At 35.0% G+C, this 67798-nt stretch overlaps 1 protein-coding gene across 8 annotated transcripts; it reads left to right on the top strand.

Annotated features, from left to right (window-relative positions):
* Positions 1–9219: 9219 nt before the first annotated feature.
* DYNC1I2 (dynein cytoplasmic 1 intermediate chain 2) lies at positions 9220–60662 on the top strand. Of its 8 annotated transcripts, none has more exons than XM_014846588.3 (17): positions 9243–9418; positions 10738–10854; positions 13374–13491; positions 23384–23474; positions 28943–29002; positions 31181–31296; positions 41722–41817; positions 42031–42193; positions 42300–42399; positions 42888–43013; positions 43909–44055; positions 44405–44518; positions 44824–44957; positions 46146–46290; positions 57026–57166; positions 58618–58743; positions 60013–60662. In XM_014846588.3, the coding sequence occupies exons 2-17, from the start codon at positions 10747–10749 to the stop codon at positions 60124–60126; spliced, it is 1899 nt and encodes a 632-aa protein (XP_014702074.1). In that variant the 5' UTR covers positions 9243–9418; positions 10738–10746; the 3' UTR covers positions 60127–60662. The 8 variants fall into 8 exon arrangements, with proteins under 8 accessions (XP_070364198.1, XP_070364199.1, XP_014702074.1 ...); XM_070508096.1 differs by having other exon boundaries at positions 60016–60662; XM_014846587.3 differs by lacking the exon at positions 9243–9418 and adding an exon at positions 9519–9666.
* The last annotated feature ends 7136 nt before the right edge of the window (positions 60663–67798 follow it).

Consider the following 67798-nt stretch of genomic DNA (forward strand, 5'->3'; position numbering starts at 1 on the left):
GAGGTGCCTGCAGGATCCCCAGGAGATATCCAGTGGAGAATTGGATGTATGGCTTGGGAGCTCAAGAGATAGCATTACATTGTGTAAATATTTCTCGGGCTATTTGTCAAGATTTCTGTGTTCACATATAGCTGTAAAGATCACTGAGCAAAGTTCTTTCCCTGTTATGCAAATGTGTACATGTTGTTAATCAACATGTATAATTATAAACTCATTTCCATGTTAATGTATAAAGTCTTAACCACCCTGAAATTTGCCTAAAGTCAGTAAGGTCAAATGTTTAATTAAAAGAGAAATATTACAAGTCAATGCTTCTGACCTAAAAATTAATCAATCTGGGTCTGATTTGGGCTTCACACAGGGTTTGTGGTTGTTTAACTACATTTCACCTGCTAGTTAGTAATTGTTTTCTACCACTACATTTGAAAGACAACATATTGAATACCCAAGATAACTTTAAAAAATAATACAAGATTTGATTCTACTACAAGAAACTAAATCAATTGGGGGAGAAAGACTATCCCCCTACCACACTTGGGGGGGTACATACTCCTTTAATGGGGCATTCATAATTCCCATTACAGTTAATGGGAGTTGCGTGTGTGTATCAAGAGGCGCACAGCCTCACTGTCTCTATCAGAAAATGACTCCTTTTGTGTTGATCTCCTAGCTGTGTTTTCATTCTACCTTTTAAAACCATTACACCTAACAGAGTTTCGAGTGCATTATAGGCAACTTTAAGAAGCCGTCATTATTCCCTCTCTCTTAACCACATAATAGGGGGTAGAAAAGTGAGAGCGCAGTATATACACCACGCTGAGGAGAAGGAACTTGCCTTGAATTTTTGAACCCTCAGCCTATTTTCTGTAATGCTCAGTGGTGAATCACTCTTAAGTGCTCCATCATTCACTAGGATATGTGCTTCCTGCCAAAGGTTACCAGATTACAAAAGTATCCTCAGCTCAGAAAGGACTCATAATTCACCATCACCTTATTTTGACACTAAGAGAGAAAATATGTGCATCAAGACAAGTAGAGGAAATAGTGAAAAAAAAAAAAACCCTATATTAAGTTAACAATGCAGCAAACACTCCAAAAGGAAAAATACAGACTAGAACAATAATAAGGATAATAGAAAAGTAATGCTGTTAAATTATGAGAGATTTTTATGGTCAGCTCACGAACACTCCCCTGAGTGAAGATAGTTTTTTAAAGAGCTTCCCCCAGGCATGAGAGGAAATGGGAAAGTTAAGATAGTTCCCAAAGTTGGAAGGAAAGAGTGAGTTGTGACATTGTTTCTAAAAGACAAGGTCAAATACACTTCCTGAAAGTGAACTGGAAGTATTTAGAAAATATTAAAAACACAAGTGACTTGGAAGGAGCCGTTAATATGCAAAAGAGGAGCAATCTCAAGGTCACAGAGGCAGGGTGGTGGAAACCTCATGGACTTAGACAACCAAAGTCAAATCTTAGAGGACCTCTGATTAATATGTCAAAAAAATAAGAGAGAGACAATATTTATAAAAAGGTCCTGGGAAATATGCTCTTTCCCTGGTGAAAATGTCACAGGAATGTTATCTTAAATTTCAGTCCATTTCATTTTAACAAAGTTATAACCAAACAATTGGCATTTACAGAAGAGTTCTAAAAGTAATAACCAGAAAGTTTTATGCATTGCTAATGCAGCTGCAACTTTCTTTTTTACAACGTAATTTCATCGTAAACTTTGTATGATGAGGGTGCATATCACGAGGTTGTCAACAAACTACCGTATAGAATGCCATAGCTGACTACTTGGAAAAGATCTACTGGAGTCCCTTGACTATTTTGAGATGCCCGAATCCCTGGGTAACAACACATTTCTAACTCTTTCAAATTCCTTCCTCTTCTGATTTGGGTGTTACATCTTTCTGGAGGTTTCTATGTTTGCTTATTTGTTTAAGTGCCAAGGTTTAATGTGCTATATTTTTCTTAACTTCTTTAATGAATGTAACATATATACAGTAAAGAAGACTCTTCTTAAGGGTAGAATTTTTTACAGATCATATAAATCCATTAAACTCATACAATTTTACAATGTACAATTAACAATGACTTTTTTAGCTATAAATTATATATATAATTATATATATATTATATAAATTTGTTAACCTCCACCCAGATCAAGATATGGAACATTACCAGCACCCCACAAACCTCCCCAGCTCCCTTTCCAGTCAATACCCCCAATACCTCAATAGCTACTATTGTGACGTATATCATTAGATTAGTTTTGCCTGCTTTAAAATTTCATACAAATGAAATCCTGCAGTATAGTCAATAAGTTACTTTTATAAAACTTTTTATAAGTTGGCATATTGAGTTCAAGAGTAATTCTAGATATGAATGTGTTCAACAAATGCATTTTTTAATCTATTTCCACCCTCTCTCTCTCTCTTTTTTTGGTGAGGAAGAGTCACCCTGAGCTAACGTCCACTGCCAATCTTCCTCCATTTGTATGCAGGATGCTTCCACAGCGTGGCTAATGAGTAGAGTAGGTCTGCGCCAGGGATCCAAACCCGGGAACCTGGGCTGCCGAAGCGGAGCCCATGGAACTTTAACCACTCAGCCACTGGGCCTTCCCTATTTCTCTCCTCTCTTACAAACTATTCTGAGAAGCTTTAAAATGTAAATATTCCCAACCCTTTCCCCAAACAAAACAACTCCTTCAGTATTAATGCTTACTATAACTCCTCCTCAGCCCTGCCAACTGAATAAGTAGGAATAACATAGTAGTTTGAACTAAGTAATATCTGGAGTATTGACCTTTTCTCAGCCATTACAGTCTTTCTAATCAATGCTGATAATGGGTTTTTTAAAAGTGTTAAAAATGAAACAAAACAAAAACATGTTTTGTTGTTGTTGTTGTTGCTACACATTCACATATTTTTTAAAAAATTCAAATGGGCCACAGGAAAAGGTCTTACTTTTACCCTCAATCCCAAGACATCTAACCCTCTTCCCTAGAGACATTCATTATTACTCGCTTCTTGTGTATCCTTGCAAAAACAGTACACACATGGATATGTTTCTTCTTTTTTACACAAATGGAATCATTCTATGCAAATTATTCTGAGCTTTACTTTTTTCAATTATAAATTATATTGAAGTTCATTTGCTATCAGCACATAGAGGATTTCCATGCTAATTTTAATGGTTCATGGTACTGCATTCTATGAATGTACCTTTATTTACTTAATTAGGTTTTAGGATTTCAAAAACAGGTATGCATCCCTGTTTGGCCAGTGATTCTTTAATCACAATGAGATAGAAATTTTAGGACACTAAGAGACAGAAATTAGTTAAAGGATTTCACATATCCTTTCTTCTCTATTAAGTGGATGGAAATTCCAAACAATATCTAGACATTTCCCACAGCACTTTCAGCTCCCTGCTTGAAAGCAGGAGACTTTGGTCCCTGGAACCTAGAGATGATATAGTTCCCTGGGTGAGTAGGGTCAAATAACAGCAGAGGGGTTACCGAAGATCTTAGAGAGACCAGACACCACAGAATAATGTTGGCTACCCTTCCAATGAAAGGAGGTATTCTGACCTTTTAAAAAAGCAGTAGTTTTAAGACTGAAAGTTTTCCCCCTAAGATCAGGAACAAGGCAAGGGTGCTCTCTTTCATCACTTTTATTCACCATTGTACCAGAAGTTCTAGCCAGAGAAATTAAGCAGGAAGAAGAATAAAAGTCATCTAAATTGGAAGGGAAAAGTAAAACTGTCTCTACTTGCAAGTGACATAATCTTACACATAGAAAAATCCCAAAGAATCTACAAAAAAGCTATGAGGAAATAAACGAATCCAAAAAAGTTGCAGGATACAAGTTTAGCATGTGAAACTCAGTTGTATTTTTACACAGCAATGAACATCCAAAAAGGAAATTAAGAAACCAATTACATTTACAACAGTATCAAAAAGAATTAAATACTTAGGTAAAATTTAACCAAGGAGGGCAAGACTTGTACACTGAAAACCAAAAATATATTGCTGAAAGAAATCAAAGAAGGACTAAATACACGGGAAGATATTCCACGTTCACAGATTGGAAGACTTAAATGTTAAGGTAGCGATACTCCCCAAAGCGATCTACAGATTCCGTACAGTCTCTACCAAAATCCCACTGACTTTCTGTTTTGCAGAAATAGAAATATCCATCCTAAAATTCATATGGATTTTCAAGGGACTCCTAGTAGCCAAAACAATCTTGAAAAAGAGGAACAAAGTTGGAGGTCTCACACTTTTAGATTTCAAATTTACTGTAAAGCCACAGTAATCAAAACACTTCCATCACTCCAGAAAGTTCCCTTATTGCCCCCTTGGCAGTTAGTTACTCTCTTCATTTCAGCCCCAACCACTGATTTGTTTTTTGTCATTGTAGTGCCGCCTTGTCTAGGATTTCATAGAAATACAATCATATGCGATCACACAGTATGTAGTCATTTATATCTGGCTTCTTTCACTTAGCATGATGTTTTCAAGATTCTTTCATGCTGTTGAATACACGAATAGCTCATTCTTCTCTGTTCCTGAGTAGCATTCCATTATACGGATATATTACAATTTTATACATTCATTAGTTAATGGACATTTGGGTTATTTCCAGGGTTAGTTTTTTGTTGTTGTTTTGCTATTTTTTTTTCTTTTTTACAGTTTCATTCTGCTGTGTCAAGTTCTGAATTTCTTTTCATTTATCCCATTTGCAACTAATTGGAACTCATGAATCTGTGGATTGGTGTTTTCACCGTTTGCGGAAAATTGTCTTTTCAGATATTGCCTCTGCTCTATTCTCTCTCTTTCATTTCTAGAACTTCATTAGATGCTCATTAGACCTTTCCTTCCTATCCTCTACATTTCTAAATCTTTCTTACATATTATCTTTTTGTATCTATGTATTGCATTCTGGATAATTTCTTTAGTATTATCTTCCAATACACAAATTTTCTCTTCTCAACCTGCCCCTAACATTTCTAGGACCCTGATAAAGAGTACAAGTGAAAGGCCACATACTATACAGACATATTTAAAAATTAGAAATCAGAGGCTGGCCCCATGGCCCAGTGGTTAAGTTTGCACACTCCACTTCAGCGACCCAAGGTTTCACCGGTTTGGATCCTGGGCGCAGATATGGCACCACTCATCAGGCCAGGCTGAGGTGATGTCCCACATAGCATAACCAGAGGGACCTACAACTGGAATATACAACTGTGTACTGGGGGGCTTTATTATATTTATTATATTATAGAGCTCTGCCCTATAATATAGGAGCACAGGGAGAGCTGACTTCTAACTGACAGCCTCAAACCCCTCTCCTTCTATCCTTAGCTCTGTACTACACTGCAGGGGACATCGAGTGCACACATTTAGATACCCAACCTACAAATCCAAATTCCATCTAGAGTCCCATGAGAATCATTTCTTGGCGACACTCTGAGGGCAAAGTCCACCCACAGGAGGAAAGCCATGAAGAAGAAGTTTACCTAAAGAACTGGAAACAGGCTTGGGACCATTTGAGCTGGGAACTTCAGGGTCCCTTGTGCCAGGAGTATGATCCAGAAGGGAGCAGATAGACTCCATGTGACTGGCCATATCCTTAGCCATGCAGACTCCTTGTGGCTGGGTCAAGGCCAGAGCAGACTCCAAAGTGCAGGGCCCAAGACTGGGTCTAAGGGCAGTACTCTCTCTCTAGCTATGTTAAACCCATCTATTGAGTTTTTAAATTTCAGTTATTATATTATTAATTTCTAGAAGTTCTAGTCAGTTCCTTTAAAAATCTGTTTTAGACATATTTTTAGTTCCTTCTTTTATTTTTTTCAACATGTTAACCATATTTATTTTATATTCTGTGTCTGATAATCCCAGTTCCTTTAAAAATCTGTTTTAGACATATTTTTAGTTCCTTCTTTTATTTTTTTCAACATGTTAACCATATTTATTTTATATTCTGTGTCTGATAATCCCAATATCTGAAGTCTCTGTGGGTCTTATACTTCTATCTGTTGTTTTGGTGGACTGGCTCTTGCTTTTGGTGCCTGTTTTATTTGTGTGTTTTGTGATTTTTGAGCTCACATTTCTTGAAATTTATCTATGTGAAATTCCTCAAAGCCTGCAATAAGGATGGGCTCCTACAAAAAAGATTCAGATGGGCTTCTCCCAGGCACCTGAGTACATGACAAGTTTGGGACAATTTTGAACCAAATTTCCATCCAGGTACTGAAATCTCAGACTGAAAATCCACGTGATGGCCCATTTGTAATTGCACATTCTCAGAGGAGATTTGCCTCTTCATTAGCATCCCACTCAGTACCAAAGTTGTTAGGCACTTTTCAAGGAGTGGAGGTGGATTTCTTACGTCAAGGATGTACTGGGATGTTTTCATTTAAAATCCCAGTCTAGAGTAGGCCTTGGGCTTTTTCTCTTGTGATGTGACCCCTACAAGGCTGTGAACATTTAGCAAGTTAGGCAAATGCCCTCTAGGTTCCCACTTTCTTTTGTCCTAAGTATTCCTTACTTTCTTGCCAGCTCAGCGAAGCAAGAAGGAAGGTGTTTTTTCCTGCATCTTTAGTTTTCAGTGGGAAGGTCAGTTGGGGTACCTAGTCTGCTTTATTGCTGTGAAAGTCTTACACAATCTTAACATTTCTCCAATCTATCTATTTTGCTTAATTCTGACTGCTACCATCGACTCATGCACATGTAATTTCTGGCTCCATCCAAAAGCCTTCCAATTGCATTCCCTGCTTCCAGTTTCTACCCTGTCTTTTCTCTCTATCTCCCATCCTTCCAACCAAGCTGTATCAATAAGGGTCTCAGCAGGAAACAAAATTCACCCATATAGCTCAAATGAAGATACTTTAATGAAAGGACCAGTTACAAAAGGGCTAGCAGAGGTAGGGGAGCAAATAAAAAGTTGATGAGGCTATCTACAGAGGAGATGCTAAAGAGACAAAGGGAGAAAATAAAGTTTCTAGAGCCCAGGGAATGGTAAAACCATGGAGGGGGAGCCACCTGGCAGGAGCTGTAGAGATGGAGGGATGAAGCTCCTGCTGGAGATGCAACATCAAAAGAGTGAAGGAATGGGGAAGAGATGCCCAATTTCACTTTCTACCTGCCTTGTAATAACCTTGCCTAAGCCTCTTTTGGGTCAAACCCAACCATTAGGCAGTCCTCAAAGAAGCTGAAGCCAATCCCCAGAGGCTCAGAGCTTGGCAGAGAGGGGCAGGAAATGAATCTGAGGGCCAAAGAGAAAATACCAACACATCAGCCTTTCTTCAGACCATGTTGAAATGTCAACTGTCTAATATGTTAGCTAACCTTATTATACCATCCTTCTACTTAAAATCTGTCAGTGGATTTACATCATCTTCGGGACTGAATCTAAATTATGATACATGATTTCATCTCTGCTTATGGCCTCATTCTCCAGTTCCTGTCATAGCCTCCAGCCATTCTCAATTATTTCCAGATTCTCCAGTTGTCTATGCTCTCACATGTCTGTACACTGGCCATATTCTTTCCTTTTCCTAAGGCAATTTTCTGCACCTCCTTTGCTTGGTTAACTTCTATTCAATCTTCTAGAATCAAAGACTTAGCTCTGGAATCATTTCCCCCCTGAAAGTTTTCTTTTCTAGAGTGTTCCATCACTTCCCTACTTAATCCCATCATAATATTTAGTTGAACTGAGTGTCCTGACTGACTTCCCGGCTTGAGAACAGAGATAATACATTTTAGCTCCTACTTACAGCACCCAGCACCATTCCTGACACATAGCAGGCAATCAATAACAATTTTTCAAATTAATAAATAGAAACAATTAGGAAAGAAGAAGGAAGGCAAAAAGGTAGTCTAGTTATAAAGCTCTGAATTTTAGGTTATAGGAAAAGTCTTAGAATTTGAAGGATTTTTCTTTCTCAAATTTATTTACGAGATATTTATCTTGTATATAGGCAGAGCAAGATAAGGAAAAGACTAGACACAGGTCCAAGGACTTAGAATTGAATCCTAAGGGTTAACCCTAGTCTTGGGCACTGTCCTTCTAGAATATAAGAAAGACATTGCTTTGATGTTAGCTTAATTCTTGCCAAATAATGCTTTAACTTATTTAAATAAAAATTTGTAAAAGTGTGTATCCACCTATAAATTTATCGTAAATTCATATTCCAATAATTTTTGCTTTCTTTGTATGTTAAAAAATCTAACAATTGTGGAAACCATTCTTGCTTGGTTTATATTTCAATAGTATAAAATGCTTTCTTTTCAAAAATTCTTTGAGAGAAAACCAAAAAGCTATCTACTACATTGCAACAAAATACTGGAGAATTATTTGCTATGCTGATTGACATATTCTTATTTATTTATTTATTGTAACAGTAATTATTTTATTTATAGGCTCAAATGAATATTCCATGTGTACATGATGAAATTTAAGAGATATAGGAATCAGAAGTTTTTATCATTAATTTTCATAACTGTAACACTCCAGCTAAGTTTACAACCACAAATTCTAGTAAAAAGTGAGTAAAGATTGGGGGCTGGCCCCGTGGCCAAGCGGTCGCGCTCCGCTGCAGGCGGCCCAGTGTTTCGTTGGTTGGAATCCTGGGCGCGGACATGACACTGCTCGTCGAATCACGCTGAGGCAGCGTCCCACATGCCACAACTAGAAGAACCCACAACAAAGAATATACAACTATGTACCGGGGGGCTTTGGGGAGAAAAAGGAAAAAATAAAATCTTTAAAAAAAAAAAGTGAGTAAAGATTTACAAATGTTTTTCTAATTAAAGACGATTTCTCAGATTTTTTGACAGAATGGTGTTACACTACATTTTCAAAATTTAGATTTTGTATTTTAGATTTTGCCTAAGATGGCCCATGAAACCTCTATAACACAATTTTTTCTAAAACTGACATATAGTCTAAAAAATACTCTTCATCAAATGTGCAGTGTAACACACAGGTTCACCACTGGAAAATAATTCTTAAAATTCGGCCAGTGTAATAACACATACAACATGGTGAGTACTGAACAACGGACGAGAATACATTAAACAGAAGGGCTGAAATCTTCTGGTTGGAATCTTGAAGGAAGAGGGCCTCAAAGTGGGAAACCGTAATACTAGGATACACTACATGTCCCAGCATACCTTGCGAGTACAATTGACCACGACTCCCAGAATGCCTTGGTCTCCGCACGAAGGTTTCCTCGGAGCTGGGGCTTGTAGTTCTCCGTGGTCGTGTCAGTCTCTACGGCGAGGGCGGTGGTTGCTTATCCAGCCCGAGATATTAGGCGTAGTCTTCCAGTGTGGGGCAAAGCAGAAACACTTCGGGCTTCGGGTCTGGTTGGAGTTTTTGTCTCATCTCTTGGCTTCTGCTTTACACAGGTAAGTCACGGGGGGGGGCTATAATTTCCCGCCCCAGGGCCCCATCCTTTCTTTCTGGGAGCGAACTCGTTCTGGTGAAGCTATTTGTCCCTAAGCTGTCGCCGTAGCAGCCGCCGCCCATCCCTCTTTGTGTGCTTCGGGAAGCCGCGGCACTAGTGGCGGCGACTGTTGGTGTTGGGGGCGAAGGAGAGGGACGTTACCGGCAAGTTGCGGGCGGGCGGACTCTTCTCCATCCCGTCACCTGACAGGTGCGTTGACTCTTTCTGCTCTGTCTCATGTCGGGACTCAAAGGACACCTTGGCAGTTTCTGCTGACTGCGCCGCCCTTCCCGGCTCGGGGAAGGAGTGGCGGGGAGAGCCGGGTGCAGTGGCTCTGGAAGGCCGGGGAGACGAGTCCACTCCCTTCCCTTCTTGACCCTCGGGAGGGGGCCCGAGGACCCTCGAGGCTTGTTCGGCGCCCGCTGGCCCCGGCTCCTGGGCGCCCTATCCTAGACCGCGCCCTCTTGGCCGTGACCCCAGAGGAGAAGGGACTCCTTTTCGCCTTGCTCCATTTCATAAATAAGAGTCGTTACTGCTTGTGTAGACAGTGTTTTCCCCTCACCGCGTGTATGCTGGGAAGTGCCCCAGCGCGGAGGTTGTAGCACAGAATTCCAGAGACTTTCCCTTCCATGGAGTTTTAAGAGACCATGTCAGTCAGGGAGCCTCCGGCCTCAGTGAGGATGAGCGGGCCGGGCAGCTGTGTGTAGTTCAGCCGGTCAGACTTTGTTGTTGGACTTTGACCCAAAATATGCTTAAACTTAGTATATTTGACAGTTAATGCTGGTGATTTTTGTGTTTTGCTTGTCCTTAATATAACGTAAATTAATGTAAATTACTGTTACATGGCAGTTTTCGAATTTACAAGAATTTTCTGCCTGACCGCATGTTGTTTCTATCAAATTTCTGGGAATGAATGCAAAACTCTGGGAATAGATTAGATCTGTGTTATTTAGCTTAAGAGCTTCTTAGTGCCAAACGGTGTCCTCTGTTTTAAGAGCCAGAGATATTGTGTTAAATTTAGGCATGTGAACATTAGAGAGTTTACTGTGTGCTAGCTACTGTGCTCAATTCTGAATATTTATTTCTTATATACCTTTGTTTATAATGTTTTTCAAGTCTTAGTAATATATATGCTTCCATTATTTTAAAGTAGTTTATATCTTTAGATGGCATTGAACTACATGGTCTCTTGAGACAATTCTCTTCTTGAAGACTAATTTTTTTAAAGAGTGCTGCTTTACCAGTATAATAATAATTATAAATGATTATATGCTTCTTCAGATCACAAACATGTCGGACAAAAGTGAATTAAAGGCAGAGTTGGAACGTAAGAAGCAGCGGTTGGCCCAAATCAGAGAGGAAAAGAAGAGAAAAGAAGAAGAAAGGAAGAAAAAGGAGGTACGTTTGATTTTTTCAAATAAACTTGATATAAAACAATTGGAAGTTATTTCAAGTACTTATACTTCTATGTAGTACTTTTAGAATACTTAAAAATCCAGCAGTTGTGACTGCAAATATAGCACTATAGGTGAATCTTACTGTAAAGAAACCAGGTATGTGAAAATGACAAAGCTAATAACTAAAATAAGATTTTTTTAATACTGAATAAAAATATCTCATATAGGTTGTGTTTCCAGGATTTGATTTATAAAAGTTCAGTTTACATATTTAGTCTTCTAGGAATATGTTTATTATATAAAGTAGGGAACATCTGCCTTGTAATAGCTCATAAAACATGGCATATAGATCATAAATTAGTTTGGATTTTTCACTTATTTATCTGAATATTTTACTAGTCTGAACTGAACAATAATTTGTCAGAATAGATAATGGCAAAGAGATATATATAATAGATTATCTAATTGATTAGAGGATTTGTTTTTATCTCCTTTATCATGAGTCAGTCATTGAAATATTTTTACTGCGTTTGGTACTACCATAAAGGTGGACAAGATACTTATGTCTTCTGATTTTTGGCATCACCATTTCATCATGTATGGCAAATATGCATTGACCTGAGCTGGAGATATTTTACTTGCTCCTGTCCTTATGAAAACTCTGTAGACAGATTTGTATTCTTTTACCACAGATACGTTTTAAATGGTCAGTGTAAGATAGTTTTGTCTTAAGCATGACATTAGTAACAAGTTTTTCTATGTGGTAACTTAAACAATAGCCAAGACTTCTAGAAATCTCTTAGAGAAAAAAAAATCACTAGCAAAAAAAGTTGAAGGTACAATTTATATGCAACATTACTATGATGCTGTAAAAGACTGTAATTGAAGGATTTTCTAGTTTATTCTGAACATTTCTGTGATACATTATTACAAGAGGGTTAGAGCTTTAAGTTTGCTCTTTGATTAAAAGCTAACTGATAGAGTCAAGGGTCAGACTGGCAGAGCCATTTTAAAGCCAAAGTAGTATCCATAGCCCTAAATCTTTCAGTGCTGAGAGCAAATTTGATTTTGTTTTCTGAAGATGGCCATAAGTGGCCTCTAAGGGATATCTCTTACATCTAGTAATATCTAGTTTACAGTTTATAAAACATTGTAAGAGTAGTTTAATAGTACTAATGAGTCTACTAATATATTGTTATATATAGGTAAAGTGTGAACTTGATAATATAGCCTGTTTGGCTATTTTGATAAAATTTTCTGATGATTTCTTTAAGTTAAAATGGTATCATAGAATATTATGACTGACAAAATTCACTGCAGACAATTTTACGAGTAATAGTTGTCTAGTCGAAATAGGCATTTGAGGTGTGTATATAAAACTTTTCCCTTCAAGGCTTAAATTTCTCTTGAGAAGTTTGGGAGAGTATTGAGGCTAAGCTAGTTTAACTGGAAGATTTTTGCTAAAACTATAAATGGCTGAAATAAAAACTGACAGAAATTTCGATAACAAAAAATATTTTGTGCTACACCAAAGTGAATTTTAATTTTCCAAACCCAACCATGTTTTTATTATCATAAAAAAGACCTATAATTTAAAAAATAAAAATGAAAACCTTTCTCCAGATGAATTTTTGACAAACATCCTCTACATAAAGTTGCATAAATACAATGAAGACTTCATGTAGAAGTTTGAGGTACTTAAATTTTTTCAACAAATCAAATTGTCCATTTACTTAAACTTTGTTACCTCTTAACTAATTCCACCTTATTTTTTTCATAGTGTTGTGATATTTATATCTAAGCCTTTGTGCCACTGAGGGAGATGTCCACAATTCCTGACTGTGGATAGTAATTTCATGCTGTAGATAATTAGAAGTTGACGCTACTTTCTGAATTTATCTGTTAGGAAAATTTTTGTGGAAATTCCTTGATTACATATAAAAATGGATCAATTTAATACATATCATTTGGAGATTACTTAGTAGAACTCTATTGAGAATGATTTTCATTTGATGAGTATAATGTGTATTCAAAACTAAGTCCATCCCCCAAAATATATAGTGTTAGCAAATTATTTAAAATACGTTTATTTTGCTCCATTGAAAATTATATTAGCTGTGGGTTTGTCATATATGGCCTTTATTATGCTGAGGTATTTTCCTTCTATACCCAATTTATTCAGAGTTTTTATCATAAATGGATGCTGTATCTTGTCAAATGCTTTCTCTGCATCTATTGAGATGATCATATGATTTTTATTCTTCATTTTGTTGATGTGGTGTATCACATTGATTGATTTGCGGATGTTGAACCATCCCTGGAATAAACCCCACTTGATCATGGTGTATGATCTTTTTAATGTATTGTTGTATTTGATTTGCTTGTATTTTGTTGAGGATTTTTGCATCGATGTTCATCAGTAATATTCACCTGTAATTTTCTTTTTTAAAATAGATTTATTTTGCAATTAGAAATGTTCATACCATATATAAACTTAAGTTTTTAACTTAAAAAATTTAGACTGATCAGAAGAAGGAAGCAGTCGCTCCTGTGCAAGAAGAATCAGATCTTGAAAAAAAAAGAAGAGAAGCTGAAGCATTGCTTCAAAGCATGGGGCTAACTCCAGAATCCCCCATTGGTAAGGATAAGAATATATCCATTGATAAGAGATAGGTGTATATTCTTTGCAGCTCAGATGTACCTGAGATGAGTGAGTTGACTTAATATACTTTGTATATTTTTCTTATTTGTGTCTCTTAAAAGTCATTAATCTTATAATTTATTTGGAATTATCTTGTTTCAGATGTGCTAAGACATGGTTATTTTGTTCAAAAGAGCTGCAAGATTAATTATATTTATTAACATATACTAAACAGCCAGTTGACTTTCTTGTTAAATCAGTAATTTATTTCAACAAACATTTGTTGAGCAAATTTTCTGTGCCATACTGTGTTAAGCTCAAAGTTGACTGTGATTCCTGATCTTAACTCTATATTCCTTTCTGTAGGTTAAAGAGCAGTATGATGAATCACAGTTCTAACAGTATATTAGCATTCAAAGGTATAGGAGTGGAAGGAGAAGCTTATTGCCTTCTGCTCTCAATGCTAATAAGGGAAATAGTAGTGGTAGCTTATTTTGGCAGTAATTTGACTTAATTTTCTTCTTTTTCTGGGCTCTTCATTTTGATAGCAGTGCTAGACCAAAAAGCTGAAAAGTAGAGGTTCTGAGAACAATCTAGTTACCTATCAGAAAGCATTCAATGCTTACTTAAAATAATTCTGAGCTGGGTGCTGTTACATAGCATTTTAGTTTGACATGGCCTTTGTCATTTAGGGACCTAAAATTTCAAGGTTAGTTTGTGGGTTAATTCCATTTAGTCCAGGGGACAAATACTGGACATAGTAACTGCTATATGCCTGTTGTTGTGAAACTGCAACGTAACTGTTTTTCGAGCTGATGTTTCTAAAAGGTTTCACGATGAAAAAGCTGGTTAATGTCATGGTCTGCTTCATTGTTATATCTTTCAGCTCATTTGCCTTTTCCTTATTGGTATAATTTGAAGCTTGAAATAATTAATTTTTATGTCCTTTTTTAAATAAGCTTATGTTGCATATTGCAATTTTAAAGGTAAATGAATCAGAATACTTTTGTTTAAAAAAAATATGCTAGTAACTAAACCAAGTTGCTTGTTAGTTGTATAGTTTTTGAGTGATCGTTTTTCCTGTGCCTTTGGCTTTTGTCTTTCTCCTGTAGGCTTTTTTTCCTTTTCTATTTTTTTTAGGGCTTGGTTTCCCTGAATTCACTTGCTCATGTTTCTCAATTCATGGCCCACCTCCATCATTGGTTCTTGAAAGACTGTTCTTTATTTGTATGTGTATGTTTCTCCCTCATTCCCCATTTCCAGTTCCATCCTCCTTCCCAGTCTTGCATTAAGTACCCATTCTTGCATTTTTAATGTATGTCCTTTTGATCTGTCCTTCATGTGTTTACATTTTTCAAGGTTTCATATATCTTTGTGTATATGCTTTGTACACATAAATGGCGTGCTGTGTATCTCATTCTGTGTATTCCTTTTTGTCAAGCAGCATTGCATTTGAGATCTACCCATGTTGCTACTTATAGATCTAGTTATTTTTGACTGATTTATAATATTCCATCATATACCATATTTTACTTATCCATTCGCCAGTGATAGGCACTTAGATTGCTTCTCTCTCTGCTTTGCTATTGAAAGCAACACTGCAAAGAATATGTTCTTTCCCCTTGAGGACTGTGGAAAAGTTTCTCTGGGGTGCATTCCCAAAAATTGACTTACTGTGTTATTGTGTATAGGTTTACTTACATTTATTAGGTTCTACATACCACTCTCAAGAATGACTATAAAAGTTTACTCTCCTACTACCAGTGCATGAGAAAGTAACTATTTTGTGATATCCACATCATAACTTGATATTATCTAACTTTCTAATTTTTGCCAACTTGATGAATATAAAGTGATATGTCACAGTGTTTTGATATACATTAATCTGTTCACAGCAAGGTTGACTGTTTCTTCATATATCTATTAGCCATTTATATTTTCCCTTCTGTGAATTCTATATTCATATTCTTTGCCTATTTACTATTGGGGTTCTTTATCTTGCTGTAGGATTCCTTGTATATTTTAGGGAGGATTTCTTTGTGTGTTTTAGTCTTTTTTTTTTTTTTTTTTTTTAGTGAGGAAGATTGGCCCTGAGCTAACATCTGTGCCAGTCTTCCTCTGTTTTGTATGTGGGGTGCCACCATAGCATGGCTTGATGAGTGACATGTAGGTCTGTGCCTGGGATCTGAACCTGTGAACCCCGGGCTGCCAAAGCAGAATGTATGAACTTAACCACAATGCCACCAGGCTGGGCCCTGTCTTAGTCTTTTTAAAAATACCTTCTCCCAGTCTATTACCTGTTAACTCTGTTTATAGTATCCTTCATTGAACAGAATCCTTCATTTTGATATGTTCAAATCCTTCATTTTGATAATGGTGATCTCTAGCAATTATAACCCTTTTTTTGTGTGTGCTTTTTGGTTTCTGAAAGAAATCCTTTCCTACTTTGAGGACACAAATATATTCTCCTACATTTTTTCTATTAGGTTTTATAGTTTTAGCCTTCGCCTTTAGATATTTGGGTTATATTTTTGAACACAGTGTGAAGTAGGCTTCCAATGTAATTTTTCTCCATGTAGTTAGCTAATTTTCTCAGTACCATTTATTAAGTAGTCTGCCTTTTCCCCCACTGATATCTCATGTCAACTTTGTCATACAATCAGTTCCCGTATATTCATGGGCGTTTCTGGGCGCTGTGTTTTCACTGTTGATCTATTTGTCTGATTCTATGCTGTTAACCGACAGTTTCATCACCATGGCTTTGTGTTATATCCTAATTTCTGATGTAGAAAATCACCCCCTTTTTCAAAATAGCCCTAGCTTCACAAAATTTTTCTTCTCCTCAAAAAGAAAATTAGTTTATCCCTCCAAAATCTTGTAGCACCATACATTGCTTTAGTTATATGATTTTAGTCTAAGTCTGGAAAATTGTCCGTACATACTACTTTTGCCCTTTATTATGGACTTGCTGAAGAGAGTGGGCCAGTTGGTCTCTAGAATGTCCCACTTCCTGGCTTTGTCTGATGGTTTTCTTACATTTAGCTTTTGTTCCTCTGACCCTTGTGTTTCCTTTAAACTGGAAATTAGATTGAGAAAGCTTGATTAGCTTCAGGTTGAACATCTTTGACAGGAATATCTCACAGATGATTCTGTGTACTTCATGTTGCGTCACATCAGTAGCACACGTGTCAGGTTGTTGAGCTGTTAGTGACACCAAGATTGATTACTGTGTTCTGATTGTGACAGCCAGCTTTCTCCAACATAATTACAAGTTTTTTCTTCTTAACAATTAGCAAGTAATATCTGGAGGTGATACTTTGGCATCACATGAATATTTATTTCTCCATCAACTTTTCACCAAATAGCTTTAATACATATTTATTGATGATCCTCATCTTAATCAGTTATTTAATTAAGAAAATTGTTTTTGTAATTCCATCATTCCTTCTACATTTATTGGCTGGACTTCTGTAAAGGGGAGCTTTTCCTAGCAACTAGGCTATTTGGTTACCCTAAATGCATTTCTTTTTAGAAAAGCAGAAGACATACATAATTTTTTTCACTTTAATTATTAATAGTCCTGTCCAGGGGTGGCAGATGTTTTTTTTGTGGGTATTTTTAAAGTAGATTAGCTAATAATTTATTTAGGATATTTGTATATGTACTCAAAAGTGAAATTTGCCTGTAATTTTCTTGTACTCTCCATGTTCAGTGACAGTCGTGGTTGTGGTTTAAAGATAAACTGGACAGTTTTCCCTTTTGCTATTTTGTAGAACAGCTTGTGAAAGATAGGTGTTATCTGTTCTTTAAAAACTTGGTAGGGTTCAACTGTAAAACTCCGGGGATTATGATTTTTTTTTCCCCAGGAAATGGTGGAAAGCAGAGGTTATTCATCATTTCAGGTTTTTTAAAAAACTGCTCAGGTTTTCTATTTCTTCTTGTATCAGTTTTATGTTTTTTAAGCAATAATAAACATTTATCTCTCACAGTTTCTGCTGGTCAGGAATTTGGTAGTGGCTTAACTGAGTGATTCTGGCTCTGTTCTCTTATGGAGTTGAAGTCAAGATGTCAGTCAGAGCTGTAGTCCTCTGAAGGCTTGATAGAGCTAGCAGGTTTGCTTTCAAGGTGGCTCATTCACATGGCTGGCAGGTTGGTGTTGGTTGGTAGTAGGAGGCCTTAGTTCCTATCCACCTGGGCCCCTCCACGGAACTGCTTGAGTATTCTTGCAGCATGTCAGCTGGGTTTTCCCAGAGTGAGCAATCTGAGAGAAAGAGAGTCAGCAGGAAGCTATCCTTTTTATGACTTAAGCATTGAAAATCACAGAGCATCACTTCAGCCACATTCTGTCAATTGGAAGAGAGTCTTTAAGTCCAGCCCACATTCACAAAGGATTTGAACATTCTTTAAAACTACTAAAATATTTACAGCAAACTTACAGATCTCTTCATATCGAGATGAACATTTGTGTTTTTTTTTCCTTTTAATGTATTAAGATGATTTATATTGGTAGGTTTTTTAATGTAAAAGCATGCTTACCTTCTGGAATAAATTCAAGTTAATTATGAGCTAATGTTTTTCTCATACATTGCTGGATTTGTTTGCTGATATTTTATTTAGGAATTCTTCATCTATACTCATAAAAGAGTCAGGCCTGTAATGTTTTTTCCTTTTACTATGTCTTGTCTGGTTTTATTGTAGTGGTTATATTAGCCTCATTAAACGAGTTGTGTGGTTTTCCACCATCTTCTGTTCTGATAGATGCCTAAAGATCTTTCCAGGATTTATTTAAAATTAGGCCTGAAGGATACAAGATACAGATGAGGGCAGTGGCTGTCAAAATTTCTTGAATGTAACCCATAATAAAAAATACGTTTTATATTATGACCCAGGATGGATACTTGTTTTTTATTTCACTACAGAATGTATTTATTAAATATTTTTAAATTGTAGAAGTATAAAAACACTGCTAGAATATTAAAGAGGATTTATTAAAAACATCAATCTATTGTTTTCCTAAAATGGACTTTTTTCTTTTTTTTATTCTACTGAAAAGAATTTGTCTTTTAAAAAAGATATAGCTAGTAAAACCTCTCTTGGCTTCTCTTTGCTGGTAGATTATTTGGTCATTTGACTGCTTTTTATCAGAGTTGCTTGAGAGCAGGGACAATATATTACATTTTTATCCCTGGTGCCCAGCAAAGGTTAGACACTTAAATGTTTGTTCAATGATTATTAGGTCATATGTCTTTCTACCTGGTAAGGCCAAATAAAAGCCATATGCTTTAAAAGCAACAACAACAAAATCTGATCTTTAGATTTTAGGAAATATGTAGTGGAAATTGAAATGTGAATATTTCATAAAAGAGGTATGGCTTGATTTCTTTTTTTTTTTAAACTAAATTTATGTGGCCAGTCTTAAGAAAGTTAATTTTAGGCACAACTTCAAGACATGTTATATCAAATATGGAGTTCCTAAACACTGATGATAAAAAAAAGTGAATTTCGTTTTGTATGTCTAACTACTGCTTTAACCATCTTGTAGAGAGATGAAAACAGATATTACCAATTACTCTGTAGCATAAGTCTGTATCATTAGGGTAACAGTACCTTGATTAGTGTGGTAGTTTATTACCTGGATTTTCTTTTATTAGGAAGAAACAAAAGAAATTTGCTAGTCCAAATAAGTATTGCTTTACTTATTTCACACTCTCTCCTGATAACTTTTGAATATTTTAAATCTGATTTTTTTCCAGTTTTACTGAGAAATAATTGACATACATCACTATAAATTTAAGGTGTACAGCATGATAGTTTGATTTACATATATTATAAAATGATTACCATAGTAGGTTTAGTTAACATCCATCATCTCATATAGATACAATAAAAAGAAAAGAAAAAAATTTCCTCCTTGTGATGAGAACTCTTAGGATCTACTCTCTTAACAACTTTGCTGTATATCACACAGCAGTGTTAACTCTAGTTGTCATGTTGTACATTACATTCCTAGTACTTTCTTATAACTGGTGAATCTGGTTTTTAGATAGAATGCTTTCCCTATCCAAGTCATTTTTTCAGTTTTGCCTAATTTAAAACAGTCGTTCCTTATAGTATTTTAATACTACAAAATTTTATTTTTATTTAATAATTTCATTAAAAAAATTTATCTGGTACTCTGAATTACACTGAAGAGAGTAAAGGAAATGAAACAATTAGGGGAGATTAGTAGAGGATATTTGAACTTCATTATCAGGAGAAGGGGCCATAGAAAAGGGAGAAATTAGTATTTCAGAGAGTTAAGGTTTAAAGCAACACCTTTCAGGACAAAAAGAGTAAGGTATGAAAAACGAGTATTTAAATATTAATATTCCAAACTAGGAGCACTTGTATCCACAAGGGGGCATTATTGTAACACAGACTGTGTTGAAGGACCAAGTATCATAATTGAGCTAGAAGAGGCCTCACAACTTTGGGTTATCTTAGGAGCTCACTCCTTCCATTTCGATCACTTCTACCAACATTCCCACTCCCTACATTCACTTTCCTTGGCTGTGCGCTTTTTCTAGGTCCTTCCGGGTAAAAAAAAGCCCCTTCTTGCTGGAGGTTTTCTTCTACATGAAAAATAATTGGGCTGTGTGCCAATCCTTCATCTCAGACTTCTGTATAGTCTCGAGTGGTTGACTTGAACTTAATTCTAATTCTAAATCTAGGTCCATTCCCATGTCCTTTGCAGCTTAAAAACATTCTGTTTTTTTCTTCACAGGCCAAAAGGCGGCAATGTTAGTTTTATATCCTTGGAAGGCCAAGATCTAAGCTGGCAGGAAGGGCCTTCTTGATTGGCCTTTTATCCTATAGAATGAGAGTCACAGCCTCTCAGTATTACTTACATGATCAGTGAATGCTCTGGGTATATTTGTTTGTCAGTTTACTTGATATTTTTCTCCCTTGGTTCTCAAAGAAGGAAATAGCTATCTTTGCTCTAAACTTCTAAAAAGCTTAAATTCGTTCACATACTCACATATGTTTGTATTAAATCTTTTATCTTTGTACTATTTAAAGCCTTGTTTTAGGCTATTTTATGTACAGAACTGTGGAGTAAAGATAATCTGATTGAATTGCTGTTCTTAGTAAGCAAATAATATCTCACTTACTTGACGGAAGCGAATTAGTAACAGCTTATGTTATTTTCAAAGTTGATTGGACTCTTAAACCATCTTTAAAAATGAATTCTAGAATTGAGTCTTTTCTGAGATTGTGAGAGGGTATGAGTTCAGTTTTTTTAACCTCCCTGAATGCATGCATTTATTTGTTCTTGGTGGTCATTTGTTAGAGTCTGGGAGTATAGTGGCATTGCCTTTGTGTGCAGTTACTGTATTCTTTCATTTTTCTAGACTAACTGGGTTAAAATATGGTAGTCACCAAATAATGTCACCATTCCCTTTTTTCCTATTAACATTTCTCCTTTTTCAGTGATAGTAATTTTCTTATTCCAGGTTTGTCCCTTCTGTGGTATACATTATTTATTATTGCAAGATGAAGTTGGTGGGCGAGATAATAATTTTGAGTCTTTTGTGAGTCCTCTCCATCAGCTGGCTTGAAAACTGTCTTTTGGCAGGAAGAATATAGCTCTGGGATGGAGATTTTTATCTAATTATAAATTTGAAGTCATAGTGATTTATTTTGCTTCTGGCTGAGAAACTGTGATAATTTGGTAGAATCACTCTGTGATTTATTTTTTATTTCTGAAACTTTTATTTCAGAAATGGCTATGTTAGTGTATTTACTTATGTATGTATAATTACTGTTTAACCTATTTCCGTAAAGAATTTGAGGTAACATTTTTTTTAAATGTAGTCTTAACCAAGTAAGATACTCTTGAACTTGAGTGGGATCATTGATAGTTCAAATGACCAGAAAGGGGAATAAAGGTATTAAACTGGAAAAGGATTTTATAGTTCACCATGAATTAATTAGATGTGTAGAAATATTACTATTTTCCTCTAATATTTCTAATATTATGTACTGAGAAAAATTATTTTCCTAAGCATGAAGTATGTAATTTAAAGAATATAAAATTTCTTCTTTGAAAATTTTTCATGTGAAAGTAGTGTAGTCCCTCACTATAATTTAAGAAACACATATTTCTGCTTACAGCACAATAGGCAAACCACGGTTAGATGTTACTTGTTATTCTTCTATTAGTTGGCACTTAGGCTAGGGGAAGGCTCACAGTGAGAGGTGGACAAAAAGATGTGGAAGTGTAGCCTAAGAGAAGTTAGGAGACATTCATGTTCTTTCACTTCACATACAAGTCATGTTTAGCTACTTTGAGTTACACACGCAGCACGTAGCACAGGCCTATGCACTTGAGAACTGTATGAAGGTGATCTGGTTTTGTCATTGTTTCTGAGAGTTTAATCACAAAATTAGAAACACTGGATTATGTTTTTATAGTCCTTTGGAATTTAAGCAAGAATTAACCACTGTATCTCAGGAGACAAACATCCTAGCTATGGTTTTTTTTCTTCTAAGCTTATTATTGGTTACCAGTAGAATTTGCCATTGAAAAAATAAGGATGATCAGTTTCATACCTGTGTTTAAGATGTAATTCATCATATTATACCTTTACATTTTGTTAGATTAGCAAGCCCACTGTTTTTACTGTAGTGTGTATAATCATTTAAACATAATTATAAGGGTTCAGTGAATGTGACTTCCAAAGACACAGGCTTTTAATTAAATACATACTTCTTTCGATTAGTTCTTCTATAACTAGGAACTTAACCTTTTTTTCAGTAGACTAGTAAAAGAAGGGCTTGCAGCTCAACATAAAATATATTGGTCACTTAATATTGTACATTAAAAAAATTATTTTAAAAAGATACTTGGGATTGGGGACATTTATGGTAAAGTTTAACCAGAAGATGGCAGTGATGCTCCTCCTATACTCCCTGCAATAGTAATCAAAAAGTTTTACAAATGTAATAGCATGAAATATGTATGATCAACTGTTAGTATATAATATTAAAAGTGACGATTTAGGAGAAAGCATTTGCTGTTTGTTTTATATACTATGAAAAATGTGTATTTTTCTATAAGAAGGGATTAAGAATATTTTGGGTGTCTGTATCTTTGTCTGTACACTTCAGTTTTTTCTGAATACTGGGGTAAGGAAGTTACCATAAGTCTTGCCTTATTTAAGTTGCATGCATCACTTTATGTTATGCATCATGTCTAGAAGGCATGCCGTTTTATGGACTGTTTGCATTTTTCACCCAAATTGCTGGAAACTAATGGCATTTTAAAGGAGTCATTCCTTTAACTACAAATATTTCTCTAAATTGGCCCCTTTTTGGTGGGAGGAAAATGAAATCACTGAAGATATAATTTTTGAAAGAAAAAATTGTTAGACAAAAGTTAACATTTTAAAATAAATCTCGGACAGTCAGAGAGTACATGACTTTTGAAGCATATTTCAGAATTTTGATTTTGACAGCAATTATAAATAATACTTACAATCAAGTGATCTTAAAAGTGAGAAGTTAGAAAGGGGAGAAGGAATGCTCTCCTTTAAAGATTAGTACCCACATTTGGTGTTGGCTGAGATGAAGATGCATCCTTCCATAATCTTGCTTTTTTTTTTTTTTAAATATAAAGCCCAAGTGCATTTTGCCAGAGAAATTGCATGAATCGTCAGCATGCATTGTTAACTTTGTCTTTCTCCTCTTCTTTCTACTGTTCATTTTCATTCATGTATTTTTGTTTTTTGGTTTGCCATTATTTTTTCTTTTTTGTTAATTACTTCATGTTAAATTACTTTTGAAACGTCATAAGCTGAGCAACCTCTCCGTGTAGTAACAGCGGATACCTGTCTATTTCACTATTTAGTCCCTCCTCCTATGTCTCCATCCTCCAAATCTGTGAGCACCCCAAGCGAAGCTGGAAGCCAAGACTCTGGAGATGGTGCAGTGGGATCTAGGTACCGTAATTTTCTTTTAATATTTTAATGATAGAATGTATTTAGTGCCCAGATACTGTTGATGCTTTAGAGGGACTCCATATAGTTATGCTGAGTTAGTTCTAACATTTTGAAATCTAAATGGCATAGAAGTTGTTTGTTGTAAATGGGGGGAAATTGTTTTGCTTTGTTTTGTTTTACAGTATTTTATCTGTCACATTTGATTAACTTAGTATCGAATAGTTAACTGATTTTATGCTAATTAATTTATATTAAAAATAGAGGTGTTAGTTCATTTAAATTTTTTCTGTTTATATAAATTTCATACTGGTTATTAAGTGAATGTTTTGGGTATAAATAGTGTAAAAAACTTCTCTGTGGTGCTTATTTCCCCATTCAGTAGTTGAAAATCTAAACAATTCAGTTGAACAGCCCAATTGTGCCCTATTAAGTCACTTGTTCTAATTAAGATAGAAAAGAATAATGCATAAAGTATCAAGAATAAGGAATAATTGCGGAGGAAATGTTAAGAATATTTACTGCCTCCAGGGCGTTATACAAAGTGAAATAAGTCAGACAGAGAAAGACAAATACTGTATGATCTCACTTATATGTGGAAACTGAAAAAAAGCAAGCTCATAAATGCAGACAACAGATTGGTGGTTGCCAGAGGTGGGGGTTTGGGGGTGGGCTAAATGGGTGAAGGGGGTCAAAAGGTACAAACTTTCAGTTATAAAATAAGTCATGGGGATGTAATGTACAGCATGGTGACTATAGTTAATACTACTTGATTGCATATTTGAAAGTTGCTAAGAGAGTAGATCTTAAAAGTTCTCATTACAAGAAAAAAATCTATAACTGTGTAGTGATGGATGTTAACTAGGCTTATCGTGGTGATCGTTTCAAAATATATACAAATATCGAATCATTATGTTGTACACCTGAAACTAATATAATATTATATGTCAGTTATGCCACAATTAAAAGAACGGTAATGCTTAGTGCCAAGTTTTCCTGAACTCGCATCTTCTTTATAAAACTGTATTTCACGTTTGTTTTAGGATACTGTACACATGTTGGGACTTGCTTTTCAAAAGTTTATTAGGGTTTCAGGTTCTTTCCGAAGATTGTATTGGGAAAAGTATTATTACTTATTCTTTTTGTCATACGTTCACGCAATAATCCGAAGTCTTGATTTAACAGGATCAGTTTTTGACTTCTTGTGACAGTTGAATGAGATTCAACATAATTAGTTAAAATCTTTATTCAGAATCCTTACTTTGGTCCAGGACGTTAAATGTCCTCCTCTGGAAGATCACTTAACACACTTTTTAATAAGAAATACACTGAGAAGTTTTATCTTCTTTGTGCCTGAACCCCTCTCATTGAAGTGACAAGGAAGTAATGAGTATCTAAAAGGCAGGGCAATAAAAAAGAAGCAAGGGAGATAGAGAATCTATAAACTCACTGCTTTAATCGGTTCCTGAATAATCAGGTCATCGTTAACAATTAGAAGGCACAAAAGGCTCACCAGTTTGAATTCAAGTTGTGCTTTCCAAAACTTTTCTGTATATAGAACCAAATTGCACATCTCAGCAATACTGTCGTTTAAAGTAAACGACATAACTCTATCATTTAAGAAAAATCAGAACTTTCTTTTTAGAAATCATGCTACCTTATAAAATAGTATGTATTATAGATTAAGGCTAAATTCATTTAATCTAAATTTATTTTTAACATTAAACTTACTTGTTTCATACTTCCTACTTCCGTATTTTTATACAAATATGTTAAATATTCCTTTGCTAATAAGCAAGTAGTATTTTCAAGAGAAGGGTTTTTTCCTCCTACAGTATTACCATAGTAAAAATATTTCCCAAAATAAAAAAGTATTATATTTATTAAATTTCTTTATTTGATGATATATATTATTCTTATGTAGACTCTATACTGTATTTATTCCAAACTCAGTGTTCTTGATTTCGAATAGGAGAGATTGTTTTAATTCAGTGCCAGTAAGTTTGCTTTCAAAAATACTATGTACTACCTGCTTGGTTTTTTAAATTAATATGAATTAAAACATGTCCTCCTGACTTTCATTGGAAAATCTAGAGATTCTTAGAGATGCATTGGAATATTGTAAATTGGTACAGGGAGTAAATACTGTAAAGAAAAATATTTATATATAGAACACTTATCTATTGAATTGCCAATTTAATGTTAAATACTATAGATTACCACAGAAAATAAAAGGTTCCTGATCCTTTATGGAACTTACATTCTAGTAATTACGTGATTAATTTGAAGATACTCATTGTATTGAAAAGTTCTAAGCATAATGTGCTAACTTGTGTTTAAAGTGTAGATTTTTAATGAAAAGTTGTAAAACAAGAAAACAGGTATTTAAATATCTTTAGGAGTGTTTGTTCTTATTGGAGAATGAATACAAAATTGGTTTCCTCTAAGTTTAACAGGAGAGGAAAAAATCCTCTCTTTGAATGAGATGACCTTATTATATCTTTTTAATCTTACATTTAATCTACATTGTCTTCTTTGAGACTTTTTTTTTTTTTAAAGATTGGCACCTGAGCTAACATCTGTTCCCAATCTCTTTTTTTCTCTTCTTCTTCTTCTCCCCAAAGCCCCCCAGTACATAGTTGTATATTCTAATTGTAGGTCCCTCTAGTTCTGCCATGTGGGATGCCATCCCAGCATGGCTTGATGAGCATGTACCCAGGATCTGAACTGGCGAAACCCTGAGCCGCCAAAGCAGAGTGTGCGAACTCAACCACTTGGCTATGGGGCTGACCCCCACAGACTCATTTTTAATCATTAATTTTCAAGAGGGCTGAGTATGTTCATTTATATACAGACACACACACATATACACATAATAAGAGTAGGAAACCATGAATCCTACTTAATCATCTCCAAATTCCATAGTAAAGAGATAATTAATATTGTTGATTAATTGGTGCTGTTGGCAGTGAAAAACAGCATTGCTGAATATATGGCTTTTTAAAAAGAATGCTGGAGGGCTGCCCCGGTGGCATAGTTGTTAAGTTCGCATGCTCCACTTCAGCGGCCCAGGGTTCGCAGGTTCAGATCCCAGACGTGGACCTAGCAGCCCTCATCAAGCCATGTTGTGGCAGCATCTCACACATAATGGAGGGAGACTGGCACAGATGTTAGCTCAGCAACAATCTTCCTCAAGCAAGAAGAGGAAGATTGGCAACAGATGTTAGCTCAGGGCCAATCTTCCTCACACACACAAAAAGAATGCTGAGGTCCGAGAATGAAACAGAATGAACTGTGAAATGAGCAGACATGGTCATAATGAAAGAATAAAGAGAAAAAGAAGTATCACAGGAAAATCTGTGTAGATGTGTGAGATGTATGAACCTATACACTCAACTTCATTAGTTGGCCAAGACAGTCTAAGATTAGTACACTCTGGGAGTAGGAAAAGATATATAGACATTACCAAATAGGATCTCAAAACATGTCTGAATCACTATTTCCTTTCCTTTTATTTTATTTTAATTTTTTGTGAGGGAAATTGGCCCTGAGTTAACATCTCTTGCCAATCTTCCCCTTTTTGCTTGAGGAAGATTGTTGCTGAGCTAACATCTGTGCCAGTCTTCCTCCATTTTGTGTGAGATGCTGCCACAGTGTGGCTTGATGAGTAGTGCTAGGTCTGCCATTCGGGATCCAAACCTGTGAATGCTGGGCCACCAAAGCGGAGCACAGGAACTTAACCACTACGCCACCGGGCCAGCCCCTGAATCACTATTTCTAAATGCCAAAAATTTATGTTAGGCCTGGTGGTAATTTATGAGTAAATATCAAAAGCCATGAAAAGTGATATTTCTCTAATTTTGCAGATTATAAAGTTGCATTTCATTAAGTTTCTAGTTCACTTTCTCAGTCACTTCTGTTATCTCTAAAATTTAGGTGACAGTTGCTTAATTGGGTAATCCATGCCTCTTGTTCCTTTTTTCCGTTCTTGATCAGTTTATCTCTCAGGGTTTTGGATTATATTGGAATTTTACTTTATATGTCTGCAGATGCTTTTAATAAATATAATCCCATATGTTGTGCAATGGATTTTCGGTACTGGCTGTATTTTGAGGTAAAATTTTATTTGATTTTAGACTAAAATGACATCCTCAACAAGGAGCTCTATGTCACTGATAACAGCTAGAGCTCTCATAATGTAAAGGCTGTGGACAGAACGTTCCTTGGAGAGCATCTCGTAAGAACTGCTTCTGGTTTAACAAAGCCTAAGTTTGTTGCTGTTCATTGCTTAGTACAAAGTAAATCTTCACTATGGCCTCATCTTTATTTACATGCGCACAATCTTGTTAAGCCCTGAGATCTTTCTTTATATTTTTAAAGTGAAGGATTTCTCTCGTTCAATTCCTCTGATTGTTTTTGCTGATAAATTGTACAGGCAAGTAAAGTATAGAAATCATTTGTTTTATTTAAATATTACAGCAGTTTTAGTGTTGTACATTATAACTTATGTGTAATATAAGTGAAAAACAAATACATTTGACAAAAATGGTAGCACTGAATATATTGTGCATAACTTTGTAATAGGGACTATGAACATCATGTAGTACTGTACATAATTATCTTATATATTGCTAACCTCCAAGAATGCCGGTGCGATAAAGTACCTTTTGTTCTAGTAATGACTAGACTTGGCTTAAATGGAAAAGATCCCATGTAAATTATTTACCCAGGAGGCAAGTCTAAAACACACTGAATATTTATTTGGGATTGCTATTCTCCAAAAGTTTAGTTAGTTTAGGCAAATCCTTTGAACATAAAATATTTTTCCTGGGAAAAATCTATTTTTTCTAGAGACAGAAATCTTTAGTTGTTCTCAAACAGATTACATGTGAGCCCAGGGCAGTGCTTAACCTATAAATTACGTAAGGGTCACATTTTGGAAACTTTAGCTATTTTGTATCCCAGTGGAATAGTCTTTGGTTTTCTTACCAAAAGGCTTATGTGTTGACTCATTTCCTTTACCAATATGACAATTTCCTGCACACATTCATTGCTTTGGGCAAGATTATAATATGTTAACCAAGATGTTTTTACTAATGTTTTTTTATTAGGAAACTGAAAATTTTAACTACTTTTATAGCTTAGCTTGTTATCATCCAGAAATAATGTATTATTTGAATTGTTGGATGCTTTGGCTGTTCTTAGCTATTATTAAGCTGTATTACTTTCCCATAACCTGAAAATACTGTCTGTTAACTATTCTGGGTTGTATGTTTGCATCTTTAACCATTTTATGCTTATTGCATGCACTAGAGCATTGAGTGATGATACTTGTTTTTTTCATACTAACCAGAACATGTGGTTTTTAATTGTGAACAGTACTTTAGCTTTAGCTATTCATAGAATGTATTTGCTTGACTAACTTATGACCTTTTTTGCTAATGCTTCATGGTTGTCCTACAACCATTTAGGACGCTGCATTGGGATACAGATCCATCAGTTCTTCAGCTTCACTCAGATTCCGATTTGGGGTATTGAATAGATTTATTATCTTCCCTCTTTTATAATTAATCTGATTCTTTGTGAAACTGTACTGATTTTATTTTCCTTAAATTTCTAATACACAGTATTTAGTTAGGAAAAGAGTTACCTTTTACTGTGACACCTCATTTATCCCCTATCATTGGTGAAAGAAATACTCTAGGTATCTGCTAATCTAGGTACCCTAAGTCTACCCATTTAAGTGTCCAAATTCCTTTTATTATTTCTGTGTTTTTGATGTAGGTTTTTCTAAGATGAGTTACAAACTTCCCAGACTTTTTCTAATACATACTCTACGTGATACTGAACCTTTTCTGGGTTACTTGATATGAATATTAATTTGTTTCCCTATATTAAAATTCACTGATGATTTCTAAGGTTTTGAGAGGAACAGAGCTGTTGGTCTCTACACTGTGGCCCCAGATAGCTATTGATTTATTCATTAATTCATTTATTCACTCATTTATTCTAGTCTCCAATGCACATTATGTTTGCTGCTGCCATCGTACTTGACTTAGATAGCTCTTTTCTCGTGATATTTTGCAGCTCCTAAAACATATGATAGCTACCTTTTGAAATTATGTCTACAGTAAGAGTAAATAAGCCTTGAGTTAGGGCATATAAGAAAAGTATATGAGCTTCTTGTACATTAACTGGAAGGCCTCTCAATTGGCTGCCCTGAGGCTCCTCCGACCCCGAACTGCTTCCTTATTCTCAGTAAAAGTGGCTTTTGGATAAGTGAGGTATTACTTCTCTACCCTTCTACCTCTGAATCTTGGAATATTTCGTTTATTTGTTCTAATATTGTGATTTTTATCTGTTAGAACCTATATTCACTCAAGTTAGTAACTTGTTCCTAATGTTGTTGGCTTGACCTTTTTTTTCCAGATATGAGTGATTTACTTTTCATATGATTTACATCTTAAAAATCAGAAAATAAAGTTTCTTATTTCAAATTTTATTCTTTGAATACTAGATTACTTCATATGTACTTAAGTTTTTTCATTTAATTCTTTGATTTTTTTTTAAGGCTAAATATTCTTAAAGTGGAAAACACATTAAAAATTTCTTATGGGCCCACATTTGGGACCTTAGAGATAATTAATTTTTTGAATTAAATTAAAAAACTAATTTTATTATACTTGTTTGTTCAAGATTTTTAAAAGGATGTTTATATTATATAAGAAAAAAATGATTGTATTATCAATGAGATATATATATATATATTTCAGATATCCTGCTTGATATTCTGGAAGTTACAGCAGTGTCTTTGTTAGATAGCCTTTTAAGACAGCTTCATAATTGAGAACTTATTTGGGGGTTTGGAAGCACACTTTATTTGGTTTAGAATTTAAACATCCAATATAATAATGAAAAAAACATCCCCCAGATAGCTAATAAAAGATGTTTTTCTTTTGGTCTATTTTCTTCAGCCACAACTCTCTTCTGTTTGTCAAAAAAGAATGTATTCCCTCTATTTATAACAGAATTGAGTTCAGTAGTTTTATAGTATTCAAAAGATCTATTGCTTTAGCTTAAGTATAAAATATCTGTACTGTAGTTTGTCCACATATGAATCAAGGACAATACTGAGCTTGCAGAGATTAGAGATTTAAAAGTTAAAATTTCATTTTAAAATATAAATTGACTTTATGATTCTCAATTTCTCAAAAATATAAGTAGAGTAAAAGATTTTCAACGGAAACTTACTTTTCAGTCTTAAAGCTGAAATCTTCTGATGGTGAAGGGAACAAAACATGATCTGAGTGAGATCCAAATCTGACTCTTCAAAAAAGCCCACAATCATGTCCTTGCTAAAAACACTTCTCATTATCAGCCATAATCAGCAGTCCACTCTGAAATTCATGTCCTCTTGTTCTTTTATTACCCACACATTTGCTCTAAGAAACTAAATTATTTGTGTTTTTAAAGTGAAAATAAACACCTGGAATGATTTAGATATATCTTTTGTTTTTGCTACCTTCTAATTCTTTTGTTAAGATAAAGCCAGTTCATTGCTCATCTAAATTTCTTGAGTAAAACAGGGGTTTAAATTACAATGTTGGATACACAATGTTTAATTCTTACTTTTCCATAATAACATGGTTTGATGTAGTTAAAATGTATCATTTGTTGTATTTAAAAACATTTGTGTTCACTTTATTTAGACGAGGACCTATTAAACTTGGAATGGCTAAAATTACACAAGTTGACTTTCCTCCTCGAGAAATCGTCACATATACAAAGGAAACTCAGACTCCAGTTATGGCTCAGCCCAAAGAAGGTGAATATCTGTCCTTAATATAATTGTCATTCAACCCTCATATTAAATTACTGGATTCTTTCTTATTTTTTTTCTATCCATTTTTGTTTTTGGGCATATTCTCTTAGAGAAACATCATAAAACTAATGCTTTAGGGTTTCTGTATTTATGTATTTGTTTTTTAGAGTTTTAAAACTTTTTCTTTTAGAAGTTCAAAGTAGAAGCTGTATGTATGGTTTTTAATTTTGTTGAGGAATTTAAGTCTTTCAGTCTTCATTTTGTCATTAATATGTACTGCTTTAGAAGCAGAAAAGCTTACGAATGTTCTATTTCTTTGTCATTGAGCGTAATTCTTCCCTAAAAGAGAGTGTATCTCACAGTAAATGAAATCATATAAATTATTTTCTGTAGAGTATACTTTATTCTGATATGCTGTTATTGTTATCCATATTAATGAACAGATCTAACTAATTCTTAAACTTTCTCTTTTATCATCTAAGAGCTCTACTATGTTGATTTTATAGTAGCCTTTAATCGGTGTGTAATGAAGAGAAGTACACCAAGCATTGTATTGAATGTGGAGTCCTTTGATTCTTAAACGAACCAGAAGGAGTTACATTGGGGACTAATTTTTAAAAATCTCATTAGATAGCTAATGTAAGGATTCAAGCATAGAGTTAATATGATAGTTCTTGTTTTTCCCAATGAAGTTAATAAATTTATGTCACACATAAAAGAGGTTTACATAAGATCTATATAACAGATCCACAGTTTTTTATCTGAACCATTTGAAGCCTTATATGTATTAGAAATCAATTTTTCATATTTCAGAAAATTAATAAAGTGTATGAACTATATGTAAACATTCCAGCAGGATCTTGGACGTTAATATTTCGGCAGCAAAAGATATGGATATTCAAGCTAAGTGAGACAAATAATGATTATAAATAGCTTTACCTCTGGTCTTGTCAGGAATTACGACCAAATGAGTTACGGATTTTAGAGCTGTTGATATTTTGGAATTGTGGGCCCATAATAAATTATCCTTTTAGCAGTCTGTGCATAAGGAACATTTGTTCTCCTTAGCCAGGAAAACTGATTCCTATTTAATTATAGAAGATCAAATGTTTAAATTAATTTATTTTGAAAATTTCAGTTAAATTACCATGTTTCTCCATTAAGGAAAAACAAAAGTAATATTCATTGCAGAAAACCCAGAAAATACAGGTAAAGAAAAGGAGGAAAAATCTTTGAAATCAATAGCTATTACCAAAGAAAATCTTTAAATTTTCATGTTTTGTATACCTCAGAAGAAAATTAGGATTATAACTATTTACAACTTTTTTTGACTTAGTAGTAGATCATCATATGCACTTTTATGTATTTTTATTTATGTATTTTATGTATTTTTTTAAAAAAATTTTATTTATTTATTTTGAGAAACATTAGCTCTGAGCTAACATCTGCCACAGTCCTCCTCTTTTGCTGAGGAAGACTGGCCCTGAGCTAACATCCGTGCCCATCTTCCTCCACTTTATATGTGGGATGCCTACCACAGCATGGCTTGCCAAGCGGTGCCATGTCCGTACCCCGGATCCGAACCGGCCAACCCCTGGCCACTGAAGTGGAATGTACGCACTTAACCACTGCGCCACTGATCTGACCGAATCATATACGCTTTTAACTCTCCTTTCCCTGCCCACTAAGGAAGGAAATGGAAATAAATACCTTAAACTTTTCCTTTCACTTTCATTGTTTCCAAAAGGAATTGATATTATCATACATATAATTACCCTTTGAACAATTTGAGGAAATCAGGGTAACATTTGTATCCAAGTATTTTTTTACTTGACCATGTAAATGTTCATTTCTATGGATACATTTTTTTCATTCCCATGTCTCCATTGCTTGGTAAGATGGCTTTCTTTCACAGCTGCAAAATCCTCATCTTGCCAGAAAAAAAGCGACTGATGGTAAACTTGTTTGAGATATAAGCAACTTAAGAAAAGTAGAAAGAAAAGATAAAGTGTTGAACTATCAGTATGGAGAACACTAATATTACAGGATTCCATACTTTCTGGAAAATAGTATTACCTGGTGTATTAATTAATTCAAATGTTATAATGTCTGTCTTTTGTGGGGTACATTATTAGATATGTTATCTCAGAAAGTGAGCAAAATAGCCAAGATGAGGGCACAATGACTCATATAAAAAATAAATTAGGCTTTTTTTCTTCATCTATTAATTTGGAGATTTATTTTTAGTTATACCATCACACTTATGAAATGCATTTTGGATTGTGTGAAATGTAAAGTGTTCTGAAGCTATTTTGGGTAATGCCTATTATAATATATCTGGAATTATATGAAGTTTAAGTGAAGAATTCCATTTTTAAAAAATTTTTCTAATTATTGTAGTGTTATATCATAGACAATTTAGAAAATACAGAGAAGATATAAAGAGGAAATGTCTCTGATACCACTGTGTAATAGCTATTGTTAATATTTTGTTTCCAGTTAGTTTTTAATGTCTTCAAAAATTCTATATACGTTTATGTATGTGTATGTATATATACACACAACACGATTTTATATCGTACTTGAAATTTGCATTTTCAGTTGCTTATTTTTGAGATGCATATAGATTTTAAAATGTGAATATGTAACTTACTGATTTTGCACTAATTTGAAATTTGGCTGCATAATATAAGATTGATATTTTAAAAAAATTTTTCTCACTTTTATTTTCCAAGTAATTAAAAAATTAAAAAGATCATGATTTGTTAGATAAGCTGATGACCCAGAAGCACAAGAATAAACTATTGTTTTCAGTTTGAAATTATTTGGGGCAAGGCTTTTAGCATCATCATACTTCAGTGTCTTTGCCAAATTTTCCAAGAGTGTAGGATAGGGACTACTTCCTCATTACTGAATGCCTAATCTGAATAGTGCCTGGCATGTAGTAAGTACTCAATAAATATTTGGTGAAGGAATTAATTGCTTTTACCTACTCAGGAGAATGATTTTGCTTACTTGAGGTGTTTATTTTCACGTGTTTACTCTGGATGTAACTACTAGGAAAATAGGTCATTTTCAAGTGTTATTGCCAGAATATAATTATTGATGAAGTTGAGTGAAAAAGTATGATTAGTCTCAGTTCTTGGTTTTAATATGATTATGTCATATTCTAATCATTATTTGCTCTTAGACCCATAGATGAAATCATTATAGATTCTCCTTTATAGCCTTCTTGAATTTCGTGATGACATACAATGTAGATACAAACTTGTGCTATTATTTTTTGTTGTGTGTATCCCTCTGCATGCCATGAACAAAATTGAACCTGTTAGTATCTTTGAAATAGATTATTTTAGCTATTCATTTGTAACAGTTCTTCAAACTTCATGTTTAAATTAATGACCGAAAAGTTTAACAGTGAAGAGTGCCTACCACATATCAGGTATAGGATGAGGCACTTTATCTCTAATCCTCTCGCTAAAACCCTAAGAGTTAAGTGTTTTTTACTAGTTCTGTTTACCCAAGAAGACACTGAAGCTGAAAGATAGAGTTTAGCAAAGGTCAAGTAGCTAGTAGCTAAGATTCTAAACCAAGTCTCGCTGATTTTAAGGTGTGCTTTTTCTCTTGTGCTGCCACTGAGGCAACGTTTTCATGCTTTTTGGTAGTAACCTATGATAAGAAATTCAATTTCTATTACAATCCAGTACAAACTTGGATGCAGGTGTATAACAGAAACAAATTTTATGACATAGCGCCTTCCCTTCTTTTACTATATTTCATTTCTTTAAATGTGGACCATGACACACTAAATTTATTGATTTAGATCTGTAGTTTGAAAAACACTTCATTAAAGGATAGCGTGGTTTAGTTAACTTATTTATTGGTGTATTTTTATCAGGATAATATCGTTTTATAGTGATTTTCTAAGAGTAGTGAACAAACAGCTTTGATCTTCATGGTGTTAAATAGAATTTTCCTGGGGCCAGCCCTGTGACTGAGTGGTTGAGTTCACGAGCTCCGCTTCAGCGGCCCAGGGTTTCACCAGTTCAGATCCTGGGCACAGACCTAGCACTGCTCATCAAGCCATGCTGAGGTGGTGTGCCACATAGCAGAACTAGAAAGATCTACAACTAGAATATACAACTATGTACTGGGGGGGTTTTGGGGGGAAGAAGAAAAAAAAAGATTGACAACAGGTGTTAGCTTAGGGCGAATCTTTAAAAAAAAAAAAAGTTTTTCTTATCCTCACTAATGGAAGGTGAAAGTGACAAGATGGGTGAACTGAGCGCAGTTTCTAATAGTGTGTATGCATCAGCACCACTCCTTTTAAAATTTTCCTGTGTGGATTAGACTTAGAGGTTAATTTTATAAAGGTCCATGTTTATTCATTTGCAACCTAACAAATATTCACTGATTTTTTAGTTTGTTGAGTATGTGCTGTATTTGAAAGTACTAAATTATCCTTTCTTTGGTCTTAGTTTTAGTTTCAGGTTGAGGTATGTAAGTGAAGGAGAATGAGAGACGTATCCCAATCCATGGAGCCATCTTTAGTTTTTGGAATTATTTATAAAAATGAGATCATTTCCTTTCTATACCATTACAATTATTTTCATGTCTAGGGCTCTTACATTTTCTTTTCCCAATTTGTGGAAGTTTTAGAAAAAGGGAAAGAAAAACCCCCTGAAATGAAGGTTTTATAATGTCAACACTTTTTGCTAAACCATACTTGTATTTATCCATTGCTTTACTACAGTGGTTCTCAAACTTAGCCTGGTTGGTTCCCATTTAAGAATTATGTAACAAATTCCAAAACTCACTATGAGACAAAATTGCCGAAATCACGATTTGAGAGTGACAGTAAATTAAACTTTGGTAGGCAGTGTGATCAGTGCAGAAGTAATGTGAGTTACCAAATTGAAGATGAAAATTTGTCTTAGACTTAACTCTGACCTTTTTTTTTTTAATGGCTGAATCTATTCTTTTAAGAAGCAGTAGTTTTTATTCTGCCTTGTTTTTCTTTTCCCCCATTCTAGTCATCTTCTTGCTTTCAAGTTTACTCTCTGAGTTGGTAGTACTGTGTGTGAACTGAGGTGCTTTGCTGTCTTAAAGCACCTACTGTGAATGAAATTGACTAGGAACATGTGACCTCAGTCAATTTTGCTCTCGGCAGGTGAAAAACTTCTCATGGCGGGAGCATGGTGCCTGTGGATGTAGTCCTGGAAAAGTTATTCTTCCCTTCCCTTTAAAAGTTTTTAACTCTTTTGAAAATGGCATTATTTTTTCTTATCCACCTCTTCAGTATGGATTTTTTGGTTGTTGCTATTTTTAGAAACAGATTTTTAAAGAGGAAGAAATCCTAAGGGTCATCTAATCTAATCAGTTTGTTTACACCTGAGGAAACTACAGCCCAGGGAAGTTAATTGATGAGCCTATGGTCACAATGTGAGAGAGTATCAGGGCTACAACCAGAACCTGGCTTTTGATTTCCAGGGACTGTTGTTTTTCTTACACCATTTCACTGTCTTATCTGTGTGGAGTTTTGTAATTATTTTTGGTATTGGTTGGATAGCCAGATATTTTTTTCTCAGGTACATGTTGATTAGCATTTATAATGCGTAGAAAAGTATTATATGTAAATAGCTCTCAATTTTTTATTGCATGATCTTTACATCTGGAATCCATACTTCCCACGTAGGCTAAATTTGTAGGCCTTCTGGTTAGTATTACCCTTGTCTGAAATGGATTTTTAAAAAAATTCTGGAATGAATAACGCATTTAATAAATTAGTTGTAACCCTCAGAGAGTCTGTGAGAATATAAATATAATTGAAAATTGAAGCATTTGTTCTTAATCTTGATTGAAAGACTTTAATCAGCATATCTGAAATTATGGCCTCAGAAAAATGTAATATTTATGAGATCACAGATAAGAGGATCTATGTAAATGATGCCAATACTGTCTAAATAAAATCTGAATTTTATATAAAAAAAGACAATGTAGAGAGGGAAATTCTGTGTTAAAGTAAACGGTATAATTAAAATATTACTCCTTTCTATTTGTCCCCCAAATTAACATTAGATCTGTATTCAAAATATTTCCCAATTAAAATTCTGCTATATATTTTCCCATGTTGAAGATCTGAATTATTAAGGAAATCCAAGTGATTTTGCATCTTATTCTAGATGTTTAAAAAATAAAAGAAGTGGGTTCTGTTGATAACATTCATGAAGCTTCCCAACATAAATTCTGTTAATATTGATTTAAAGAGTAAGGTATAAGAATATGAAATTATGGACACATTGATTAAAATGAAGTGATTCAAAATGATGTTGATCCAGAAAAGAAAAGATGATTTTGAAAATATTAAAAGAAAATCATTTATGTCTAACCTGCATTTTTAAACTAATGATTAAAGCATTTCCTTTTAATATTCTCATTTTATGAGAGATGTCTGTGAAGTTATTCATAAGTTGAATTTTTATAAATTAAATCATATTTTTATATGTAACAAATTTCCTAATTTTAGAACTCAAGGGCAACTTTCTTTGTACCATGAATAATCAGACTACTTTGTAAATTAGGAATTCTTCGTAGGATATTAAAGTCTCTTAAAATAGGGTATACCAGTTTAATGAAACTACATAATAAATTTATAGGCAACAAATGTGTTTCGTAAACAACCTTAATGCACTAATGATGGGATTTGTTTTTCACTTCATATTGAGAATTAATTGTGATAAATGATAGATTAAAAAAAGTATCAATATTTAGTGAGGATTTTCTTGGATCTTGTGTATTACCTATTAAATGTATTGTAATATTTTAAAATAATTCAAAGCATACCATGTAGCTTATTCTTAGCTTAGATGACATATAGATGAGAAAACTTGCTCTGAAGACTCCTTCCTTCAGCTTAACAAAAGCCACCCATTTCACAGATGATTTAACTTTGATTAACCTACTCCATTGTAACAGATTATTCTGACAACTGGAATTTCATTCTTTGGTGTTATTTCTAGGTGCAGCTTAATTTACAGAACAGCTTTTCTTTCCATCTCACCAAAATACATCACAATTTTGATGTTAACTCAAAGTAAAAATTCAATGGTTCATTAAACCTAGTCTTAGCATTCATTGACAAGAGATTTGTCATTTTAAAAGTAACTGCTACTTTTATGCATTCTTTACTGCTCAGTTTATAACCTTAGATTCCCTGTCAGAGAAAGCATGGAGTTAACCACTTAGCATATTGCAATGAATATTCATCAATAAATTGATGTGACATGGCAGTCCCATTTTTCAGTCTTCCTGCTCTGTTGCAGTCTTTTTCAGTTTTAAATATATTATAGCTTATCATGTAATAGGGACTAGCTTAGAAAATCTTTAGAATTGTAACACTGTATTTTTGGTCATGTTAATAGTCCTTTAGTATTTATCATATTAGTTTTTAATAAGAGAAGTGTATTTGTTTCAGAGGAACATTCTCTAATCTGATGTTAGGCATTTTTGCCTAATACTTGGTATATATAGATAATTGTTTAAGATCAGCTTTATAATAAAAATACTATGTTTTGCAGTTTCTAAAAACAGCATTTCTTAGAATGCTGTTCTTTTGTTTTTATGTTCCTTGAAATTTTATCTAGCTTAATCACTTTTATGAAGCTTGGGTTTAAGTACCTATTCATAGTTTTTAAGTCAGTTTTTAATCCATGTGTAAAAAGGTATGTACATTCATTCTAAAATAAAATCCTGAAAATGTGTATTTAAATAGTTGATACTCATTATTCAGCTACAACTAAAATAATCTATATGGGCAAATAAGGCATGGGAAATGCCATTTAGTAGGCAAATATAGATCACTGTCTAACAGACTTCATCTACATTTTAAATTTGAAAAGGAAAAGAGTGTCTCTAAACAAGATCTTTTCTGTTAAATATGTAGATTATGAGGTCACTTAGCACTAAAGTACTGACCATATGCATTATGACAGGAATTTGACACCTGTCATTGGAAATGGTACTTAGAAGCCGTATAATGCAACAAACTTGAGGGAAGAGAATATGATGTGTGTAGGAGGCTGTAATTTATAATTCACAATGCTTAAGAATAACCTGTCCAGGGTGACTCAAAATCCCTATCTTTGATTTTAAGATTTACATACAGTGAACCCTACTAGTACACAAAATTGATTAGGATGACTGATAGTATTAGCAGAAAATCGGAAAATGTATATGTTCTCAGACTTAATTTTTAATTGAAGTAAATATCTTATTATTCTAAAAGTCAACTTTTAAGTTGAATATAATTAAGTTATTACATTACACATGCAGGTGACTTTATGGTAGAATTTCATCCTGATGTTTGAGCAGTATTGTAAGAATTGTTACCAGTTATACTGTTTTCAGATTAATAATCCGTTGTATATGAGAATTCATCTAAAAAGAAGTACCGTCTTTCTGTTTCTCTGTGTGATTATTTTGCCCAAAAAAAGCTTTCATTTTTTTTTTAAGTAGCACAAAAGCTGTAATTGGCATGCTTTGTAAGGAAGTGTCAATGTGCAAGAGAGTGGCGATCGCTAAGAATTCTTTTACGTGTTCTTTCCCCTTTGCACCACCGCCTCCTCAGCGGGGTCACTGAGATCACTAGCTTTTCTTGAAATGGCCATTTTCACTGGCAGGTGCATTATACCCTGTATTTTCAGATTGTTTTTCCATTCTGAATGTTTGGCAGGTTGATTGCTCTGGCTGCATTGACGGAGAAAGGGCTGACAAATGCGGTTGGGCTGGCTGAAAAGACAGTGATTACTGTTTTCCTTTGTGGCTGATTGAGGCCCTTGAAAGGAAAAATTTTAACCTTCACCATTTGGTTCAAAAGTATGAGCATATATTGAAATCATTCGTGCCATTTATCCTAGTTCTGTAAACTTGTCAGAACGTAAAAATCGCTCACTTTCAAGTAATGTAGGATTGGCATATGTCATTATCATTTTGATTAAGTTGGAGGTTGTATCATTGTGTGCATTATACAGTGTCATTTAAAGCTTTCTTTCCTACAGGTACAGTTATATTTTTATTGCTTATACTATAGAGTTAGAAAGATTTTCATAGCTCTCCAAACCTAACACCATGTGTGTGGTTTGGCAGCTGGTGTGGCCTACAAGCTGCATTTTGTTTGCAGGGTAAAGGCTTATCTGTAGGCCTCCTAGAGTGCGGGTAATTGCACAGGCTCGCCATTGGGGAGAGACAGGATTGGAAGCAGTGAAGCGGAAGAATGTTACGCCATCCCATTGCCACCTTGTAGCAGAAAGACACAATCCCAGCAGTGCCATCTGGTTGTTGCTATCTAGTCAGCTGGCCTGGCTGCTGGGACCATGACTTGGCAGCTGGTTCTCATCCTTGACCATTCTTTTGTGTACATTGTATGTATGTGTGTTTTAGATAATTTTGAACATGGGTGGGGGAAATGACTATTACTAACAAGTGAAGTCCCCCTTATTGAATAGGCTCTCATTACTTGAGATGCACTCTGCTGCAGACGCCTGCTGCCATTGCCTTATAGACAAATGACACTTCTGTTTAGCCAATAAAAATAAGCATTTTCTTCATAAAAATCCATCTCAGTATGTAGTGAAAGAGAAGGTAGGCAGAGTTGTATGTTCTATAACATTTTCAAATAAGTGATTTTAAGTTATTTCCTGGTTTGGGAATGTAAGAGGAGATTTAGTAATTAAAAAAGTATTATTATGAACATTGTACCTTATCTCAATATACGTTTTTATTCAAGTTAAGAAAACATTATTTTAGGTGCTTATTGCCACATCTTATAACAGTAGATAATAAGACTTACATTTAAAATGACAGAATAGAAAATGTGGTCTCATAGCTATTATCTTTAAAATCTGTCTCTCAAATAGCAACCTGAGAGTTAATGTAAGCCGTCTTTATGCCATATGAAGACCCATTAAACACTGATGGTTTCAGATCACAAGTAAGCAGCCAGCTCTGTGGGCTATTTTAGACATTTGATTTTCTTCATTCTACAGCATTAATGTGTCAGCACGCTACATAAAACTGTGCAGGAGTTGCATGTTGTTCTATCTGGAATGATAAATGCTTGCAAGCTTTTCGAGATTTCTGTGAGGAAGTCATCCTAGTTGCTTATATATCTTATTTCAGTTTATGTAGCTACAGAATTTGGTATGACTGTTGATGAGGCGTCACATGGTATGTATAAAAACTAAGAGGTTACACTAAATTCTTTATTTAAAATTGTGTTGATAAAATTCCTATTATTTGTACTTATTCTGTCTTATCAGTGGTTTACTTTTGCTTTTATCTAAAGAGTTGTGATGTCTTCTGAAATATTACTTCAAAAGTTTTCAGTTATTTTCACAAAAATAATTTTTGTGTTTTGTTCTGTTTTCTCAGATGAAGAGGAAGAAGATGACGTAGTGACTCCTAAACCACCTATTGAACCTGAAGAAGAGAAGACTTTAAAGAAAGATGAAGAAAACGATAGTAAAGGTATCTTAAAGAATTTAACTTTAAAAAACTTTTTTGATTCCTATTAAGATTTATTTTACTATTTAGATGTTAAAGTAAAATAAAACGCTGTAAAGCAAAGAGGTGAATCTGGTTGAAAAAGAATGTGTGGCATTCGTTGATCCAAACTGCGATAGTGAGTTGACACAGTTTGACTGACAGAAATCAGACTTAAGAGAAACATTTGTTTTCTAGCTCCCCCTCATGAGCTCACTGAAGAAGAAAAGCAACAAATCTTGCACTCTGAGGAATTTTTAAGTTTCTTTGACCATTCTACAAGAATTGTAGAAAGAGCTCTTTCTGAGCAGATTAACATCTTCTTTGACTACAGTGGAAGAGATTTGGAAGACAAAGAAGGGTAATGTTTAATTGCTAAAATAATGATTCAGCAATGTTAAATTTCTTTAAGATCAAGAGTGAGAAATTGTAACACTATCGTTTTTGGGTTTGATCTTTTTCTGTAGAGAGATTCAAGCAGGTGCTAAACTGTCATTAAATCGGCAATTTTTTGATGAACGTTGGTCAAAGCATCGGGTTGTTAGTTGTTTGGATTGGTCATCTCAGGTAAATTTTAACAAAATTGGCTGCTATTGACTCATTTTTGAATTATAATTAGCAGGTAAGTTTAATTATGGGAACTTTGTGTAATTAAATTAATATATATCATTTAAAATAATGGATGATGGTTTTAATGTTATCTATATTCATTATGTCTCATGCACTTTGGAAGAAAGGATTGGAAACATTATTTATATTTAAAACTCAAGATTTTATTCATGCCACAACCCAGTTTTATTGATTAAAATTGCTCACTAAATGCTTTGGATAAAATTGCAATGTGTATTTTTAATACAATGTTTTACTGTTAAATAACTGTGCTAATTTAAAGTGTACTAACATCCCAGTGAGCATAACCGTAGAGATTCTTTCTTGGTGAAATGTTAGGTATTTGTATTTTCAGAATAATTTGATAATGACAGTTGAGTAACTAGGAATGCAAAACAGTTCTTATTATGCATAGCTTTTTCTTCCCACTTGATTCATACGAGCAGTATCCTGAGTTACTCGTGGCTTCCTATAATAACAATGAGGATGCTCCTCATGAGCCTGATGGTGTGGCCCTTGTATGGAATATGAAATACAAAAAAACTACTCCAGAGTATGTGTTTCACTGCCAGGTAAGATGGTCTTTTAACAGTCTTCCCCAAGTTTAAGAATTCATTAATGAATTTAGACAAGTGCCTTTTTTCTTTTCTTGTCAACATAATGATTTCATTGGAGTGGCATCTACTAAGCCACCCCATATTTGCAAACAGATGTTAACAGAAAACTGAAGACTTCTCAGTTCAACATGATCTGCCTTTTGTAACTTTTCTGACGTCTCTTATAATGTTTAATCACACCTAAAGCCCTTTGCAGTTGTGATTTTCTGTTATTGTGATTGATTGTATAAAAGGAATCTTTTATAAAATGTCTCTTCTACAGGGAGTTTCTCAGGAACTTATTTGCTGAATATACAATTAGATGGTTGGCCCACTGAATTACTTATATGTGGCCTGAGGAGTTGGAGCTAGATGGTTTTAAGTAGAAACATATGTTTGAAGTAGGAAACAGATGCAGATTTTTAAGGTGGATTTAGTGGAAGTTTAGAATTTGCAAGTGTTTTCTCATTGCATAAGTTATAATCTTTTAATAATATATAATCTGAAAAAACACTTCACTGAGTCAAAACTAGCATATACTCTGTCAGATTATTGTCAGAGACTAATGCAGAGCCAATCATCTTTTGATTAAATACTATAATCAAATGAAATAATTTTTTGCTTTCTTTGATAAATTCCTTAAACATATTTATATAAATAGTCATTACATTTGACTTTTAAGCAAAAAATATTCTAAAGATATATTTTTGTATTCTGAAACAAATTGAAATTTTAAAATCTATTTACTTGTTTTTATAACCTCTAATACCTCACAATAGAGGAGGAAATATTTTGGATACAGATTTATTTTTATAACTTGTCAGGCTTCTTCCCTTTGAACCTTAAGTATAAAAATTTTACTTATTTTTAGTCAGCTGTGATGTCGGCTACATTTGCAAAATTTCATCCAAATCTGGTTGTTGGTGGTACATATTCAGGCCAAATTGTGCTGTGGGATAACCGTAGCAATAAAAGAACTCCAGTGCAAAGAACTCCACTATCAGCTGCTGCACACACAGTAAGTAAAGAGGTTATTTCCATTAGACTTCTGTGCTCCTTCGCCATTAAATAGTTAATAGTGTCCATCAGAGTACTCTCAGAATGTGTTTCCTTTGATATAAGAATTCCTCATTATTTAGCAACCAAGAACAAAGGCCTTTTTCTGTGTTTTTGGAAACCCGTTTTAGTAGAAACTCATTTCTAAGACAAACTTTTATTAATCAACAGAGTAGCATCAAACTTCACATTAAAAATACCCTTAAGATATGAGACTCTTGTATGAAACAATGCCTGTGATTATACAGTAAAAATTGTTTCATTTTATGGTAAACTAATCCCAGAAAACTTTCTCTAATCTCTTTCTTTAGCATCCTGTATATTGTGTAAATGTCGTTGGGACACAAAATGCTCACAATCTGATTAGCATCTCTACTGATGGAAAAATTTGTTCATGGAGTCTGGACATGCTTTCCCATCCACAGGTAGGTTAAACTTGGAAAACTCTGAAATTTTGCGGCAAATGTTATTTTTTAAGTCTATGTAAACCCCAGCTTATGTTTTTCATAAATATTTTATAATAGTTTTGTGGTAACAGTTTATAAACCTAAATGTGTTAAAATACAGTTTGTGTGTATACTTTTATTTTCAAACCTGCTTCATTTAGTCAAAATAAATTTGTTAGTAGCATAATAAAATAATTGTTTACAAATCAATTAAAACTAGAAGTTTCTCTTAAAAATTAAAAATTGAAAGTTTGCAAAATAATTTCCTCAATTTTTTGGTGTAGGATAGCATGGAATTAGTTCATAAACAGTCGAAGGCAGTAGCTGTGACATCTATGTCCTTCCCTGTTGGAGATGTCAACAACTTTGTTGTTGGGAGTGAAGAAGGTTCTGTGTACACAGCGTGCCGCCATGGCAGGTAAATCTAAACTGGAATTTGCAATTATTTAAAATTCTCCCTTGAATAATCTCAGTAAAACAAACTGCCTCTTATTTGAGTAGAAATCTGTCCTAGAACCACTCGTTATTTGTGACCAATTATTTGAATTCAGGTATATAAAATTAAAATTTAAATACTTTTTAAAAATGTTATTTTTAATCATTATGTGTTCTAGATTTTGAGGGTTGTGGATTTGTATGTATGCATATGCTTACAGAAATTTGTGGTAGGAAGTAACATTCAGCAATTACAAATGCAGTATTCAGGGGCCCGCCTGGTAGTGTAGTGGTTAAGTTTGAGCACTCCACTTCAGCGGCCTGGGGTTCTCAGGTTTGGATCCCAGGTATGGACCTACACGCTGCTCTTCAAACCGTGCTATGGCAGTGTCCCAAATACAAAATAGAGGAAGATTGGCAAAGATGTTAGCTCAGGGACAATCTTCCTTAAGCAAAAAGAGGAGGATCAGCAACAGATGTTACCTCAGGGCCAATCTTCCTCACCAAAAAACAAAACAAAATGAAACAAAAAGCCCACAAATACGATATGCACATGCCACATACTGACCTTTAAAGTTGTAAATAGGATTTTCAGCTGTTTTCCCATTTCGATTTATTTGGTCTTTGAGGTTTAGTTCTGTCCTCCTGATAATTGTACAGTAATGTCACATACACGTTTTAAATTGACTACTATTTCTCCTGCTGTTCAATCTGTTTTGAAATTGTCTAGCTGTACCTTATCAATTGCTTCCTTAAAAAACATTGAGCGTCTGGATTTCATCTCAAATATCAGATCACCTTCACTTCCAAGCTTTTGATTTAAAAGTAGCCCATATTTTCTCTCTTACGTGTAGCAGCCCTTTGTCTCTATTCTACCACCTCAGATATTGAACTTTCAAGTTCTGTCATCAACAGCATGATACTCATGGTTTCAAAATGTACTTACTAGTACTATTATTAGTTTATTAGTAATAAACTAATAATTATCATTAGTAATATTATCAAATCTGGATAGAGTAACACTCAACATAAGTTATTCTGACGTGTTATGAGCACAGTTAAGTTTGTTGAAATTATGTCAAAGTCTGATATATAAAGCCATAATAAAATTTTATTTATAAGTGGTCTACTTAGAAGAGATTTCCCTAACATTTTCACTTTTATGAAATAGCAAAGCTGGAATCAGTGAGATGTTTGAAGGACATCAAGGACCAATCACTGGCATCCATTGTCATGCAGCTGTTGGAGCAGTGGATTTCTCACATCTTTTTGTCACTTCGTCATTTGACTGGACAGTAAAACTTTGGACAACTAAGGTATCTAAAAACAGATGTCTGCTCATTTGCTCAGGTTTTTGACACAAGGTGGTGCTCTAGTACCACATAGGACAGAAAGCTTTCTAATGGCTTAGAGTGATTTACTGATAATTCGAACCTGATAAGAAGTTACACAGAGCATGAGTGAGCTACCAGAGGTTGTAGTTTTCATAAAAGTGTGCTGACAAATATGGTAACCCCACATATAACCAAAGACCAGTCTATTCACTACTTCAAGCTTTTCAAGTACACAACTATTTATCCTGTGTTGGGGAAAAAGCATAACACCTCAGGTAACTGTCATACAGCCCAACATAAAAGCCATACATTTGCTCTTTGGAGAGCTTTTAGAGACTTGTTCAGAACTACAGTGGCTTACAGAGCTGATGGAAAATCCGGGTAGAGTAAAATCTGTCTTATCTGGAGAAAAGACAGATAAAAACTGATGTACAATAAGTCCTTTACAGTAAGACTGTACATAATAAACTCGAATCATTAAGCAAGTATTGTGTAAAGGCATGGACACCTATATATTTTGCTTTCGACAATAAATAGTTTGTTTTGGTTTTAATAAGCTTTAGTTATTCGAAAAACCCACTTGTGTTATAAAGTGCTTCCTCATCCTCCAGCAATTCCAGATAAATGTGACTTTGCCCTTCCTCACTGAAAGTCTCGAGGCAAATCCAGGTAGAGAACATTACTTCCTGTGATAGGCCTTGTACTTTCATTTGACCTCACTTTAAAATTAGAGCTCCTTGACTTTGCTGTCTACCTTTTCTGCAGTATTACATTGTTGCTGGCAAAGTTTCGTATTTGAAATATCAGATTCTAAGTTAAATTTTATGCTGTATTTTTTCATGTTTCCATCTGCCTTATCCTATATGTTAACCTTTTGAGTAATGCATCATAAGACAAAGTTAGGAGATCTTACTTGATTCTTTAATTTCATTGAGAAAAACTAGTGGTCTTTAGAGATGTTCTTCACTATTCCAGTGAACTGATATTTATTTGTCAAATGCTGGCCTCAGAAATCTGGGATGAACTCACTGTTCACTCTTGTCCTTTCTTAATGCCTTTTTTCAGTCTAATATGAAATAAGTTAGAAAACTTTGACTCTAAAAGCTTGCCTTTTAAAATTGAACATTTTCAGGTTTGGCATTAGAAGGCATAAAGATAGCACTTACTTAAGTCTAATGAAGGAAACATATAGAAAAGTGCTTAACACAGTGTCTAGCATGTAATAGGCACTTAACACTGTTCAGTTCCTCCTTTTCCTTTCCATGGGGGTCAGACAGAGCTAAATGCGTTTAGTCAATCATCTGTTCTCTTTCTTGGATTATTCTTGAATTTTTGAGAGCTTTTAATGAGATTTATACAGTGGGAAAAAGTAGAGGAAGAAGATTCACACAATCACAAGCAAAGAAGTACATCAGCTAGCTAGTAAAACCAAAGCGAGATGTAGAATTGGAAACATGAAGCCCACTGTTTCTCTGTTTCTCTGATGAGCTTTCACCTTAACAGTCCTTTAATACAGACGCACGACACATTACATCTTTGTTAGGTTGTTGGCCAGCTTCCTTTTCCAGTAATTGAAAAGACTCTCTTATCTATTTGTAGATTTATTATTATTTTTAATATCTCAGGGATTCAGTTTGCCACCCTTCTCTTAGCTTTAAATTTGAGGATTCCATCCTTACATATATTACCAACAGGACTGAAAAATGAAGAGTTGTCTTACCTAAACAAGAACAGAACTTATATCTGTGATAGAAGACTGATTGATGCTTGCCTTTGTGGTACTACACAGCTGATTGATTGGTGGTTGATAGTTTTTGTTTCTGTATTTTGCTGTATTTCAACTTAGAACTGCCTTCTGAATAAGAATGACAGGCAGGCATATCTCTCTTTGCTAATTGAGGTAGGCATTGCTTTCTTCCGTGAGCTTCATATAGAAGACTCATTTATTTATTCAACCATGATACGTGCCTCTCCCCTCTCCCCCACACATACATCTCTCTCCAATGTTAGTGGCTAAAGGATGGGCCGACACAGAACAGGGTATTTTTATACGTGCCCAAGGGCCCTCTAAAACTTTATCAGGAGAATTACCTTTACAATTTGTTCTAACTTTTCTGCACACAGATAGTTCTACTCTGTGAAGGATAGAACGGCAACAATCTGCTGAGTAAATTTTTTTTTTATTTGGCCATATCATGGCTCCCAATGTCATTGTCTTGATTTGGATTTATACTACATGGTTAATTATGTTGCTGGTATTTATTTCTACCCTGCCAAAAAACTTGATAGAGGGCCGGCCCCGTGGCCAAGTGCTTAGGTCTGTGCGCTCCGCTGCAGGCGGCCCAGTGTTTCGTTGGTTCGAATCCTGGGCGCGGACATGGCACTGCTCATCAAGCCACGCTGAGGCAGCGTCCCACATGCCACAACTAGAAGGACCCACAACGAAGAATATACAACTATGTACTGGGGGGCTTTGGGGAGAAAAAGGGAAAAAAAATTAAATCTTTAAAAAAACAAAAAAAACTTCATAGAGCTTCTGTGCTCTCCAATACAGTGGTAATGAATAATAGGCAAGATTTTAAAATAATGTCTTTTTAAAAACATTGCTCCAGGGGCCAGCCCTGTGGCTGAGTGGTTAAGTTCGTGTACTCTGCTTTGGCGGCCCAAGGTTTCACTGGCTCAGATCCTGGGTGCAGATGTAGCATCACTCATCAAGCCGTGCTGAGGCAGCGTCCCACATAGCAGAACTAGAAGGACCTACAACTAGAATATACAACTATGTACTGGGCGGCTGTGGGGAGAGGAGGAAGAAGAAGAAGGAAAAAAAGATTGGCAAGAGCTGTTAGCTCAGGGCCAATCTTTAAATAAATTAATTAATTAAAAAATAAAAACTAAAAACATTGTTCCACATCCATTTTAAGCTTTTTAAACTAGAATGTTCACATTCATGAATTTAATAGACTTTAAATGTTTTTCTTCTCTGGCCCTACTTTTTAAGTGTTTTCTGACTCTGGGAATTGAGCACCCATAAACTGGAAGAATGAATCATTAGATATTGCTGTATCTTTGGGTCCTTTAAGATCTGGCTCTGCTCCAATAGCAAACAAATTTCCTTCTTTTTCTGCCTTTCAATATGTCCTCTAAAAATTCCTAGAAATCTCAATTAGGCACTGTCTCAAATTTAGTGTAAAGTAATCTACTTCTGTAGTCAGCTTGTAATTCTTGCCTAGTCAGGATTTTATAAGGCAGTGCCAGAGTTCTGGGTTGTCAAATTGTTTTCATTACTTTTTTGAACTCATTTTTAGTAAAAAAGGTAAAGATAGATGATTTTCCACATTTTGGTGAAGTTTAAACCAGCCAAGACATTGCTTCTAATATGTTTGGAGGACACTCTTACCTTTTCAAAATACCAAATTTGAAAATTCACAACGAAAGCACTTTGGCAGGCCTGAAAAATGATAGGAACACTGTATAAGGAGTGAAATCTTCTTGAAAGTAACCTGAAGTTTCCATAAGAGCTTGATTAGGGGTAGACCTGGTAAATTAGCTTAATGTTCCACCACATTTAACCATACTCGTTACAGATTACTCTGAAAAGAATTATTTATTTGAGGGACAAAATGTTTTAATGCATGCATAGTATATTCTAGTCTCAGAACAAATGCCTACCAGAACCGTATTTACTATAAAATGACAAAATTAAGATCATTAATGTGATAATTTCTTAGAATAGGTAGAGTTCAGACTTTTGTAGTCCATACACACCTTAAAATTTTTTCACAGTCTCTCATGTCTTAAATTCCCTCCTTATTTTAACAGCTTACCTATTTAACTGTCAGAGAATACAGCATTAAAACAGGGTTAAAGAGATTTTACTAATGCTTGGAAAAGCAACTATGCACATATTAGACAAGTTGAAATAAAAAAATGCTTTGAATTTGGGGTGTTTCTTGGGGAAGACTGGCTGACCATTGGGATCCAGACTTCCATGGCAGCATTTACCACAGAACTTGCTGCTGGCCAGTGTCCAGCCTGTCCTTTGCATGTTCAGAAACTCAGTTTTGTCAGAGTTGATTAGCCAGGGAGTGCTGACTGGAACTAACAGGCTCCTGAGACACTGATACATTGGAGAAGGCCAATTTATTAATTTACAGTGAGAAACAACTGCCAGAAGGCCCTGATACTCATGCTGGCCTGACCAGCTCATTGTTTCCCTGTAGACAACCCACATGGGAAGCCAAATTATAATCAGAAGATTGCTTGGTGAGCAAGGAAGTGGAACAAAAGAAGTTTTCTCATTTGAATGTTTAATGGCATCAAGCACAGATAGCCTGATTCATTCATCTTCGCGTGGAGATAGCCTTGCCCTGGGTGGTAATTCTCAGAATCCGTTGGCTGCAACACTCTCTCTCTCCTGGACAATGCTTGAATTGGGCACTATTTTCATTTTTCCTGTAAGACTCTGCTTCTTTGTATTTCCATTGCTTCTAACAGACACATTTCTTCTCAAAAGGTTAGTATCTTCAGTCAGGTTACATAGGAAGGTATTTCTGACATTGGGATCATTTCTTTTTAAAGAGAATCTGTTTATTTCTGTTCTGATCTAAGTGAGGACATAGTTATTTCCCAGTTCTCTGGAGAGCATCGCACTATGTTCATGTATTTACTGTAGGGACTCTTTTGGCTCTTAATCTAGAACTCCCCAGTTACCCCAGAAAAATACGTAATTACTATGTTAGTTTCTTAGGATTGCTGTAACCTTGCCACAAACTGGATGGCTTAAAACAACAGAAATTTATTCTCTCACATTTCTCAAGGCTAGAAGTCCAAAATCAAGATGTTGTCAAGGTTGGTTACTTTTGGAGTCTTTGAGGGAGAATCTGTTCCACGCCTCTTTCCTAGCTTCTGCTGGTTGCCACCAATCTTGGTGCTTCTTGGCTTGCAGCCGCATCACTCCAGTCTCTGCCTCTGTCATCACATGGTATCTCCCTGTCTGTGTCTGTCCAAGTTTTTTCTTCTTGTTAGACAATAGTCATGCTAGATTTAGGGCCTACTCTAATGCAGTAGAGTGCAGTTGATTACATCTGCAAAGACCTTGTTTCCAAATATCACTATATTTACAGGTTCCAGGTAGACATGAATTGGGGGGGGAGGACACTATTCAACACAACACATAACCTTAAAGAACTCAGAAAAAACTATGGCTTGTCCCTTGACCATACAGTGTTTATTCTCACCACTGTACCAGAATGAGTTACCTGTACTTATTCAAATGCTATCATTCATTCAAAGAAGCCGTTTGTTTTGATTCATTCGTTTGGCAAATATGTTTGCAAGCCTTTTATTTGTAAGAGTTTTAGAGCCATGGTGACCCTTTAGACATTATCTAGCTCGGTGGTTCTTAGTTTTAGTCATGTTAGAATTACCTGGGCAATTTTTGAAACTTTTGGTGCTCACCTAGCACCCCAGACTAATTGAAGAAGAATATCTAAGGGGGAGACCCAGGCAACAGCATATTGTAAAAAATTCACCAGGGTTAAGGGGATTACGATGTAGAGTCAAGGTTCAGAACTACTGATATGAAAACTTTGTTTTATAAATAAGGAAATAAGGGCCTAGGATGATGAAGTGACTTTTCCAAAGCTTTAAAGCTAGTTATTGGTAACCCTGAGACAAGAGTCCAAGTGCTGTGCCCTTTCCAACTCTTCTCCGCTGCCTCTCTGCCGCTTAAGCAGAAGTTCTCTTTAAATTAAGAAAAAGTATTACTGTTAAAAAGTACTTTAAATGATCCATTTGGGATTTTAATTTGCAGTATCATATATAAAATTAACATTATGAAGCAATATTTGGTGTTAAGTATGTGCTTTCTTTTTCTGAGGGGAAAAGATTGTTAATCTTTGGATGACTATATTTCTTAAATTTGAAAAAAGTTATAAAAGGTCTATAATCACATTTAAAAAATTTGGGAACATGTTGCCATTTATTGTGTTTTTATTTTTAATGTAATATTATACCCAGTTATAGTGCATCCTACTTCTTTCTCTGGCTGCATTATAGTCTGCTGAGTAGATGAAACATTTTATCTAATCGTTTCCTGAGATATGTAACAATCTTCTTTTTCATCATAAATATGTTTTAATCTAACTTTGCATATAACTTTTTTCATATTTTATTAAAATGGAATCATATAATATGTACTTATTTGTATCTGGCTTTTTTTGCTCAACATTATGTTTGTGAGATTCATTCATATTGTTGAGTGTAGCTGAGGATCGTTCATTCTCTTGACTCTATACTATTCCATTATGTAAATATACCATAATTTATTTATCCACTCTATTGCTGATGGTAATTGGGTTGATTCCAGTTTGGGGCTGTTATGAATAGTCTTGCTACGAGCCTAGTTTTAGATGTCTTTTGATGGACATATGCACTCATTTCTGTTGGGCATCTACCTAGGAGTGAAATACTTAGCCGTACGTTATGCATACATTTGGCTTTAGTGGATCCTGCCAAGCAGTTTCCCAAAATGGTTTTACCAGTTTATAATCCACCAGTAGCATATGAAAGTTCCCCTTGCTCTGCATTGTTGCCAATACTTGGTATTTTTTGCCTTTTTTCATTTTCATCATTCTGATAGGTATAGTTGCATTGCACTGTGGTTTTAATTTGCATTATCTTGAGACTAATGAGGTTAAGCACCTTACCATGTGTTTATTGGCCATTTTGTGAAGTGCTGATTCAAATATTTTGCCCATTTTTCTATCGATAATCCCTTCTTTAGAAGATTATGTAGACCAATACGTACTCTTACAGTGTCGAGCATGTGAAAGTGATTGTGAACAACTTCTGTTCTAAGTCTTCGGTGGGGGACCATAAAATTGCCTGAAAATGGGATGTTCTTAAAGTATACAATCATCTCAGGAGTAATAGACCTTAGCACAGTGGTTTTTAATCATTGGTGTGCATCAGCATTGCTAGTGGAGCAACATCAGAAACACTGACAAAGTGCATTGAACACGGGGCCCTGCATCTGGATTTTTAAAAAGCTCTGCAGGTGATTGTGATGCACATCCTAAATTGAAAACCACTACCTCAGATTGAGACTTCATTTGGCATTGTTGCCAAGAAGAGTTATAGGAAAACAGTGATCTTAAGAGGAAAAACACCTCTTAGTTTCTGTTTTTAGCTTACTTTTGTTTTCTTAATTACAAACAAACATTTGTGGCTATTAAGATAATCAAGCTGTTGATATTTGCTATGATATCTGAAAATTTTAAATTCATATTTTTAAATTTTTTATTGTGGAAAATTCTAAGTAGGTATAAAAGCAGAGAGAAGAATATAATGAAGCCATTGTACCCATTACCTCGCTTCCACAGTTATCAGCACGTGACCAATCTTGTTTGATTTATTCCTACATACACTCCCTTCCCACCCCTGGATTATTTTAAAGCAAACTCAGACATATTATTTCATCTATAGATATTCAGTATGTACCTCTAAAAAATCTTTAAAAGTCTTTTACAAAAAGCCATCATAACTAGCATATCATTATTGCACCCCCGAAAACAAACAGTGATTTCTTAAATTTCGTCAAATAGCCAATCAATGTTCAATTTTTAAAATTTTTTAACTATTTCTTTATTTGAAGCAGGATCAAACTGAGGTCTGTATATTTGCGATTGATATATCTTTTGAGCCCCTCTCTTAAAATAGAGTTTTCTTCCCACTCTCCTTTGCTTGCTTTGTTGTTGTTGAGGAAGAAACCAGGTTAGTTGTCCTGTTAGAGTTTCTCACAGTCTGGATTTTACATTCTTATGGTCTTGTTTATATTGTTGAGTATAGTTGTAGACTGTTTACACTTCTCTAGAGAGAAGCTTACCCTCATGAGTCTTTATGTTGACATCTCTTCAGTCTTTTTGGTCATCTGAAGCTCATTCTGTAGTAAATTCCTCAGGAGGTGTTGTGGGTGCATTACTCCCATATTCACAAGAGTCTGGTTATGAAGATCAGTTTGGCTGTATATAAAATCCACAGTTTACATTTTTTCCTTTGATTACCTTAAATATGTTACTCTGTTGTCTTTAAGCAAAAAGCGTTATTAAAAAGTCTGGTGACAATCTGATTTTCTTTTCTTTTCCTGTGACTTGGTCTTCTTTAAAACCTACGAGTGATCAAATGATTTTTTTCTTTTTCTTTAAAGGATCAATTGGCCTAGATACACAGAATATTCTTTAATATGTAGTGTCAGGCTGTCTTTTGTTTTAGGAGCGTTCTCTTGAATTATTATTTTTGCTATTTGTTCTGTAGTTTGCTTTGGTTTTCTTCTTCAGGACCTGCCATTCTAGGTATATCTTTGTTATCTTCTTTGTCTATCACTTTTTTAAAAATTCACTTTATCTCTTTTTTCTTTAAGTAACAGTGTTATTGAGATATAATTCATACACCATCAAATTCACCCTTTTAAAGTGTACAGTTCATTGATTCTTAGTATATTCACAGAGATGTGCACTGTCACTATCTAATTTTAGAACACTTTCAAATTCCAGAAAGAAACCTTGTGCCCATTAGCAGTCACTCCTTTTTCTCCTCTCTCAGCTCCTGGAAACCACTAATCTACTTTCTATTTCTGTGGAACTTTCTATTACGGAACAGTTCATGGACATTTCATGGAATCATACAATATGTGACTGGCTTCTTTAACTTCTCAAGGTTCATCCTTATTGTAGCATGTATCGATACTTCATTCCTTTTATGGCTGAATCCTATCCCATTGTATGGATATATCACTTTTTGTTTATCCATTCACTAGTTGATGAACATTTGGTTCTTTCTACTTTGGGGCTACTATGAATAATGCTGCTGTGAACACTCCTGTTAAAGGTTTTGTGTGTGTGTATGTTTTCATTTCTCTTGGGTATATACCTAGGAGTAGAATTGTTGGGTCATATGTTAACTCTAGCATTTTGAGGAACTGCCAAACTGGTTTTCAAAGCTTCTGCACCAATTTACATTCCCAACAGCAATGTTTGAGGGTTCTGATTTCTCATATCCTCACCCACACCTGTCATTATCTGTCCTTTTATTATAGCCGTCCTAGTGTTATGAAATATCTCATTGTGGTTTTGATATGCATTCCCCTGGTGGATAATCATATTGAGCATCTTTTCAAGTGCTTATTTGCTGTTTGTAGATCTTCTTTAGAGAAATGTGTATTCTAATCCTTTGCCCAATTTTTAGTTGGGTTATTTGCGTTTTTGTTAATGAGTTGTAGGAGTTCTAGATACAAGTCACTTATCAATATGTGATTTCCAAATATTTTCTCTCATTCTCTAGGTTGTCTTTTCACTTTCTTGAGGGTATTGTTTGAGCACAGGAGTATTTTATTTTGATATAGCCCCATTTATCTACTTTTTCTTTTATCGCTTATGCTTTTGGTTTTGAATACAAGCAAGAAACCATTGCTGAGTCCAAGGTCACAATGATTTACTCCTATGCTTTCTCCTAAGAAGTTTATAGTTTACCTCTTATATTTATATCTTTAATACATTTTGACTTAATTTCTGTGTATGGTGCGAGGAAGGAGGGGTCCGACTTCATTCTTTTGCATGCACATATCCAATTGTCCCAGCATCATTTGTTGAAAAAAAATTCTTTTCTCATTTACTGTCATAACACCCTTATCGAAGATCTGCCACAATAACTTTGTTTGTGATTTGACTTAGATCCTTTTTGGTTGCTTATTGTCTATTAGTGAAATGAGCTTTTCTCTACTTCTAGGAGGGAGAGAGTGGGCAAGGATAGCTTTCCAGTTTCATAATCTAGGTTAAGCTCTTCTATGTTTTTTGCGAAGTGAATATATATCTGTATCCATCTGTCTCGTACTTTCTGAGACGTGCCTTTTCTTTTCTCTCCACCACTTTTATCTGAACCTTCTCTTTCCTTTGTCCTATTGTGCCGTATTCCATAACTTGGATTCTACTCCCAGCGGTTTCTCTTTGGTGAGACTTTGTCTTGAAAGGGAGCTTTGGTTTATTAACTTTTAGAGTTTACAGGGCTCAGACTGCACCATTAAACCTTACTTATATCACATTGAAGTCTGCTTGCATTTATTTATAAATGGGATCTGTCAAACTCCCTCCCAGTTCCTACTGCTATTCTCAGACTGGCCCCTACACTGTCCAGTGAGCATTCGCCGTTGACTATGAGGCTCTTCTTTGCTGTTTTCCAGGTGTCAGAAGCCCTTGTACCTTCCCACAGTCTTCCCGCACAGATGCTCATACTGTGCAGTCTTGTAGTAGTCAGAGGTTTGTTGCCACCCACTTACATTTGGAGTTTTGTCTCCTGATTTTGTTGTAGATGCTGTCTGTGAACCTTTACTTTTCTATCATCATTGCTTTGTCTGGGCTTATTGGGAGATTTAGCGGAAATTCAAAAAGTACACTGCCATTGCTATCATCTTCCCAGAATCCTCTTATTGACAAATGTTTTTAAAGTACATTCTATTCCCTTTCTTGAACAGTATGATGTCTACAAGTTAAAAAAAAAAAATTCAACCCAATAGTTGATTATTAGTTCATAACTCTGGGTAATTCTGTAGTGAAACAAATTATAGGAACTTTTTCTAGGCTGAGTTAAATATCGTAAAATTTTATCATACTTGTTGAATGTATGTCATATTTTGACAGTGCTAAGAATCAACTTTTCTTTTCAGAATAACAAGCCTTTGTACTCATTTGAAGATAATTCAGACTATGTTTATGATGTTATGTGGTCACCCACCCACCCAGCCTTGTTTGCCTGTGTGGATGGCATGGGGAGGCTGGATTTGTGGAATCTCAACAATGACACCGAGGTGAGCAGGAAAATAACAAAAATTGCACTGAAAAATAGAAAATTGGAGATTTATTGAATAATTTGTGAAATTCCTTTTATCCCAAGGAATGTGAAAGGGCCCCGTGATTGTATCTTTATCACAAAGAAACCAAATCAGCTTTGTACCCTAAATAATAAACAGCATGCTGTGCGGTACTGAAGGGAGAAATAATGTTGCCAAGAGCACTGGGGCATTTCCTTTTACTTCTGAAAAGCACTATCATGTCTCTAATGTCCTGGCAAAGTCTCATTCATAAGGCAACTGGGATATTTTTCATTCATAGTCTAGAAAGCAGATAGTTTCAGGCTGTTGAAATATGTTAACCTTAATTCTGAATTACTAAATTATCTCTTAGCCTTGATAGAGCTGTATGTCATCCATAAACATTAGTCTTAGCCTGACTTGTTTGAATGAAGGAAAAATGTATCTTGATGACTTGTGCTATAAAGGATTGAAAACAGTGTTACGGTTACTATAAAATGAATATAGAAACCGTCAAATTTCCTAATTGTTAATACTAAAATCACTTATTGACAGTGAAATTTAACTGCAGCTATTATTTATTTTTAGCCAAGTGTATTTTTACCAGCTTAGAGAGGCTTAAAATTCTTAGAATTAGCAGTTTTATCATTAACAGTAATTTTTCTCTGTAACAATTTTGGCATTCTGGAGAGTTAAATTAATCATTTGGGGATGACTGGCATCAATTAGAAGGATTATTTTTTAATCAGATTTCAAAAATTTTAAAAATTTTATTGTGCTTCTAGACTGAGTCAGACATTTAATGTTAGCTCTGTGTGTGGCAAATAAATCTCTTTCTCCTCAGCATAGGAGAGGTGCAGTCAGATTCCAAGGGGCTGGTGCCATTGTGTTGGTGCCATCGTCCTGCCCTGCTCTAGACAGCTCGTGTGAACAAGGGGCTTTGGAAAGACTCATACTGTACCTTCAGTATGAACTGTTTCTAGAAACTGTGAATTAAATCACAGGTTTCAGCTGATAGAGTTGCAAGCTACAAATGTAATTCCTGTCTTCTAAAATTGAACCATAATCTATTTATGAGGGCTTTTGAAATGTTTCTTTAAAAGGGGGTTTCAGCCATGTGTTTTCAAACAGCTTGATTTCTTAAAGAAGTTAAAACAACAAAGAGTCCTCTATTAAAGGGAAGATCTTTCAAAATGATGTATCCAGTCATGTGAGAATTTCTTATATAAGGACTTAAGTTATTTTCCCAAACCATTTTCAAGGATTGACCATAATGTCATTTATCATATATCACTGAACGGGAAGAGAGTTGGGAAAATTCTTTATGTATTTTCGTCTTTGTTTTAAAAAATGTAGCCAGATTGGAAGAAAGAAGAATTACTGTTTTACATGTTTATAGAAATCTTGATGAAACTTTTAACACTGCACTATATTTTAAATGACTATAGGTACCAACTGCCAGCATTTCCGTGGAGGGTAATCCTGCACTTAATCGTGTAAGATGGACCCATTCAGGAAGAGAGATTGCCGTGGGTGATTCGGAAGGACAGATTGTTATATATGATGTGGGAGAGGTATGGGGTTCACTGCCTATAATTTGACACATCTATTTAGCTTTCACAGCCTTGTAGTGATGGTATCTTCTAGGCTAAAATTAGTCTTTGAGGTTCAGGAAGTGTATAAACCATATGATTGTAAAGGTAAAACTTACTTTCCACCACAGAAGTGAGTCTTGAGATTAATTTTTTTCTAAACTGGATGTCCTGTGTCCCCATGCAAGGGTTGGCTGTATACAGTGCCCAGGAGTGATTTCCTCCTTTTTATCCCTGGGTAGCACCTTCTTCATTCTTTCTTTTGTTATGCCTTATGATTCCCCATCATCTCTGGACACCCCCACAGCCTCTAACAATTGGATCTAGAGGGAAGTAGATGGAATCATTTAGAACAGCCACTTGAACTATCCACAGAGATGGAATTGCTTTGCATCTGCAGTGTCCAATATGGTAGCCACTAGCTACAGATGGCTATTGAACACTTGGGTTGTGTAGCCACAGCTGTGGCTAGTACAACTGAAGAACTGAATTTTAGGTTTTATTTGATTTTAAGTAATATAAACGTAAATAGTCATATGTGGATGGTAGTTACCATATTGGATATCACTGTCCGATCTAATCTAATCTAACCTGGTGGATTTAGAAGTAGACACATCCATTTGCCACACTGAATGGTCTGTGCCCTAATTTAGCAGTTCGGATTCCTCCAATATTATAATGATTGTTATAAAAAATATTTGGTCATCGGACTGCTTCAGTGAGGCAAAAGCATACAAACCTCTTTTCCCCTTTTGCTATTGGTACATCACTAAAGTGCGAAGAAGTAGCATACCGTCTGATGAAAGGAGTAAGATATCAAGAAAGGTTATCTTATGCTCCAAACAAAAATAAATACTTATAAGAAACCAGCTTTTATGAACCATGCTTCAAAAACTATTTCATACCAGGAATGGTGCAAGAAGCAAAAATTTTTAAGGAATTCTTCCCCACCTGGAAAATACACGAGATGGTGCACAGGAGTTATATTTACAGAGCATAATTGTTATTCTCTCTTGCACTGATGGTGGTAATAGAAAAATCATTTCTGAGGCTGTCACAACACACTTCACAAACACTATCTTTTGTTTCAACATGTTGTAAATTATTGTTATAGTCACTGTAATTATGGAAAGGCCATTCAGGTCAATTATTAGTTTTTAAGGGAAAAATTACTTGAAAACAAACTAAATAATATTAGGTAAGATGGTCTTTTATTTCATTATACATAAAACCTTGTTTTTCTTTTAACAGCAGATTGCTGTCCCCCGAAATGATGAATGGGCACGGTTCGGCAGAACACTCGCAGAAATTAATGCAAACAGGGCTGATGCAGAGGAGGAAGCAGCTGCCCGAATACCTGCTTAGCTCCTGAAAAGGGGATATGTAGCCTTAGTGGATTTGGGGAAGACTCTCAGTAGATCCTAAGACCATTTGCATGCTTCTGTCTAAATGATAGTTCAAAGGAAATTTTGTGGATTAAACCGTGGACTTAATGCAGCAAGCAAATCTTACAATGTCCCTTTTTATATAACATGCATCTCGTTTTGGATTTGTGTCACCTTTAATACAGCTGATTGACTTTACAGAATGCAGCCTTTTCTGAATTCTTATACACAGGTGTATATTTGGTATTAGTTATTCTTTTGAATTCTTTTCAACTTATTAACACTCTATACAGTTATTTCTAAAGCACAGATTAAATAAGTTCTGCATATTTTTAAATAATCACAAGTCCCTCTTATATTTAATGTTCTCACTAACCATAATATGTAGGAATGTTGTTTATTCTTAGCCATAGCATGCATACATCTATACAAGTTCCACTCTAATATCCTGTTTCTTCTTTGTAATTCATGTGATAGCTATCTATAAATAAAAACAAATATGCTTAACTTTTCAAATGTTCATTTTGATTTACTCCTTGCAATTTTAATTTTTCTCTTTTATAAAGTATCTTTTTTTTAATATCTTTCTTTAAGCTCCTGTTGAAATCAGCCACCTCAAATCTCATAAAACTTGGTGCCTTAACTATACCATACAGTATACTGTAGATATCCCAGTGCATTGTGAACTGATGTTTAGATTATGTGTCAGTGAAAAAATTTCTCCTAGGTTAACTTTTGCTTTACTCTCTTATTTTCTTCCCATCTAAGATATATTTAGTATAAAGAATAAACAGAAAGCTGCCTTTTATTTTCACTGATTGAGATTACTATGTATGTGAGCTCTCTGAGACTAAAACCTTTGAGAGAAATTGATTTCAGGATTGCAATAGCCATGAAAGAAAAGTGCTCAAAGGAATTTTGTCATTGAATCAACTCTACATCTTGAGATCTGTTACCACAAACTTGTCTACAAGTCTGAAAGGTAAGTGATAAATATCTAAGAATTATTGTTGAAATCAACCTTTTTCAGGATTAGAGGAAAGGATGATGATGAGATCTTGATTTTATCTACTTTAAATTGTCCATTTCCTTGATCTTGACCTTTTGTCCTAAAGTTTCTGTCATTTATTCAACAGAACATGAATTAGGAAGGAAGAATAGAAATCAGAATTTGAACATTTTTGTTTAATTTTTTAAAATAATTCTAACAAAGATCTTTTGGGAGCTAAATTTCCAAATAATAAGACTTCTTAACTGTGAGTATTGTATAGTTTAAGGAATAACTGACCAGGAATATTAGACCCAAACTCTAGTTCTAGTTCTGGCATTCATAAGAAGTGTGATTTCAGCCAAGTCTTTCCATCTGTTTATGCCTCCTTCTTTTTAGCTAGGAATTAAGTTTGGATTAGATGATTTCTAAATTTCCTTCCAGCTCTGAAATTATTAATTGTAATTACTTCAGGCTTTTCTCCATTTTTATATATTCAGTTTTCATAAATTAATAACCCATATTTGCCTATTATATACCAAAGGTAAGTTCTTGATAGCAGCAGGCAAATATCTCTGGTTATTTCATGGTAGCAATGTCTGTGAGTCAAAAGTTCAGTTTCAGCAGGGTCACACTGCCTTTGTATAGAAAAATTCTTGTAATCATTGTAATAGTTATTTTTGCCCTCAGTGTATCAAAATGAATAGGAAAACATAATTATGACTAAGGTTGCAGATCCAGAGATGTGGCAAATCAGATGCTCATTGGACTCAATTTGATGTGTTCAATGGTCAAAGAATAAAATTGGTAAGTATTTGCAAAAATACTTATCACCAAAGAGTTTTTGCTTTTGGGGAATAACTTCTCCCTCTTCTCTCCAAAAAATGCAGTGTGGATCTTTGCCCATTTAACTTTAGTCTGCGTTTTTAGGAACACACGAATTTAATGTGAGGAATTGCCTTTTAAGGTTGACTATGTAGTACCAAAAGAGAAAGTACTGAGACTATCAATGTTGTGTAAAATCTTCTAACAGATTAAGCTGACTAGAAAAGTGTAGCACAGCTCTTTACATTTTTGGAATTGAAAACCTTATAATTTTGAAAAACATCCAGTTATGGAAATTGTACTTTCTTTGTTACCAGTTACACTTTTTTTCTGAATAGAAAACAAGCCATAGCTTTCTGGCTGATTTCTTACTTGTGTTTATTGTTTGGTTATTCTCTTTTTCAGTGAAAGGTTAAAGACTTTTGGTAACCCTTGTTTGTGTTGAGGAAGAATATTCAGTTTTTCAGACAATAATTAACTTGGAATAAATCTCAGAAATAATCATTTTTTTCGTATCATTTAAACCAAAAAACCAAAAATTCATTGGTAGAAGTGTCTTCCTGTTTATAGATCCAGTTCCCTACAAAGTTTACAGATTCTCTAATAAATTATTGTTGTAATAATTGCTGAGATACTGCATCTTGAAGGAATGGATGACTTAAAATTTAGGAAGAGGAACTAAAGGAAAGTAATGGTAGTGATGATCCTTGTCTTGCGACATTGTAAAAATGTTGATTCATTGTGATTTGTCCTAGTACTGATAGACTGTAACCTCTACTGCTTGAACCATTTGGAAAGCAAGGGCTTGAATGAATGAATGAATGAAAATCCAGTGTGAAGCATATGATTTTTCATCTTTCATTCTATTGGGCAATGCATTTTTAAATGTCTTTTTCACAACCCCAGTATTTTAACATTGGCATTGTGATATTTTCTAAATGGAAAAAGCTGTACAGTTAGGTGTATATCAAAGAGAATGGAGCTCCAGTTACAGCTCTAGCTGTTCAACGGCTGGGAGAACCGAGTTGTTTCAAACATGACATAGCATACAAGGTGGTGGTGTTGTGGCTGAATCTTGGGCGTAAGTCTGGGGTAAAAACGCATCAGGTTTGCCTTGTTTGATGATTTAGTGATGAGATTCCCATTGAGATTTTTTTTTCTCAAGCTACATTGAGGCAAGAATGGAGTGATTGCTTTTCTGCTACTACTATCTTGCTGATTGCTAGGCAAATAGGGGACCTCATAGGTTTGGGGAAAATGCCTGGGAATCTTTTTTTGACTCATTAAAAAGTGCTGGGAAATTATTTACTTAGAGATCTCGTTTACAGATTCTGGGGGCTTCTAGTGGCTACCAAAGAATTGGAAAGTTGCCCCAAAGGCAAGAAGAAAAGAACACCCACGTTCAATATTTCTTTTGAAGTAGAGGATTACAATTAAGAACATTCTTTTAACCAATTTACTCAATCTTACTGCCCCCAAAAGGTAATAATTTGCTTGTACTTAGTGTACTGTATTTTTAAAATCCTTTTCACATATAAGAAAAAGGTTTTAGAAAAAGATCCTACAATCCTAACCAGAATGCCAACTGGAAGACTTTGAATAGTCATCACATTGTAATGCTTTTCTCAATAGGCTGATGCTCTCAGACCTTTTGTTGAACTTTAGATGTACAGATTCTCCTTCTGCCTGCCATGTTCACAATTTCCCAACTTCTTAAAGTTCAAATGGATTTCAGGTATTTAAGTTTTCAGTATGTAGCTTCTAGCCACTGATAGTTTCAACACAGCCAATCAGAAATCTTTTACAAACTTTTCTAAAATTACAGTATTTTGTGTTGTTAGTTTCATAGCAGGAATCTCAGTTTTGACTTCTTAATATTCCATTACCAGTTCCCAGTCAGAGGATGAAACAGCTTGCATTCAGGTAAGCTTTCAGAAAGGTCTGTTTCACTTTGTGAGGTCATTTATTCAGGTCTCTGGTAATGTATTATCCTGCCTCTCTTTAATGTACTTGATTTGGTCGGAAAGCTGTGGGGCAGTGATTGGGTAGGGTGTGGAACACACCTACGTGGTGCTGAGCATGCAGAGACCTGACTCTCTGACTCTGGAAATCAGCTATACCACCGGTAAGGCTTTGATGGCAAGTAATTTTATCTTTTGTGAATTTTTGTACTAGATTTTTTTAAAAACTTTTTTTCTGAACAAAGCAATGGAAATGCTTTGGAACAAAATCTCTTATACTTAAGGGTGGCCTGGTATACAAGAAAAAGAACACTGGGCTCAAAAGTCCCAAGTTCTATTCTTGATACTCCCATTACCAGTAATGTTACCTGAGACAAGGATTAGTATCTCATCTGTTAAGTGAGGAAAATATTTGCTTTCTGTGAAGACTACATGAGTTATTGTGTATGTGAAGACTTTTGTGAATTATAAAGTACCACACAAATAGGAGATTTTAATTCTTTTTGATTTCTTTTTTTTAAGAATACAAGAAAGGAGAGAGACCATTTTGTGTAGCCATCTGTGCACTGTAACAAGAGCTCATCTTCTAAGGATTAAGTGGCTTAGTGTTTAACAGAAATTTTTTTTTTTAATTCTAAGAAATCACATCACAATTTGAACCCTCAGATGTTTAGGAGTAGCAGTGAACTGAGGGAAAAATACTAATATACTTTTCCTAGGAATGTTCTCTTATTAGATTCTATGGAAAAATTATAAATTACGCTAGTAGAAAAAAATGACCCACTCTGAATTTCCAGCCTGAACTCAGCTGTTGCTCTTATGTTAGCTATGTGTAGAACATGCATTGTGCTATCTGCTGCATTAGAAAAGAGGAGGTGGAACCCCGTTTTCAAATCAGTGAGAAAATAAACTTGGTTCAAGACTGCCCAATTACATTATAGCAGAACTAGAATCAGTCACTTCCACAAAAATCTGGGGAACAGCAGTTATTCAAATGTTACAACTTATGTAGTACTCTTCCTTCTTCCCTAGGATCAGTCCCTTGGAAATAATACATACTCATTGTAGGAAGATGATCACTAGAAGGAGGAGCTTCAGTCCTTGGGGACCTGTGTGTAGCTGTCAGGCTTAGAGGAAGCCCTAAGATTTGTCCTGCAGGAATAGCTTTTATCTAACTCACATCTGGATTGGCAGATCTCTGTTGACTCACTGTACCCAAAATTTGATTTCCAGAAGTAAGTCAAAACCTGACTTGTTAATGAAAACCAATTGAGCAAGAACTTGGTAACATGACTAAGCCCTTCCTCACAGGCCTCATTTCCAATATTTGATAGAGTCATGAATTTGTCAGTACTTTGAGGGTCATTAGATGGATTTGAAGGAAACTTAATCTTCTAAAGGCAAAAGAAATGGCCTTAGCCCTCCTGAAACTCAGGATCTACTTGCGTAGAATTTGTATCAATTGAGAAAAAGGACTTTTGTATTTTGTGTTGCAGATCACATAAGGAGTAAGGTGTGATTCGTGGAAGGCTGCGCCCTGGGCTTCCCTGTTCCTCATCTTAGGCCAGTCCTTCATCTCTAGCCCTTTGTCCTCTCTGTTGTAAACTGAATGCTGCAGTAATATCAGTGTTACAAGAGAATAACTGAAATAATACATGCACATAGATCAAAAGCCCTAAAAGGCAATTGAATTATCAACATGATGTACTTGAGTTGAAATTATATCAACTGAGAGGAAACAATTGACTACAGAATCCTAATGTTTGGTTGGTAGATAAACCCCTTAAAAACCTGGTGGTCCTGAGATTTGTATTGCTAGTTCAAAGTGTCTCGGACTTAGAGTCAACTTGTGTTGAAACTCAGTTAACCATACCTTTGAATAAATATGGCTTCACCCCTATAAGCTTACTTCCTCATCTACAGCTTCACAGGGCTGTTATAGAATTAAACCAGAATACATGTGAAAATGAAGCACTATAAAAATATGAGGCAGTACTTTTATGGGAGGTGATGAGTAAGTAACCTTCAACAGGTTCAATAACTGCTCTTCAGTAGCTCCTACAAGTTTACAGCTTCTATCTCTTGCTGTTAGAGGTTAAAAACAAGCTCTTACAAATTCAGAGATCTCTGCCGACACTTCTGCTTTACCACACAAGGCTTTCTGGCTTGATCAGTTAGGATTCCCTTCTAATCTAATCTTTGTTTTTTGCTTCCTCTACTGAGAGGGACCACAACAACCAGTATGAAATAAGTTTCAAAGAAATAGAATTGGGAAGATCTACTCAAAGATCTTCCATCAACACTTAATGTATGTCTCTTGTTTCCAAAGTTTATCGTTTCCTCTGCCTTATAAAGAACTGGTCTTTGTACATTCTGACCATGTAGTATTAATAACTGGTAGCATTTATTGAGTGTTTGCTAAATGATTATATATACAGTCATGTGCTGCATAATGATGTTTTGGTCAACAGTGGACAAACAATAATGGGACAGCAGTGGTCCCATAAGATCAGTACCACATAGCCAAGGTGTGTAATAAGCTACACCATCTAGGTTTGTGTAAGTTCACTCTATGATGTTCACACAATGACAAAATTGCCAAACAAAGCGTTTCTCAGAACGTATCGTCATCGGCAAGCAACACATGACAGTATATACATACATATACATATTCTCATTTATCCTAGCTCCCCTATAATGTGGGAACTATTCTGATTACTAATTTACAAAAACACACAAATTTGAACCAATTTCTGTGGGCCTGATTTGAAGGTAGTTTCCATAGTGTAAATGTTCCCACATGGCCAATAGCAAACCTCCAATGTAATGTCACTGAACATGGAGTTGGGAAGATAGACATATAATGAGTTCTCACTGATCTAGTGCAAACCAGATCCAGCATATCACTGGGTTTGGGGACATTAAGTGACTCACAATCTAGGAACTAAACCCAGGCGGTCTGATTTTAGAGCTGTGTTGTTAACCACTATACTACTTTGCCGTTATGATTTTATCAACCAATAGGTCAGTTTTTTATTCGGATAAGGCTACATACAGTGCCACATGCTTAAAACACCATAAAGCGACTCTGTAAGAGGAATTAGGATTAATCTTCTGGCTTCTAGGAACCTACAAAGTGACAGTAGAACTTTCCATTGTTCTGGTTGACTCAAACTGCTGCAAGAAGCAGGTTAGACACAGGAATGTAAGTTTCCACTGGCTGAAGAAGATGGCAGTAGTATCCTTCCCTACAACTGTGCAGGACTCCCTTGTAGCATCTCTGTTAGCAAGGACTCTACCTGAAACCCATTTAGAAATCCATACCTTTGTCCTTCCTAGGCCCTCCTCTAACATTTGCAGGCCTTGAGGTGATAGGTCAAAATATCTCAATGTTACAAAATCAAGCTAACGAGGTGATAGGTCAAAATATCTCAATGTTACAAAATCAAGCTAACAAGCTATTAAATTATGTTTACAACATGCACATACAGCTTGGATTTTAGAATTTTCAGACTTCTCAGAATTCCATCTCAGAAGGTGGCAGCCAGGGGAGAACCAGCCCACAACCCCATTCCTCTCTTCTTCCATCAGCTCCGTCTGTTCTATGACAGGCCTCAAAGGAACACTTGTGGATTCTTCAGCTTGCATGCCTAAGTTATGTGCCCCTGAAAATAGCCATCTCTTGGCCACCCTTTAGATTTAGTAGAGTGTTTTGGGGAAGATGGACCTGGTTGAAGAGGCTCATGCAGGCCCTGGAAGCTGAGCTGTTTATGCAGGAAATTTGAGTCCCAGGTACCTTGAACATCATCTAAAATGGAACAAAATGGGCTCCAGGTGGGCATTTCCTATTGGCCCTGCAGACTCTGCACCTTGGAAAG

This window comes from Equus asinus, chromosome 4, assembly GCF_041296235.1.
Source record: "Equus asinus isolate D_3611 breed Donkey chromosome 4, EquAss-T2T_v2, whole genome shotgun sequence".
NCBI classification, from domain to species: Eukaryota; Metazoa; Chordata; class Mammalia; order Perissodactyla; family Equidae; genus Equus; species Equus asinus.

Excerpts from the sequence above, each read along its gene's own strand:
- DYNC1I2 (XM_014846588.3), top strand. The coding sequence starts at position 10,747 with ATGTCGGACAAAAGTGAATTAAAGGCAGAGTTGGAACGTAAGAAGCAG. Across the intron at positions 23,475-28,942 it reads GATGGTGCAGTGGGATCTAG|GACGCTGCATTGGGATACAG; the intron begins GTACCGTAATTT and ends ACAACCATTTAG. Across the intron at positions 43,014-43,908 it reads AGTATGTGTTTCACTGCCAG|TCAGCTGTGATGTCGGCTAC; the intron begins GTAAGATGGTCT and ends ACTTATTTTTAG.